The sequence below is a fragment of the Stomoxys calcitrans genome, chromosome 2 (assembly GCF_963082655.1).
Source record: "Stomoxys calcitrans chromosome 2, idStoCalc2.1, whole genome shotgun sequence".
In the NCBI taxonomy this organism is placed as follows: Eukaryota; Metazoa; Arthropoda; class Insecta; order Diptera; family Muscidae; genus Stomoxys; species Stomoxys calcitrans.
Genome location: NC_081553.1, coordinates 36,211,941 through 36,284,029, shown reverse-complemented (window position 1 = coordinate 36,284,029; position 72,089 = coordinate 36,211,941). Strand labels below are relative to the sequence as shown.

The following is a 72,089-nucleotide window of genomic DNA, read 5'->3' as shown; positions in this document are numbered from 1 at the left end:
GGTTTTTCTTTCTGCAGTAAGAGCAGCGTATTTGTGGTTTTTCTGAGGAACTAAACGTTTTGTTACCTTCAGTTTTATTTTCATTTATTGACAGTTCAATATCTCGAGCTTTGTATAGAAGTTCTTGGAAAGTCTTGACGCTTTCGCGAGGAATTTTCTCTCGGATTTGAATACTAATTTGTGAAAAAATCATGTTTATAATAGTGCTCTCTGGAAGTCTTTCTTTTAACTGAGCGAAAAGGCTTCTCTTTCTACACACGAAACTATCAGTCGACTCATAAGGTCTTTGTTTATCCTGAAATATTTCAGAGTAGATCCTCCAATCTGGTTTTGGCGGTGAAAAAGCATCGCGTAATAATGCTATGGCATCTGAAAAGGTTCCGGCTTCAAACTTGACGCCTTGCCACCAAGAGGATGCGTAACCTTCGAGTAGCAATGGAAGGCTAAGAAGAGCCATGGAATCTGACATATTTTCTGCCTCTTTGTACACCAAGATCGTAGCAATAAAATCTTCGACTTTTGCTGTGCTTCGACCACCATTGAAACGTGCGCTGCAAGAGCTAAAAGTAGATCGACTTTCTTGACGGACAGAATTTCCTAATAGATGGGAAAATTGGCTTTCTGAAAGGCTCACAGTAACGGGGACGGAATTTGAATTGGATCTAGATTGATTTGGAACAGGGTTACTTTGCATAGGAGCAGGATTTTGTTTTCTAGTAGATGGTGCATTAGAAGGGGTTTGAGGAGTATTTGGAACGGTCGAAGAAGTGCTTGTGCCTCCAGCAAGTGCTTGCTCTGGAATCGGGCCTACAGCATTTATTGAGTTCATTGTAGTTCTTGGCATACCTCAAGCGATGAAATTCGTTTTATTATTTTATCGTAATTAGAGCCACACGTTCTCTAGCAACTATTTGCTACCATAGGCAAACGTAGTACTAACAACAATTATAGGCAGATCACAGAGGTCCAATTTAACAACAACAACACCTATTGATCACTGATGGAGCAATTTCAAAACAACAACAACACATATGATTTACCGTTGCTTATGAGTCCAATATATGATGACCAATAAATCCACGTGAAGCAAAATTGAAGCCTCGATGGTTTAAATTTTCGATTTGATTTGAAAAGTTATTTTTCCAAAATTTTCCGTTGGGCGCCAATTGTAAGGGACGAGTCCTCTTGGACAAGATAATGGTCCAACTAGAGGGCTTTACCTTAGTTTTTAATAAATTAAATTAAATTTTATTTTATTTTAATTTTATTCCTGGACTAGAATAAGGCAGTACTGCACTGTATTCGTCCTAGGATTTCGCTAGCTGCGGTAGTCTTAAAGTCTTCCCGAGTCTAAGCGAATATTTTGGTTTTATATTGTATGTTATTATATATTTTTGTTAGGCCTTTCGAGTAAAACAAGCGTGTTTTAAGTTTAAACAACTTTATTGTCCAACAGTCTGACAAGAATGATGATTTTTATCGACATGTACATAGCTTTTAAGACTTTCACAGAATCACTCTAACCATCTAGAGTGGAAACAAAATCTATGTTCGAAAGAATTACAAAAACAATTATTCTTAACTATCGAAATCTTGAGCAAAAGAGCGTTCATTAGATTACAATTATCTTGAGTCTTGACAAAAGAGAGTAATTATATGTTATGCAAAACAAGATAGAGTGAGACAGCAATAGTTACCGATTATCTAGAGCGTAACATTATCACATTGTAACATTGTAATTTTATAAGAGATTAACATAACACAAAAGAGTAGGTATCCTAATTGTTTATTTTTAACATTGAGATATTATGCAGTTAAGTTGTTGGTGACCTTAACATGTTTGTAAATGCTGGGCTGTTACACTCAAAGTTTTTACGAGTGAGATTTTTGGAAACGTCATTCTGTAAAGGTCATTAAAATCCAGTTTTTTCGCTAAATGGTCATAAAATACTAAGAAAATGATTTTTTTTTTGTAAAATCATAGTAGATTAGAAAATTAAAAGAATTTTTGTTTTTTTATTTTTTTTTTTCAAAAATGTTTAATTTTTTAGAGAAAACAATTTACCAAACCTTTTTATTTTTTAGGAAAATTTAAAAAAAAAGAGACAACAGAATCGGGGTCAGGCGTTAACGGGTTAAGCAAGATCCGGTGCCGTTCGACCTCTAACTGAGACTCTCCACTCGATACTGCTTATTATTTGCCACAGAAGTTGCAGCTACTTCCTCCGGAGCATTCCATCATCCGAAAACTGTGTACCTGCCTGGTGCCTCGCAACTAAACTTTGATTTTATTTAATACATATAACTTGATACAAGGTTCAAAGCTCAAAGTTCCAAGCAATAACTATTCCAGAGCACATCGAGATTTATTCTATCGCCGCTCGTGTGTGTATGACTACAGTCTATTAATGACCCACGCCGGTTAAGGATTTGAACCTGGGTTAGGAATGAAAATGTTCTAAGTAAAAAGGACGAGAGTTCCTTGGAAATGACACTGGGCAAGTCCGAAGAGATTCACCGTAGACCCTGAGAAAACTAACATCTACCTGTTCACTGCAAATGAAAATTTGCCTATGAACATTCCATTAAGGAACAGGGGCAAACATCTTACATATTAATGAGTGCTGTCCGACTTAAGTTAAAGATGGTACGTTGGTTTTAGAAAAGTGAGGTCTGGTCATATCGGTAGTAAGGTGGACCGCGAAAGAGAGGAAGTGCAAAGTAAACCCATTGTCTTCGCTCACCCACCCATCGCACCAAATACCAGCGATGACATTTAAGGTCGTCTGTAAAACACAAATACCAAGAATGCTGGAAGGAATAAGGGGATCCCAAAAATGACAATTGGAAGTTGTTACATGGGTCGAAGCTGGGGGATAAAAATGCCGCCTGACAGAATGGTCCTTCAGACGTATATGCGAGCAATTAAGGAATGCCTGCACTATAATAGTGCTAGAACGAGACCTCAGATTGTGAGCATGAATGTGAATATTCAAATGACTATTGCTACGATAACGAGGGCGATAACGCTTACATATGGCACGATCCCCATAATTTGTATACCGAGCCATATTGGGGTGAGAGACAATAAAAAAAAGGACTAACTGGCATTAAGAGCTAGAAGTTTGTCAAAAGGAGACGTACCTGCGGAATATAGGTGCAGGAAACGCTGGAAACGACTTGCGCAGAGCTTATGGAAAGCACAAGGAGACAATCGAGCATTTTTTATATCAACGCTCAGCCTTCGCAAGGAAAATTTCGCACTATTCAGGGTCGGAAGTCATACCAGACTTAATAATCTCATGAAAATAGACTGAGAGAGGTATATGGATTCCTGACACAGGCTTTTCGAAGTTTCTTTTTAGAAAACTTAGGTTTTCTAAGTTTCTTTTTAGAAAACTTAGGTTTTCTAAGTTTCTTTTTAGAAAACTTAGGCTTTTCTAAGTTTCTTTTAGAAACTGGCTTATGGCCTTTTTTAATCTATTCTAACATAACTTCAATTTTTTTATAATCCCCCTTATTTCGATGGCGCAGTCGAATGTCGAACTTTTTACAAAATTGTATTATAGTTATCGAAGACGAACATTCGTTTACATGTTTGGTATCACAAAAGACGATTTTGACTGTCAAATTTGACAAAAACAATCGATAAATAAGTAAATTGCATTCTAAACTGCATCGCGTCTGTTTGTCAAAAAGTATGGAACCTTCTTTTATATTATTTTTTATACCCACCACCGAGGGATGGGGGTATATTCATTTTGTCATTCCGTTTGCAACACATCGAAATATCCATTTCCGACCCTATAAAGTATATATATTCTTGATCAGCGTAAAAATCTAAGACGATCTAGCCATGTCCGTCCGTCTGTCTGTTGAAATCACGCTACAGTCTTTAAAAATAGAGATATTGAGCTGAAATTTTGCACAGATTCTTTTTTGTCCATAAGCAGGTTAAGTTCGAAGATGGGCTATATCGGACTATATCTTGATATAGCCCCCATATAGACCGATCCGCCAATTTAGGGTCTTAGGCCCATAAAAGCCACATTTATTATCCGCTTTTGTTGAAATTTGGGACAGTGAGTTGTGTTAGGCCCTTCGACATCCTTTGTCAATTTGGCTCAGATCGGTCCAGATTTGGATATAGCTGCCATATAGACCGATCCATCGATTTTGGGTCTAAGGCCCATAAAAGCCACATTTATGGTCCGATTTCGCTGAAATTTGGGACAGTGAGTTGTGTTAGGCCCTTTGACATATTTCTTCAATTTGGTCCAGATCGGTTCAGATTTGGATATATCTGCCATATAGACCTATCCTCCGGTTTAGGGTCTTAGGCCCACAAAAGCCACATTTATTATCCAATTTTGCTGAAATTTGGGACAGTGAATTGTGTAAGCCCCATCGACATCCTTCGTTAATTTGGCTCAGATCAGTCCAGATTTGGATATAGCTGCCATATAGATCGATCCTCCGATTTATGGTGTAAGGCCCATAATAGCCACATTCATTATCCGATTTTGCTGAAATTTGGGACAGTGAGTTGTGTTAGGCCCTTTGACATATTTCTTCAATTTGGTCCAGATCGGTTCAAATTTGGATATAGCTGCCATATAGACCGATTTCTTGATTTATGGTTTTGGGCCCATAAAATGCTCATTTATTGCCCGATGTCGCCGAAATTTGGAATAGTGAGTTAAGTTAAGCCCCTTGACATACTTCTGCAATATCGCACAGATCGGTCCAGATTTGGATACAGCTACCATATAGACCGGTATCTAGGTTTTAGGTTTTTTGGCCATAAAAGACGCATTTATTGTCCGATGTCGCTGAAATTTGAGACAGTGAGTTTGGTTAGGCTCTTCGACGTCCTTCTTCTGGACCAGATCGGTCCAGATTTGAATATAGCTGCCATATAGACCGATCACTGGATTTAAGGTTTAGGGCCCATAAAAGAGGCATTTATTGTCCGATTTCGCCAAAATTTGGGACAGTGCTTAGTGTTAGGCTCTTCGACATGTTTACGCAACTTGGCCCAAATCGGTCCAGATTTGGATATAGCTGCCATGTAGACCGATATCTCGATTTAAAGTCTTGGCCCATAAAACGCGCATTTATAATCCGATTTCACTCCAATTTGATACAGTGACTTATGTTCGGCTTTTCGACATCCGTGTCGTATATAGTTCAGATCGGTATGAGGTATATGAGTATAAGGTATGAAATTTTTACCGAATTTTGATGAAAGGTGGTTTACATATATACTCAAGGTGGTGGGTATCCAAAGTTCGGCCCGGCCGAACTTAACGTCTTTTTACTTGTTTTTATTTAACATAATATTTTTTAATTATCAAGCTTTCGAAGGCGAATAAATTACAGAATACCCTGAAATGTGAAATTCGCCTTCAACTACGACTGCTGTCGATTTTCGCCTTCGACAACGGGAATAAGGTTGATTATTTAATTTTGTTGTTGGAACTGTGTCTACCTAAGACCAACTGTTTTTTGTTTCTAATTAAAAAAACTCAAAAAATTAGGGCAAAATTTGGTGTTGCAAAATGTATTGGGCAAGGCTATGGAGATCTCGATTTAGGAACCATCCCCCATGTTTCATTTGCAGTCCTCTTAGCCACTAAAAGATTACATGCTCCATCTGAACACTAATTAGAGTACTCCCAATTCAATACCATGGCAGCCGGTTGTACGTACCGGACTGACCCTATGAATCCCTACATCGGCAAGGGCTGCCGCTTCAGTGTTCTGCACACTGCTACAACTACAACAATAAATCTAATTAGTGAGAGGTCAAGCATTCGATAACATGAGGCAACTTCAAAGTACAAGATAGAAAGGCGAGCAAACTTATTCGAGTTCGCACTCAGTAAACAGAATCCATTATGGCCCAAGTGGTAAATAAGTAAGCAAATGTTAGAAGTTGTATACTAAGGATAACAAAATCGTTTCTTACCCATTTCCAAATATGCTTAGCTTTTTTGTAGCCATTAGAATGTCTTCATTTGTTATTTCTTGATGTACAGCATTTTGTCCTCTGGCAGCAATTAATCGTCTTCTCAACTCATTCAATTCCATTAATCCACCTGCAAGGCACAAATGCCATAAAACACACACAAATATGTAAAGCGATTGGGTTTCATAAACATCTTCATAATTTATATTATTTAGAAAGATATATTTTCAGTTATGAGATATCAAGAATTCTGGGAGCGATGAGATCATTCCAATTTTTCTATTGACTTTGGTGAGCCAAAATTAAAGTATCTGATTAAATAAATAAATGGTCCATAAGTTGTTATTGTAGCCACATACTTGCATGTGGGGATGTGAGTATTCTGGTGTGAAACGAGGTTATTTAAAGTGGCGAAAGCATTCTTGGGTCAGTAAAGATTCTAGATCGAATTCTTGACGTATGGATATCGATAGTCAAAAATACATTTCTTTGGCGATTTAAATGCAGATGATTCGAATTTGATTTTAAAATTTGTTTATACTATCTCATTCAAAAGAGATGCACTAAACTCTAATGTTGCATGAACTAGCTTTTAAAAAACAATTCATTAAATATGTTTACCTTACCTGTTTTATGATTCGCCGCCAAACATACCTCCACCACCTGTACTCCCAATTCGTAATAAAAATCTCCCATTCCCAAGACACTCCAAAAACCTTTACCACTAGCCAGGGGATCTACGCCAATGGCTGCACACATTTCTTGAAATTGTTTACGAAATTGGGCATTTTTCTTAATATCCTGTTTATGGCTTATGGAAAATTCTTCAAGTTTTTGCCGAAACACTTCCATTTGTTTGGTCATCTGCTCCAATTGACTTTCCTGCAGATCTGTGCCCTTGTCCTTCAGTTTTTCAGCAGCCAATTGCTGTTGTTGAATAGCTCCTAAGCCTACTCTACGTCTCATTTTTGCTAACTATTAACTATTTATAAGTAATATTTTTTAATATTTAAACAGCCTGAGAATAAAAATGTTTATGATTCTCACATTTAAAACAAAAACAGCTGATATTAGTCATTTGCTCAGTTGCATAGTGATGCCAGATTAATCATACATTTTTGTGATGCCGTATCGTGACACATAGAACAAAAAAAGTTGGCCGATGGCGGCCGTTTCTAAGGTTGTCAAAATCGAAAACCGGTTAAACTGTTTCGATTGTCTCCACCGTAATCGGGTTTTAGAAACAAGTTACAAAGGGCGAAACGAAAAAGTTCGCTTTTGATTTGTTCAACCCCCTTTCCCCTGACATTACTACTATACGTACTTGAACTTATCAAAGCAATACCTCAGATTTAATAAACATCAGTGTAAACACTGATTGTCCAACATTCTTACAGCTTACAAGCTGTTTTGAATGACACTAGCTGTATTCAAAACTCAAAAATTGGTGCAAATTTGGAAAAATGTTTACTGGTTCGCGGACCTTATTTGCTAGCAGAAGAGAGCGCGAGAGAGGGCAAATTTTGACAGTTAGAATTTAGAGAACCTGCAAATTTCTACTGGGACTTTTTTTTGCCAGCAGAAATTTGCAACTTTGAGCATATGTTTTGAAAAGGTCAGCTGTTTTATGAAAAGCAGCCGTTACATGAAAATACAAAAGCTAACGCCAAAATAGATCAAAAAGGCAGAGATATGTAAAAATATAAATATTGTTTATTGGTAATTATTAAATTTGTTTCATTTTTTTACTTTTGATGAAAATTCTTGGAAGAAGCTAGTGTTCAGGCACAGAAAACTCGACAAATGAAGTTGTACCTCAAGTCGGCTGTTCTACGTTAGATGTTAAGTGCAAAATTTGCGGAATTATTTGAAAAATCTTGACAAACTAAAACATTGTATCCTTTCAGACACCAAGTAAAGAGCAATTATCGGTTTCTTTGATGGAATAATCCTCACCGGAGAGCTACGATGAAACCAACACCGTTCCTTTGAATGCTGTCATGGGATTGAGTGGGTCTAGTGACGCAAGGGATTAAAAAAATTAGTGCAAATTAGTCTGCTTATTGTGAACGGATACAGATATCTTCAATGATAACAAAGTGTCCGTAGCCGCCACATGACCAGATAGAAAGCCCCCTTAGCCTCACATCAGTGGTCGTAGCAATTTATCTAGCCACAATATCCAAAAGTATTAGATGGTTAGTCCAAGGTATCTTTGTCGGCACAACAAGTGTACTTTTGTAGACGGTGATGGCATGTAAAGCAGTTGTAGTCCTATGCGTCCTTCGAAATGCATGCTGATGCTCGGCGAATGGAAATTGTCCAACGAGAGGAGCGGGAGGAGTAGTCTCTCATGCCTCTTGGCTACTGATAAAAGAGGGGAGATCCGTGTGTACGTATCCAGTACGTACAACCGGCTGCCATGGGATTGAACGGTAATTTGTGATGGCTGTCCAGCGGCACGGAGATCACGGATATACGAATGGCTCCCCTTCTAGCCTTTTCACTTTCGGGTCAATAAATTGACGCTTATTTAAGGAAAATACCTCAAAAGTATTGCCAGCATTTTTTATTAAAAAAAAAATTGTTTTCTTAGCAAGCAAATAAAAACCAATCAAAACAAAATCAGCTGTTTTTCTGCAAATTTTCACTGGAAGTCATTCGTGTACTTTTGCATGCAAATTTTTTTAAAGAGAGTAAAATGGTTCTTACTGTCCTGCAAATTTTTAATGGAAAAGTATGCGAACAGACCTTTTATGATTGATATTTGTGCAGTGAAAAAAACGGGTTTTCAAAAAACCACCGGTTTTTGACAACCCTACGCGTTTTTCACTCATGTAATGTCCTAATTCCGATCGCATATCTTCGGCAAACCTAAGGTTCTCATTGCAAACGCGCACAGTAGTTACGGATATCCTGTGCTTTATAAAAAAAAATTGGTTTATATATAGCTCACATATATGGAGACCACCGTACCGCAGAGGTTAGCATGTTCGCATATGATGCTGGATTCGAAACCAGGCGTTGATTTCGAATCATAAATAAATGTTGTCTAGCCGCGCTTGATATGCCGCTTGATCTAGAGGGTCTCTCTTTTAGCGCTGTACCTCACTCTCTAGATCATGTCGATCTACCTTAAAGCTTCTAGGCGGTGGATATCCAACCACAATATGGTGATTTGGATGGTCTCTGCAATAACAGCCCAAAATTGCTTGGACAGCATGTAGTTATGTCTTCGCACGGGTAGGAACTTTGTCTCCTGATGAAGGTGGACCATGTAAGGAGACAGCCCGTCGCAGTTCGAAGAGCGGCATTCTGGCAAATCTGAATATTATTCCACTGTGTGTCACATAGCTGTGGAGACCACACTGGCGCTGCATAACTTTCCACATACCATCCAATCGCTTTGTACGTGGTCAACAAGGTTTCTTTGTCAGCACTCCAAGTGCTGCCGGCAAGAGGCTTGAGGAGCTTATTTCTACTTTTGACTTTATCGTAAATTGTTGTGGCTTGAGAGCAGAATTTGTGAGTTATGTAAACTGTGACATCAAGTATTTTGGGACACTTGATGGTTGGAATTTTCAGTCTATTTCTCAGGATTCTATCCATCTTTCTTAAAAATCTTTTTCTTTTTTTTCTAAAAGTTGCTCAACAGTAAAAAACCATATGCTTTTTTAGTAAACATGAAAAGACAGTATCAATATTTATTTATTTATTTGCTGAATTTTGTAATGTTAGGCCTAATTTGCCGTTTTAATAAAATTATTACAATAGAACTACTCACAAAAGCAAAGCTTTTTCATGTAAAAAAAAATACATTATATGTGAAAGAATGAATAAATCTTAACTAATGAACAAAAAAATTGTAGTACTTATATCGAGTGCCTTGGAAACAAATTATCGAAAGGACGAAAAAATGTTGATGGATATTTCTAAAAATTAAATGCTCTAATGCTAAGGTAGTTATACATGTCTGGATTTAATTTTAAGAAAATTGGGAATGTGTATAAGGGCATTAACTAAATTATTTAACAAATAGCAAAAATGCATATAAATAGTCTCAAGACTATGGACTGTCCATTCGGGTTCGGTACCAGCAACTTTATAAAGCAAAAAATGTTTTTTTCTTGTTTTTTAAAATTAATGTCTTATTTGGCTTTTACGTCACTTACAAAAGTTAATTTGCTACTTATAAATCACGTCATAGCGATAATTTGAAATTTTGGGCATATCGATATGTCTACCATCCTATAAAGATTTCAGAAAATTCCTATATATCAAATTATAAGCAAATAAATATTTTTTTTAGTTTCGCATAGTTTTTACAAATTAAAATTTAACTATGTATATTTGTGCACATTTTATTAAAAAAAATAAATAAAAATTCTGGTGTGTTCTTTGATAAAAGCGATTCCATTACAAACGAAGATATTTGCCAATTAAGAGTATTTAGCTACCACCGAGGCAGTTTAATGGATCCATAGAATGATAAAATGTGGTTAATGTTATTTCACTAGTTTTAAAATTTTGAAAAATATGTATGTATATATAAACCTTTGCAAAGGTGGTACATATTAAAAATACACATTTGGGTGCTTATTTTTTTGGTTTTAGAAAATAAAATAGGATAAATTCGTGTTAACAAAATTTTCAGTTAAAATGAGAACATTTACTGTGTAGTTTAGAATGATAAAGAAGTGAGTCAAATAAAAAATATATCAAATAATTTTGTGAAAAATACTCTCACAGACATATGTATATATGGACTTACATCATTATCATTCTCACAGACACATTAATTCTCTTTTTTCTGTAATGATAAAATTATTTATGTATGACGTATTACTCTTATGTTTAACTAAAATAATGCCTTGTAAAATCAATATATCATTAGGACGCTTCTGGGAAGTTCATATTGCAAAGATTTCTGTAAAAACTAGGTTTTCTTATAAAAAAGTGTTTGTTTCAAAATCAATCTCACCTGTGTCTGAAAGTAAAAAATAATATCTACAGACAGCATACTGAACTGGAGGTTTACTCTAGCTATCATGGAAAGATTAAGGGGAGCAAAACCAAAACACTTAAACAAATCTACTTGGTTCAGTCATAGAAACAAAGATTATTTTTCCACCTAATAAGAAAGTAAGAAGTAGAAAAGACCTTTAAAAAAGAACCTTCCCACCAATTTGTTCTTTGTGATCGAAGCACTCATAATTATTGCCAACAATATTGAGGGAAAAGTTAAATGAACAAGCCGAATATTCCATAACGAAGTCATACAAAATAAAAGTAAAAGAAATTTTAATTCTGTAGAGTATGTAATACTTAAAAATAATAACTAAATAAAGCCTCTCGCAAAAAAATAAATAACTTTGAGAAAAAATATTTACACAGAAAATAAATAATACACCTACAATACAAATTGTTCCTAAATCTGTATTTAATATAATGAAAAAAACAACAATACAACAATTGAATGCATCAAATATCATAATGTTATGATGGATATTAAAGCTTTAAGAGATTTTCATTTTTCTAATTTCTTGAAAGAGTTCCATGGTTGTAAAAGTTCGAGAAATAAATTTCATTCGTTCAAAGCGTCATATAAAATAACTGATATGTCGATTCTACAGGACATTTCATAGTAATGGTGTGTATTAACGCCACTAAATCAATAAATTTTATTAACATTTCTAGTGTGTTGTGTTGTAAGGTAAAATGGATGATAGTGAGATTAAGTATTGCTAGTGTGTGTAGAATTATTATTGTTGCTAGTAAGACCGCTGCAACAACTAATTTGAGAGGATTTTGCACCCAAAGATGATAGACCTACTGAGTCACTTAGATTTTTATTTAACAAAGTCGAGCTGTCTTTGCTACGTGCCTGATCAATCAACTCTGCTGCAATTTCATAAAATAGTCGTTCAACATTTTCAGCCTCCTTGGCGGACGTTTCTAAAAAGTACATATCATGTTGTTTGGCAAATTCTTCTCCTATTTGTGTTGGTATTTCTCTATCATCTCGATCCGTTTTGTTGCCCACCAAAATCTTCAGAACTTTCGAGTTGGCATATTCCTGTATCTCACGCAACCAGTCGGGAAGACAATCGAACGTGGGCTGGCAACTGATGTCATATACTAGTATTAAAGCATGGGCAGATCTATAATAGCTTTGTGTTATGGATCGAAAGCGCTCCTGTCCAGCAGTATCCCAAATTTGCAGCTTTATTTTATCACCTTCGACTTCTACCGTCTTTATCATAAAATCAACACCAATTGTAGCACCTTGGCCGGGGGGAAAAAGACCCTGTGTAAAACGCCTCACAAGACAGGTCTTTCCAACTCCAGCATTTCCCACAAGAACTATCTTGAAAAGAAATTTATATTCTTCCATATTTATTTTTGGTATACCTTCTGTGAAAACTCTTTTCGATGTTAATCCACAGATGCTAGCTGCTCGCTTTTATATTAGCTGCTGACTAATGTTTGTTGGTTGTCTTACTCGCATCAATGACGAAAACGCCTTGAAAAATGTTTACATCCCATGTATCAATCAATCCAATATTCTTTTCCACATTTTATCACATCACATGTACAGCTAATTACGTGCGCTACACTTAACAACAATTACGGGGAGATTTGTGTAACTGCTTCAAAGGAATATTTAAAAAATTTGCTGAGAAATCGCGAATTTTGTTAAATTTAATAAACATACAATACTAATATCAGCTGTTATTAGTCATTTGTTCATATAGGCGGTGATGCCATACTGTCATGAAAGATAGTCTAGATAATTAATTGCTACGTAACATAACGTAAAGCGAGGTTATTGACAATATATTTAAAAATCCATATGAATAAAACCTAAAAATGTTCATATTTAAAGTGATCCACATTTTAACAATGAATATAACCTCTGGCTTTGGTGCAGGCATACCCTATAGTAGGGATGAAGATGGTCCTCTACAAACAGAAACAGAGAGTTTGGGGAAATTTCTTTGTAACTGCTGGTATCCAATTGTAGCCTGAGTGATGACGATGCCTTTGAACCAATGCGTATAAATAACCTTTCTCCTTCCTATATGGCGAATGGCACGCTGAGATGATTTACTCAGCAGTTGTTTATAATTTAATTTGCCGTTACCATATTATGTATGTTCGTTACTAGCTGTGTTCGGAAACTCAAAAATTTGTGCAAAATTGCAACGTTGAACAGATGTTTTGAAAAGGTCAGCTGTTTTATGAAAAGAAGCCGTTACATGAAAATATAAATGCTAACGGCAAAATGGATCAAAAAGGCAGAGGTAAGTAAAAAATATAAATATTGTTTATTGGTAATTGTTAAATTTGTTTCATTTTTATTTACTTTCGATGAAAATTATTGCCAGCAGCTAGTGTTCAGGTACAGAAAACTCGACAAATGAAGTTGTAATTCTATCTCAAATCGGTTGATCTACATTAGAAGGTAAGTGCAAAATTTGCGGAATTATTTGGAAAATCTTGACAAATTAAAAAATTTGTATCCTTTCAGACGTCAAGAGCAATTATCGAATCAACGCCGTTCCTTTGAATTTGTTAAGGAGGGAAGATGCTGCCATGGGATTGAGTGGGTCTAGCTGGGCAGTTAAACAAGTGACGCAAGTGATTAGAAAAATTAGTGCAAATTAGTCTGCTTATTGTGAACGGATACAGATATCTTCAATGATAGCAAAGTGTCCGTAGCAGCCACATGACCAAATAGAAAACTCCCTTAGCCTCACATCAGTGGTCGTAGCAATTTACCTAGCTACAATAACCAAAAGCATTAGATGGTTTGTCTTTGTCAGCACAACAAGTGTACTTTTGTATACGGTGATGGCATGTAAAGCTGTAGCGTGATCCATCCATCTTCCAAACATCAGGTACTATAATAGTGTTCAGATAGGCTGAGGACAGTTGTAAGTTAATCGACTCCAGTCAGATCCAGATTCTTCAGCATCAGTGTAGAGATTCTGTGTGGAACCAGCGCTTTGCGCGACTTGGCGCCACGGATGACATTCATACCTTCGTGCACGGTTATTGTTGTTGCACTAAAAGACTCCATCAGGCTAATGCGGTACGTACACCCGGCTGCCATGGGATTGCACAGTACTTTATGATGACTGTCCAGCGGCACGGAGATCACGGATATACGAATGGCTCCCCATCTAGCCTTTTCACTCTCTGGTTAATAAATTGACGTTTATTTAAGGAAAATGCCTCACAAATATCGCCAGCATTTTTTATTTAAAAAAAATGTTTTCCAAGCAAGCAAATAAAAAACCAACTAAAACAAAAATCAGCTGTTTTTCTGCAAATTTTCACTGGAAGTCGTTCGCGCACTTTAGCTTGCAAATTTTTTAAAGGGAGTCCTGCAAATTTTTACTGGAAAAGTACGCGAACAGACCTAATCTTTCTCCTTTCCTATTTTCCCTAAACTGTAAATGGCACGCTAAGATGATTTAATTAACAGATAATTATAATTTCATTTACCGTTACCATATTATGTATGTTTGTTGTTGTTGTACCAGTGTGTTTTACACTGAGGCGACAGCCCTTGCCGATGAAGGGCATAGATAAATTATATATAGATAAAGAATTTCAACTTCGCACATATACTGGTTGGTGGCGCTTGTGAAAATAGATAAATGAGAATTATCTAAGAGCATGCTGCAAGCAGAATTATGGAACGATCAAAGAGTATGAAAATAACAGAAAAATGTTTGTGCTCTCAAAATATTACAGCAAATGTCAAGCTTAAAGGAATTTTTTTTATTTTTCTTCAAAGCAAGCAGATCTTCGGATAAAATTAAAAAATCAATTTAACAGCAAAAAAAAAATAGATAAAAGAAAGATACACATATTGGAAGCTACGACTGCCGAGACCCCATATACGTGCATTATACGGGAATGGGGAAACAAGGTGGTCTCATTTGTACAACAACCACAAATCATATGGTGCAATCCGCCACACTGAGGAGGCACCCCTTACCGATGAAGAACTCCATCGGGTCAATCCGGTAGGTACAACCGGCTGCCATGGGATTGCCTACATCTACATCTGTTCCAACACAACATGCGTTCACTTTTCGGTATAGATCCAATGTAGAACCGCTTCCCAATGTAACCTCTTTAGGGGTTTTTTTAATCCTATTTCGCATGGCGAAACAATTAAAGGTGGTCTCATTTGCACAAATCATATGGTGCAATCTGCCATTTTGTCATCAAGCCGATCGACGTTTTGCCAACACACACAAAGAAATTTGTGTGAGTGTGTGTATACATGAGCAGAGAATATGCGATATAGAAGATAACAACAAAGAGAATGCAAACAAAGATCTGACATCTTAATACCGTCAAATCTGGTCGACTGTTAACAGCTGTTCGCGTGAGACCATCTTTTTAAATCCGCCTTGCCTATGTCGGTTAAAATTAAAGGACTTTCTTACAATTCCACTGCACGCAAAAAATTTGGGTACGTTAAAAAAATTTTATTTCAGCATAAAAGATGTTATTTTAATAATAATAATAATATGCATTTAATTAATTTATGTAACATTTTAACCTTATTTTTACTAGTATTTGGGTAAATAAATGAAACTTATCTTTTGTTGGTTTAAGAGTCACCATAGCATAATTTCTTTCATTGCATTGTCTTCTTCTTTTGGATCTTCTTACCCAAAAGCCTTCTAAGTTCTTTGGACATGTAGAATGGTTTCGCAGTGGAACCATCATTTTCACTGGAATCCTCCAAGAAACAAAAGAATAAAGTATCAACGGCCATCGAATAGGTGCTAAAAATAACATCTGCCAACACATAACCCAAAATGGCTACCAAGGATACCGGAACCAAAGGAAAGGTGATGGGTATGACGCCAGGATATGTAATCAACAACAGATATGTGATAAAGGATGTACAGCCAGTGAGTAGAAGCTTAGAGAGGAAAAAGAGAAAATTCGAAACATTGTCAATTGCAAATACCCGCAGAATATTTTGTGTTATCAGGGCGAAGGCTTTGCGGGAACTGGCGCAAAAACTTGTGCTGTGGACGGCACACATGATATAGGCGTTTCGATTGAGAAAACGCAGAAAGTTCTCTAATAGCCAAAAGAAGCATTTCATGCAGCAGAGAATGGCTTTAACCACAGCGTTGTCATACAGTTTTAGCTTCTTCTCCATGAGTTCGAGGATCCAACGTATCATGCGGCATATGGATAAAATGAGCGAACCAAAAGCAATGGTACCCAAGTGATATATAGTGGTTCGACCCATGGCCTTTAGCAGAGGTGTTGAGGTGAGATCCTTCTTGTCGAATGTCCAATACCACATGGCAAAAGTGGAGGCCAACACCATTTCGCCATAGGCCGCTATGAAAAACGTTACCCAAAAGAAGACAAACACATTGAAGTATATGTACCATTGGGTAGTCGCATTATGTTTTATCTCCACAAAACGACAAACCGTCTCCAAGCATGGCTTACGGGTGCCACTGATGAAACAATTCGATTCGAAAATTACAGGATCACAAATGCCGCCCAATGTGTAGTTCAAAGCTTCCCCGGTGCAGGTGCAGGTTTCACGCGAGCCAATGGAGGCCTCGAATTGATTGTACTTGCGGTATGTCAAAGATCCCACCGAGCCCAAGTACAGGAAGACTACTCCAGCCATTAGGGTAACGATAATGTATAGGAATCCGGGGAAGAGGGGAAAGAAAATCGATGATTTAATGGAGGTTATAGCTTTACTGGCCTCTTTTACAATGGCTATGGCAATGCTAATGCGTTTCCTTATCACAATAACTATTAGCACAATAATGGTGAGTATGGCTCCCGTTACCACCGAAAGGTACAGCCAGAATTGATCATTTTTCAATATATTCTCCAGTTGGGCCTTCAAATGCCAGTGGTGCAGCGGAGTTTGGGGTGAATTACGAAAGAACATATATTGTTGCATGCTGTGCAGTAACATCATAACCAGCCCTACAATTACACCACAAATTGAAATCCATATAAGGGGCTTGGCCACCCATCTCAATAGCGTTATAAATATCAAAACAATAACGATGTGAAGTATAAATGCTATAGCAACGACTTTCCACGAAGCCTTCAGATCTTTTTTTATATATTCGGCCACATTCTCACTGTTCTCGTTGGTGAATTTCGATAATATGGCTGCGATTATTCTAGTCAGTCCGGTATTGGCATCCTCGGCTTTGTTCTTCAGCAGCATGATTTTTTTGTTGTTTTCAGCGCAAAAGGCTTTAGTGGAATTTTTAAACAAAAAAAAGTTTTTTTTAATATCCTCCAAACCCACTAGGGCCATTGATTGCAGTTCATGTCCATTAGGGTTAGCAGTTATTTTTGCAGCTAGTTCCCTACGCTTTCTTTCTCTTATTGCGTCCGGTACCAAGCTGCAAAGTTCCTCACGGGGAAATGGTACACAACGATTGAATATAGGTTGACTTTCAAAATACGACCCACTGCAGCGGCCGTCGTCAATTGCTCGAGACACGTCTTCGATTCGTCTGAAGGCATTTACATCCACTCCATCCTCACAGATTATTTGCTGCTTGATTCCCTCTAAATCTTGGGCTTTCTCATTACCCTGCCAGTAGAAAGTTTGTTCGGGACATTTTTCCACACATATCTGTTTGGTCTGGCATCCCGTCAATGGGGTCATGGCATCGGCACATTTAAGCAGATCGAAGAAAAATAAATAGGGTTTATTTTTCACTCCAGAATCATAACCACATTTACGATTGTTCGAGTCTGTGGGTATAAGCACCTTGTTCAGATCCCCATTGGTCAAAGCATAATGGGCTATATAGAACCAGGCTACTACAGCACATGCGAACAACAGCAGACAATGAACGTCGGTGCAACTATGACTCTTGTGTATCCTTTCGGGCTGGGGCTCCACTCGCTGGGGCTTCTCCACCATAGACATTCTCTGCAAAGGCTGAGCCTCCGGCATCATTATTGCATTTGAATCGTCGAACAGAGCAGAATTTCTCATGGACATTCTTTGAATTTTTCTCTGTCTTTCTGCAATATCCCTTATATCGACATACTTAAAAGAGTCAGAATCCTCGTATATAGCGGAATTTCTCGAGGACGTTGGCTGTCCTCTACTTTGTCGACTCATCGTTTCGTTTAGCCCGTTATTTATTCGTTATCCGTTATTGTTCGTTATCCGTTTTTATTATCCGTTACTCGCGATATGAGTTCGCTGGCGACCGTTTTGAAACTGAATCCAAGTGGCTATTCACTCATAATTGAAACATAATGCCAGTTCAACATCATTTCTGATTGATTCACAGTTCTGTTGGGTAAAATTGAGTTATAAACAGAACCGTTTATCTCTTTGCGGTTTAGGTGTATTTATAAACATGAAGGCAGACTCTGATCAACAAAGCGAATGAAAATAAGAATTTTTCATAGTTTATTAGAATTATAAAATTAGGATCCAAATTGAGAAGTGAATTAATATACATATCGATCCTTATAAAATATAAAGCTATATATTTCGATTTTCGAGAGAAGAGTCTCAGTGGGCCCACTGAGTGCCAAAGATACTCGAGATGACAGGGCGACTAATTTTTGGCGCCTTCAAATAACCAATGGCCAACATCAGCGTCTGTGCCCACGTTAGAGCCGACTGGAGGCGAATGTCGGATCTTGGAGCAAGCAGTTCGCCGAAACGAATGACACATTTTTGAGATAAAGCAAAGAATAATACTGGCAAACAGATGCTACTTTGGACTAAGTAAACAGTTTAGAAACAAGGCCACCTCTCGACAGACGAAGATTACGCTATACAAGACACTGATACTACCCGTGCTGTTATATGGTTCTGAAGCATGAGAAAGATTCTTCGTAAAATATATGGACCAGTTTGCATTAATGGAGAATATGTATGAATACGTATGAACCACGAGCTGTATGACGACGATAGCGTAGTTACATGCATCAAGATATAAAGGCTGCGTTGGCTAGGTCATGTTGTCCGAATGGATGAAGAAGCTCCAGCAAAGAAGTCTTTTGAAGGCAAACACGGTGGTACACGCAAACTGGGAAGACCAAAAGCCCAATGGAAAGATCAAGAGGTGGTAGACACCCCGAAACTTGGTGTCAGAGATTTTAGAATGAGCGCATTAGATCGAGGGGCTTGGAACGCTATTCTACGTTCAGCTAGTGGAACGAATGTTCTGTCAGAGCCAATTAAAGTAAGAAAGTAAGTATATATCGATATCAGATTCGACCCTCTTGAGGACCTGTAGAACATGATTCCTAAACGATAGTTATTTAAAGCTTACATTTTTGTTTGGTTAACTTCTAGAGCAACAGGATGCACTAATTTTATGCGATATTTTGGACATTACGTTCACCAACCTTCAATGTATATATATTAAGTTAGATCGATTTTTGCGGTTGCCTAAATCGCAATCTATTTTTTTTTTTTTTTTTTTTTTTTGATTTGAAGCTCATCGTTCAGACTTAAATTTAATTCTGGATTCCGATTTTTTACGACAAACTCGGAATATCGGTTTGTATTGCAAAATGCAAATTTTGCCCATGAACATTACACTAAGAAACAGGGCCAAACTTCTCACATATCAATGAATGCAGTCCGATTCAAGTTTTAAGTTCAATGATAAGAGGCCTCCTTCTTATAGCCGAGTCCGAACGGCGTGCCGCAGTGCGACACCTCTTTCGAGAGAAGTTTTACATGGCATAGTACCTCACAAATGTTGCCAGCATTAGGAGGGGAAAACCACCGTTGAAAAATTTTTTCTGATGGTTTCGCCAGGATTCGAACCCAGGCGTACAACGTCATAGGCGGACATGCTAACCTCTGCGCTACGGTGGCCTCCATCGGTTTGTATTGGACCAAGAGAAAAGTTAGCTTGTCTTTGGTATTCTGTGCAACCTAGTAGAATTTGTCGTGGATAACGATTTTGCATACTTTATTGTGCCGATACTATTGCTAAATAACGTAAGGCACTGCCCGATGGCTTTAAAAAGCCTCTTCCTATGATCTTATGGTGTGACCATTAGTATAATACGCAGCAAATTTCGTTCTTAACCGGAGGACTACATGCTGATAAGACGTATGTATGTATCAGTTGGTTTGACAATCTGACTGGAAAATCGCATACTCGCAGCATATGATGAAAAAACAAAAAAAAACCGTATACTTATATCAACTACAGAGGAATAAGTCTCCTTCCAATCTCATTTATATTAGTATGGAATACTTTCACACATTTTTGTCATATGAATCAATAAAAAAATATTTTCACAAAATGTGGTTGTTTGAATTGTTTACACTTCGTTACAGCTACCCTGTAAACTCAATGAGATAATAGTCATATTAGTCTAAATTTAAAAATTGTCGATGATACTTTTGAAAATTCCAGTTTTTATACTTAAACAGTTTTTTGTTATTATTCATGGTTAAAGGATTTTAATTTCTTATCTTATTTCTATGATACACATATGGCGGGGTAGCCATTCTAGTTATAATCATTCATTTATTAGTATAATTTATAAGGGAAAACATAGCTGTAAGATCTTTACAACCACATTGTTATTCATATGAGTTGTCTCTTAATCTATAGATTAGGGTAAACAGCACGCAACTGCGGTTGCTAGCCCCTTCACTCGGAGACTTCTGGTTGAAAGTACGGGAGGGATAAATTCGGCACATAAACACGCAAAGAGAGAGAGAGAGAGAGAGTGATAAATAAAAAGCCGGCACAGAGACCGAAGTAATCTCACCGAATAAAGAGCCGCCCCGTAAGCTACCCCAGACCCTTACAGAAGTCCTGAATAACTCGGAGTTCCAAAGGCTGCATAGAGCTTACTGAAGAGAAGAGGTGTTCACCCATAATTCTACGCTTTCTCCCTGGCACACCAGATGCTCTAGCGTCTCCAACACTTACTTCCCTCCACAGACACTGCAGAAATCCTCCCCGTTCCGAGCCCTTCGTGATATCAACGACCTGAAATCGTAGTGGCCGCTAAGGACTCCCACCAACAATCCAAGGTTATGCTTCCCCAGCTCAAGGACAATCGACGTCCTCTTTCCTGAGAACCTCGGCTACAGGGCGGTTGCCACCCTTCATTCCGCAGATCCAGCCCATGCCAAGTCTGCGCAATTGTCGCAGACTTCTACCATCACAAGCAGCCAGCACAAAGACGTCCGAAACGCTCCTTGCATCTCCAGACATGCCTCGACATCACATAACCCCCAGCCAGGGTCTTAAGCGCTGGCTGACTGTCCACATAAATCGTAACAGTCTGATGGGGCCGCCGCTTCCGACTCAGGATCATATCCAAGCCCCCGAAGATCTCAAAAATCTCAGTCAGAAAGGCGCTGCACCCGTACAGAAGTTCAGATGACTTCCTAATTCCTAGGAATTCTACAAAACCCCCTGCCCGGGTACTCCCATCCATCTTCGACACATCAGCGTAAAGAGAGGGACACGAGAAGGGAGGAACGCCCTCAGTACAAAGCTCCCTCTTCGGAAAAAAAACCTCCAGCACGCCATTGAAGAAAGATCTGCCCGGCGTCGCCAATGCGTCGTATAAATGCAAAAATCTCAGATCAAGTGTCTCATTCATTGCTGTTCGCGGAGCACTCCTCCTCGCCCCCGATATCATCATTCCGCGTAGACGAATTCTCTAATGAGCCAGGTGCCACATGCCAGGTGTCACGGCCGTGGCCAAAAATGGCAAAAGTCATCATATTCGGAATGCAAATTTTTGGATGCAATTTGTTAGAGAACCATTCCGAAACAATTAAAGGTGGTCTCATTTGTACAACAACCACAAATCATATGGTGCAATCCGCCAATGGTGCCAACACACATAAAGAAATTTGTGTGCGTGTGTGTACAGAGAAAATGCGAGAAAGAAGATAACAACAAGGAGAATGCAAACAAAAATCTGACATCTTAATACCGTCAAACCTGGCTTGGGTTGAGACCACCTTTTCAAATCCACCTTGCTAGAGAACATTCCAATAACTGCAAATGTAAATTTTGCTTTCAATATGTCAAGTACTTTTGTGTACATAGCAATTCAAATCCAATAATTTGTGGTTATGCATTTTTCCTTGTTTAATGGCGAAAATTAAAAACTGCATCTGTTCTCATAATTTTAATATTTCGAGTAACGCTCGGTATGAAAGTGAGTCGGTTGGTTATTTTGGGATCAAGGCAGGAGAGTAAGAGCCATTTTACTCTCTTTTGCAGGCGTGAAAATTGCAGAACAAAAGCTGATTGTTTTGATTGGTCTTTAATTTGCTAGCTAGAAAAACAATTGTTTTAAAATAAAAAATGCTGGAGATACTTGTGAGGTATTTTCGTTAGATAAATGTCAACTTATTTACCTGAGAGCGACAAGGCTAGAAGGGGAGCCATTCGTCGTATTCGTGCCGCTGGACAGCCATTGCAACTTACCGTGCACGACGCTTTGAAAGTCATACATGGCGCCAAGTCGTATAAGGCGCTGGTCCCAGACGGAATCTCTATACTGATGCTGAAGAATCTAGATCTGCCTCGAGTCGAGTACCTTGGATAATGATCAGTGTGATCCCGCTACTGAAACCTGGAAAGGACAAGAGCAAGGGGGAGTTGAACAGACCGAACTCCCTTCTCTCATCAGTAGCCAAGATGCATGAGGGACTACTCCTCCCGTTGGACAATTTCCATTCGCCGAGCATCAGCATGCTTTTCGGAGGCTGCATAGGACTACAACTGCTTTACATGCCATCACCATACATAAAAGTAGAAACAACGTTCTCAGGTCACTTGTCAGCAGCACTTGGTGTGCTGACAAAGAAACCTTGGACTAACCACGTACAAAGCAATTATCCGGTCTGTGGTAAGTTATGCTGTGGCAATGTAGTATATTCAGCTATGTGACAGGCAGTGGACGGTCTGGTGAACTGAATTTAATAATACACCTAACGCTTCTGGATATTGTGGATAGACAAAATGCTGCGACCACTGATGTTAGGCAAAGGGAGCTTTCTGTTTGGTCATGTGGCGACTACGGACACTGTGTGGAAGATACCTGTATCCTTTCACAATTGGCAGTCTAATTTGCACTAATTTTTTCCAATCCCACTGTGCTTAATTTTTTTAACAGCCCAGCCAGACCCACTCAATCTCATGGCAGCATCTTCCTTCCTTAAGAATTGACACTCTCCTTAACGTTCCATCTCAAGTTTAATTTATGGTCGAGATCAACGCCCAGGTATTTAGCCTCCCGAGAGAGCGACAGCTCCACTATCTCAAGAAACAGTCCCCTGAACTCGCCCAACGTACTCCTTATTGACACACAGCTCTCGGATAAAATTTTGCACAAATACATATCAGTGTTAGTGAAGGTTATGTCGGTTGGGATCGTAAATGGGCGATATCGGTCCACGTTTTGAGCATCTAGAGCAGGGTTACCGTTGTACCACTTTAGCATCAAATTTGACACTTTTTTTATTTTGATACTAAATGCCATACTTTTAACATTTTTGCGCCACTTTTCCATCTATTTGTGCCACTTCTTTAAAAAAAAAAACAACAATATATGCAAGGCGGATTTAATAAGGCGGTCTCACGCGAACATCTGTTAACAGCCGGGCAGATTTGACGGTTAAAGATGACAGATTTTTGTTTGGATTCTCTGTTTTGTCATCTCCTTTCTCGCATATTCTCTGCTCATGTACACAGATGTAGACACACACGCGCACAAATTTCTTTGTGTGTGTTGGCAAAACGTCGATCATCTTGATGACAAAATGGCGGATTGCACCATATGCTTTGTGGTTGACATCTTTATACCGTCAAACCTGGCCATTGTTAACAGCTGTTCGCGTGAAGCCACCTTTTTAAATCCGCCTTGGTTCTAAACAAACTTGGAAAAAGGGAAATCTCTCTCTCAGGGAAAAAACAGTAGCTATTCTGAATCGATATAAAAGGGAGAATGAGGCGATAAAACTAGGGAAAAATTCCCCCTTACAAATAAAAGGGAGTTAGGATAAAAAATTGTAAATTTAGTTTTTATAAAAAATGGTACCTCTTATTACTTATGAACAATTTAAAATATATGGAAATTATTTTTCACTTTTTCATCAAAATCAAGTAAAAATTTTGTTAGGTTCTCGCGGTTTAAATATATATGGTGGGTACACCATAGGCAATTTTCTTCAGTTTTTCAATTTTATTGGCACTTGTTTCCGAGTCGGATACTAAAAGAAGGTCCCTTATCGTTGAGCTTAAAGAATCGGACGGCACTGATTGAAGTGCAAGAAGTCTTCTGCTTGTTTCTTAATGGAATGTTTATGGGCAATTATTCAAAATACTTGGCTCCACATTTGGCAGCATTTACCCCACAGAAGTCAGAATAAATCCATAAGTCGCTTTTCGGCAGCATTATGTCCAGCAGCCGTCCCAACCACCAAGAAAAGCGGCCGCCGCCCAGAAATGTCGATTAGATCTTCAAGCGCCGCTTTATCTAAAAGTAGGCCTTTAGATAAAGCGGCGCATCAGATAGATCACCACAGCATTTATGACAACGAAGGAGAAGCAAACATGAATATTACTATTCAGCCTCCTTAACTCCTTTTGGCAAGGGAAAACGCCAACATGCAGGATGTGTGTCCCGCATACAGCCAGGGACAACACGACACAATTAATTTATTTATTTGTCCACCAGAACACTCTGGAAGCGTCTAATTTAGCCAACGATTGTTTGGATGAAGACGGAAAGTTGTTACCACAACACAGATATATGGTGACAAGCTGTAGGCCATAATTGTGCACTATTAAAATACAAAAATTAAAACAAACATTACAAAAGCAACACTAAACATGTTTGTAAACTTTTTTAGCAACCGTTATAACTTATTTTTGCTTATTTTTCCATATTATGTTATTTTTTCCAAATGTTAAGCCAAAATAAAACATATTTTTTCTCTCCCCATTCAATCAGAATAGAAGGATTTTATTCGAGGGAGAAATTTATTCCCAGGGAGTTTTCAGAATTGGGCTGTATAAGTCTCAAAACGCTTTGCCATGGAATTATAGAATAATCTGTCATCCAATAAAGCGAAGAAAAAGCCATTTTTGTGTTACCTTACTTTGCTCTACTACTCGATCATAGCATGCTGTCCCAGTTAGTTAACAACTTTTATTAACCCCTTCTTTGGTTTGTTGTTTTTAATTCAATTCCACATGGAATTCAACTATTTCCTCTTATTTGCAAAGTTTCTCTTGTTAAAGCAACAAATTCCACCTAGTGTAATATATCAACCTTCAACATGAATTGGAGACATAATATAATTATTAATTAAATTAAAAAAAAATACTCACCTTATCACAGCTAACAACAAACACTTGAAATATTCATACATTTATAGTCATTATCATAATGAGCCGCTATTGAAGATGCACGATATGCAGATGCATATAAAATCGGAGTGAAAAGTATCAGCAGATGTCAGTAGCAACAGTAGAACATTGCACACAACAATCAACATTCTAGAAAAAATGAAAAAAATATTTTTGGCAACTAGTAAGTTAATGCCACTGTTCGTAATCCACGTAAACCACCACGCTTACAGGATTATATCGGGTGATTCAAAATAACACCTCTTGTTGGAAAATTTGTATAAAGGATTTACCAACAAGAAGTGTTAATTGAATTAGTGGCCATTTGGCTAATGTTCTTTTTCATACCGTACTCTTTATTATCAAATAAACATCCGATCATTTATCAAAAAAATGGCATTTCAAAATAACACCTCTTTTTGAAACAACATTACATAAATACAGAGTTTTCCAACAAGAGGTGTTATTTTGAATCAAACGGTAGGGCCCTGTAAGCGTGGTCGTGTTAGGCTTTTGGCTGGTGTTATTTTTCATTAACGGCTTCCACTCATTTCAAGCCTCAAATTTTTTTTCAATTTTCGTATTTCTTTGAATACCGAAATGACACCTCTTATCGGAAACACCTATATTTAAAGGAATAACTTTAGCTTTTGTTTTTTTCTTCAGTTGCCCTATTATCTCTGGCGGCATATATCCAGACAGCAACTATTGTCGATGATGGCAAGCCTGAATGTGATAGCCTTGAAAAAATGAACACCACATTCTTCCGCAATTTATTCGATTCCACAGCCTATTGGATATGTGTCGAGTTGTATGAACCAGCGGTCATGCAAAGATGTCCCGATCAAACGGCTTTCTTGGATAGCGTCAAGTCGTGTGTACAGTGGGACGATTGGGAATGGGAAGATATTGTCTAGATGTCACATCTATACAAAATTGAAAGGATATCTTAATGGCATTTTTTAAGAGTACATTGAAAATATTCTACTCCCGATAACTTGGCAAAATAAAGAAATGCCTAATAAAAAAAAATAAACATAATAGGAACTATCACTAGAAAATTATGTTGCCATTGAAATAGTCTGATAGGAATTCCAGATGCATCGAGCGTTTTCAGAAAATTTAAATTTCTTCCTGACATTCATTCCAAAAATAGGGGGAAAATTGCAAATTTTCTGAAAAAGAAAATTGACCTGTTCTCAAATAGCATTTTTTATACTATCCCACGACTCCGTTTCCAAAGTAGCTAAAAAATAATTAGAACCGCCATCCAGAAGCAATGATTTTTAGGTTCTAATTGAAAATACAAAAACTATTGGGTTGCCCAAAAAGTAATTGCGGATTTTTTAAAAGAAAGTAAATGTATTTTTATTAAAACTTAGAATGAACTTTAATCAAATATACTTTTTTACACTTTTTTTCTAAAGCAAGCTAAAAGTAACAGCTGATAACTGGCAGAAGAAAGAATGCAATTACAGAGTCACAAGCTGTGAAAAAATTTGTCAACGCCGACTATATGAAAAATCCGCAATTACTTTTTGGGCAACCCAATAAAATGCTTTCCATGAATTGAGCAAAAAAATATATCTTAGAAACTTTTTCAGAAACTCTTTCGAATCATTTTTGATTCAGGTGCAGAAAAGCCTAAAAATTCGTTTTTTATTTAAGACCTTAAATCGGCGGATCGGTTTATAAGACAACTAAATGCAAATACGGTCCAATCTGGACCGTAATTGGGAAAGATGACAAGGGATTTAATATAACATATTGCTTCAAATTCCAGCGAAATCGGATAAAATAGGCCCCTTTGATGGGCGCAAGATCTAAAATTGGGAAATGGGTCTATAAAGCAGCTATAAATGTAAATGATCCAATCTGGACCGTAATTTAGAAAGATGACAAGGGATCCAATATGACTTATTCGGTTATGACATTGGATTCGTTCCGTAGGCTAATGTGAAATGAGGTGACCCGTATGATAGATTCTGTGAAACCATTTCACTAAAAATTTTGTGGTGAATGCAATGTGCATTACTCCTTATACTGAAAATACATTTTAAAATAAAAACACATCTGTTGAATAACCACTTTTGGGTTGTTTTTTTTATTTGTATCATTAGTTTTTGGGTTAAAAAATCACGTCAGTGTGCGCTAAATTGAGATTTAGAAGAAAACATCGACAATTTGGTCTAAAAAAAAAAATTTTTTTCACTTGTCAAAATGTTCGAAATTTCCAAAAATTTTAAAACAAATTAAAAGTCCAAGGTTTTCTTTTTCTTTCTATATTTTGTGGTCCGTGCCGGGATTGAAAAGAACCCCGGACCCTGGTTCTGTTCGGTTTGCCAGAACCGCCTTCATCATCGGTCGGTGTCGGTGAGGTGTAACCGGTGCATGGAGTGGGTTCATTTCCGATCTTGCTCTGGCCTCACTTCACTACTGGCTATGTCGCAAGGTGCTGTGCGAACATAGCCAGCAGTGGGTCACAAACGTTGTCGTCGTCGGACTATGTGACCCCCGACCTCTCCCGTACGGCAGTTTACGCAACGGCAGCATCCCAGCCCAGATATTGCCAGGCCAGTGCCGGGAAGTGTATCGTTTTTGCAGTTAAACTGCAACGGACTTCGTGGCAAGATCGATGAGATTGTGGACTTTATGAGTCGGAAGAGCATATTGGTCGCAGCGATCCAGGAGACAAAGCTGACCAACACCTGCAGCTTGCACAGTTGTCACGGTTATAATGTGCTACGTAAGGATCACTTAAGGAATGGAGGTGGGGGATTGGCCTTCGTAATACACCATTCCGTGCAATATAGACCTATCTCGCCTGCGCATGGCGCTAGTGACCCCTACATGGAATGCATGAGGATAGCAGTCAGGGTTGGTACTGCCGAGGTATGTACAACGTGTACATACCGCCGGTTGGTAGCTGTGTCCCGATTAATGGCCAGGCTTAAACCCCCAACATAAGTAGGTTGGTATCTGCCCATAATCGTCTGGTTCTAGGGGACTTTAATGCGCATCACACATCATGGCATTCCCCCCTAGGAAACGACCAGCGTGGCATAGCTTTGGCAGAGCAGATTGAAAGCTCCACGTTTTGCACGGTGAATGAGGATGCCCCCACTAGGATAACTTTTCCTGAGTGACGTATCCTGGCAAGCCGTCATTTTTTTGGGGTCAGACCAACTCCCCATAATTCTCACCATCGACCGACCACCTGACTTCATAACCTCTGAGCGCTGGACGTTTATCAATTATAAGAAGGCCGATTGGACTGACTTCAGAGAGTATACTAATCGCCGCTTCAGTGAACTGCCACCCCCCTCTGATGTGCTTGTGGCCAACAGGAAATTCCGAGACATCATTAACGCAGCAGCCGCTCGCTTTATACCTACCTGATCGAATACCCCAAGTGCGGCCCAATTTCCCGTCGCAAGCAGTGGTACTCGCAGACAAGCGTGTGCTATGGACCCCGCTAACCCCAGAAGCAATGTAACTTAGGCACCGCTGTAGGCAATTGTGGTCTACTGTTAAGTCACTCTCGAACCCCGGTAGACGGGATGACAGGTTGGCAAAATAACCGTGACTGATCCGAAGATGCCTTGGTCTGCCGCTATTGTGGTATCACAATGGACCTAAAATTGCCTAAGTGAGTCTGTAAGCGGCGGCCGCCCAAACCCCCTAAACAACCCCCTAACACCCCCCAAACCGGACATGTTTGCGGACTATGGAAAATTGGGGCTCATATGAAAGATATTTGGTAGTAGAACACGAATGTGATTTCAACATTCGGGACCAACTGTCTAAGCGACGTCCCACCCCCATAACAACACCCAAATAGTACGCATTTGCTCACCATAGTTTTTAGGGCCCACACCCCAAACTAGACATATTTGCAGACTTTTCCAATAATGGGTTTAAATGAAAGGTATTGAGGCCAATGGCAATATGGGATTCAAATAAATGATATTTGAAAGTAGAACACGATGCTGATTTACTTGCAGGGCTAAGTGTTCGGCGAAACACACTGCTCCCTAAATCGGACATATTTACCGACCATGTCAATGTGGGGTTCAAATGAAAGGTATTAGGGAGTAGAGCACAAAATTGATAGCCACTTATATGACTAATTTTCTGGGGATCTACCCCTTTTCCAAAACACCCACAAACAGCAATTATTTACTAATGGTTTGCCCAAAAAGTAATTGCGGATTTTTAAAAGAAAGTAAATGCATTTTTAATATAACTTAGAATGAACTTTAATCAAATATACTTTTTTTACACTTTTTTTCTAAAGCAAGCTAAAAGTAACAGCTGATAACTGACAGAAGAAAGAATGCAATTACAGAGTCACAAGCTGTGAAAAAATTTGTCAACGCCGACTATATGAAAAATACGCAATTACTTTTAAGGCTCAAACAAAGGTATTTGGGTGTAGAATACGGATATGATATCCAAATGTGGGATCATGTATTTGGGGCACCCGCCCCATCTCCAAAACGCACCTCCAAAAGTACAAATATACCGAGCATGGCCATAAGTGGCTCAAATGAAGGGTATTGGAGATTTGAAAACAAATTTGATAACCAAATTTTCCACCAAGTGTTTGGGGACTCCTCATCGCATAAATTTCCCTTAATCCAATGGCAATATGAGGTTTAAATAAATGGTATTTGAGGGTAGAACTCGATGCTTATATATTTCTCAGAGCTAAGTGCCTGGGGGATCACCTCAACCCCGAAAACACTCCTAAATCCGACATTAATCGTATTTTAAGAGTGGAGTACATCTAACATCCAAACTAAAACGCCTCGAGCGAATTTATAGAGCAATAAAGATCGTATGGGACTAAATAAAGGTATTTATATTGTTCTACTGTTATTCAAGCAATATGAATTTTGTTTCATATAAAGTAAGAGGGAGGGAGGGGTGGGAGTAAGAGAGGAGGCCACCGTAGCGCAGAGGTTAGCATGTCCACCTATGACGCTAAACGCCTGGGTTCGAATCCTGGCGAGACCATCAGAAAAAATTTTCAGCGGTGGTTTTCCCCTCCTAATCCTGGCAACATTTGTGAGGTGCTATGCCATGTAAAACTTCTCTCGAAAGAGGTGTTGCACTGCGGCACGCTTTTCGGACTCGGCTATAAAAAGGAGGCCCCTTATCACTGAGTTTAAACTTGAATCGGACTGTACTCAATGATATGTGGAATGTTCATGGGCAAAATTTGCAAATTTGCATAAAGTAAGAAAAGGTGCCGCGGAGCGGGCCCGGTTCATCTAGTATATTATATAATAGGTTAACTATTCTAGTATTGTTTCTTGTTGCTATTAGTAAATTACTAGATGAGTGTAAACTCAGACGTAATAAAACTGAAATTAAAAGAAATATATATTTCAATGCATATCGGGTTCAAATCCCGGAGTGAACACAAAAAAAAAGCGAATTTGGTTTTTTTTTTTAATTTTTCTAGAAAATTGATTTTGTTTTTTTGCAGAAAAGAATTTCAATTAAAATATTAATAGAATTGATAGCTAAATGACTGAATCAGTTTTTTTAATTGAATCTGAAATTTTTTTCAACTAAAAAATTATTTTTACCTTTCCAAAAACAAAATAATAATAAAATAGTTTAAACATTTTTATAATCGAAACAAAATTTTGAAATAAATATTAAGAATTCCTTTATCTAAGACAATGCCTTTAAAATTATTTTTCCCTAAAGGTATTGTCAAAATAATTTTCCAATATTTTTCAATTGGATCACAATTTCACAAAAAAAATGTTCAGGTGTTAAGAGTTTAGTCTTTATTTTTGCCATATACGTATGTAATAACTACAATCTTGTAGAACCAGGATGTTTAAGAGTCTGTGTTTGATTTTTGTATGTATATAAATCATATTCATGTATTACATAACTTAGGAGGGGAGGAGGGAGAAGGAGGTTTCGGAATAACTTTGCAGAAATGTCAAAATGTTTATTTTTTGATTTTGTTATTCTTTTTAGTTTTAAGTTTCTCTTATTTCTTTCTTCAATACATATCATTATAAGAATAGCACATATGCTTTAAATGTATATATATGTAGGTATGTATGTATATTTGGTAGGTCAGGGATAATGATTAGATAGACAACTAAATATTATATATATAAAAAAAAGTACATATAAAAAAATATGTTTGTTTTTTTCTGTCTGCCAGTGGGGAAATAGTGTAAATACGCCACACTGAACAGTAGAGGTAACAACAACATCAGCATTGTTATGGCAATGTTGCCACTCTCTGTAACAACAATAGATAGTGTTGTTCTTGTAAGATTAACAAGATTTCTTGGTTGTTTTACTGTTGCAACTTGCAACTGTGACACATTTAAACATTTCCCCCCTCCTGCACACAACAAATGTCTGTCTGTCTGTCTACTTTATAATGTTTGTTTTAATAATCCTTTTCTTGCCTTTTTCCGTTTGTTGTGTGATAGTGTGTGTGTGTAAAATTAAAAAGTACATCATAAGAATCAAGAAAATGTTTATAAGATTTAAAAATTATCAAGTAAGTTATAAAAAAATTTTGAGGCGCAGGGGCAGAGGTTAAGAAGGAAAGTCGTATAATTGACGCTTAAGGGCGCCAATGTGAATTCTAGTAGTTGTTGGTTTTTTTGTTTTATTTGTTTTTGTTCTCTATAATCTAATCATCCATACTCTCATTTGTTCTGTCCGGAGAGGCATTGCCATTTTTCGGTGATACCGATCGTGATCTGGAACGTGAACGTGATCGGGATCTGGATTGTTTGTCACGGGAAACAGAGCGATCGCTGAAATGATAAGAAGAGGAAAAAGAAAAAGCAAACAAATGCATAATAATTAGCAAAAAGGGGAACAATAAAGGATTTAAAAATTTCAATAATAAAATGAAAAAAACTCAAAACAAATTTCTATGTACACAGCAATTTCCATTTAAAAATAAGGCATAAATCAAACAAAAAGATAGAAAAGTGCATAGAAAAAGAAAAATATTTAACAAATATAATCTCCTTTGGCTCCACCACAGTTTAGTTTGTCTAAATAAAAAAAAAGGTAATTCAAAAACCAAATCTTTGGAAAACTCAAACATGTGTAATATATATTTGCAACCATATTCCAGTTCTACGACTAATACTAAGCTGAGGTAAGTAGGCTAACTTAAAAATAAAAATTAAAACAATTTCTCTCAATTTGACAACTTCAGCAAAGATTTTATATACCATTTCCTACCAAAATTTAAGAAAAATCCTATTAAACCTGGCCAAAACCTACCAAATGTTTTACAAGCCAGAAATGTGGCATGTTTTTATACCCACCAAATTAATAGACTGTCGTTATTCATGTACATGTCCGTCCGACTTTTTGTCGAATCACTCTACAGCCCTATATTTTGGTATAGCAACCTTTATACCCATCTCCCAATAAAAAAATCTTGAGTTCAGAAAGTTTTGCCCTGATTTCACTGAATAAGCGCACCGAGTTTGGGTATAAAGCGATTTCCCGATTTAAGTCTTCGAGCCCAAAAATTCACTTTACCAGCCATATTCCCTGTTGTAGTGAGTTGCAAGGACCCCTCCATATCTGAATATAGACTAAATCTGACCATATATGCCACATAGCCCTGATTTCCGATTGAAGACATCGAACGCACAAAAGCCGCATTTCCTACCAAGAACATATGAAGTTTGAAAGAAATCCCTTAACATTCGTAATAGTTACAGTCAATATCAGAACGTCGTTTTTTCTGAAATTTGAAGCAGTGAGACCCCTTGTAATAGTATTTTTGGCCCCTCAACATCTATGGTTTTGTTCTGCACTCTTAACGATTACACAGAAACGAATTTTAAGTTATCATCGACGATTTTTTCAGTAATTAACTTGGAATTTTTATGATGGGAAAAACCTAACAAAAATTGAGGTCAGCTTACCAACCTACCAGGATTCACTAAATAAGGTTAAGCCAAGCGATCAGCCGACATACATTTTTTTTTTAATTTTTGGCAGCATTTGGCTTTGAGGATGTCAAGTTGTTCTCTTTTAACATTCATCCTTTGTTTACGTTTTCTCCCATTTAATGACATTTTTAATCGGCAGATTTGACAACCTTAATGTTGTTCATGGAGCCTATCCACTTTGTTTTCGCAAGTGACCTTACCGTCTATTAGTGAATCCTGCCAACCTACCACGAAAATAAAAACCTACCAAAAACGGTAACACTGATCAGAACTTGTAATGCTCGGACTCTTTATAAGAAACTACAGTATACCCTCTGGTCGATGTAGTAGAGAAACACAAGGACCGTTTTTTCGACATACAGGAAGTGCAATGAAATTGTAAAGTCGTCGAACTAGATTATTACTATCATAATAGTGATACCGAAATTTAAACACCTTCTTTTGCTTCAGGGACTTTTTCTACTTTTGAAGTTTTCACAAATCCCAGAAGTATGTGCGGATTTCCTGTAGTTGTCGGAATCGTTTCGTCATCGACTCCCACATCCGGCAGGCGATGTAGTTCCGCATTCAATGTAGTGAAAAATGTGGCTGTAGATTAAAAGATATCTTTACATGTTTTGCAGCGAAATAAACGGCAATACTGAGCATGTAAACTTTTAGCCTTTTGCAAATGTCATCAAGATGAGGGTAGCCACATATGAAAATATCTCGATCCCATGCGGAGGTAGTGTGGGGTTTATGGGATAAGTATATGTTATAGTGCCGGACATATATCACCCTACCTAGGTTTACTATGTTTCTACTGCTGTTTTGTGTACCGGAACGATCCAGGGCTCCCACAGGCTGTTCAGGAATCGCTACCCCCTTCCACAGGCAAGTATCAGGATACATTTTTTGTTTCGGAGTTGAAATTTAAACTGCTGACCAAGGAGAGCCATACATGCCAATCTCTCTCTTGTCCCCGTTCGCAGACACTTGAGGTCCTGCTCCTACCTGGCATGAGCTCGTCTTTGATCCCAGCCCCATCATCAACACGGGTTTCGTAAAATGGATAGCACTCACCACACATATCAGCCGCGATCTGTATGCGAAACGGCCTCATGAACCTACTGTCCTCGTGGCTCTCCATTTGTAAAAAGTATTTGACGGTCGATCACACCATTCTGTTCAATGACATCATTGAGTATGATCTCCCGAACTCGACAAATAGGTGAATTGTAAACTATATGTGCGGCCGACAATCATATGTGGAGTTAAGCAATACAAATGCGAAATGCCGTAGAGTTAAACAGGAAGTCCGTCCCAAAAGGGGTGTCCTCTTCCCAGTCCTGTTTAAGCTCTACTTGTCCAAACTGCCTTCACCACCTCTGAAGTGGGAGATAATATGTTGATGACTGCTATGATGTCCTGGCGAGGGGCAATATCTACGGACTGTGCGAACAAATAAATATTTACCAGGGGACTTGGCAGAATTGTTTAGCCGTAATCATAACGATTATCGTTAAAAGTGGCTACAAAATACCAAAATCGTTAAATTTTTTGTTACCGATTTTTAACTAAACGGGTTTCGTTGGAGGCCACCCTGGCGCAGAGCATGTCCGCCTATGATCTCGAATGCCTGGGTTCAAATCTTGGCGTGAACATCAACAAAATTTTCAGCCTTGGTTATCCCCTTATTAATGCTGGCTACATTTGTAAGGTATCCTGCCATGTTAAAACTTCTCTGCCAAACGGTGTCGCTATGCGGCACGCCGTTCGGACTCAGCATAAAAAGGAGGTCCTTTAACATTGAGCTTAAACTTTAATCGGACTGCACTCATTGATATGAGAGATGTATCCCTTGTTCCTTAATAGAATGTTCATGGGAAATTTAGGGTTTTGTTAAAACAACATAGAGAATTGCATTATAGATCTAGCTCCAGGAATTTGGCTGCTTCAATTAGAGCGGTCCATGCTGATTCTGCAGTCAGATTAGTAGGTTATTTCGGTTAGGCATGAAAATAGGTAATTGGTGTCATCGAGTCCTGTGTAACACAGGCAGATGTTAGATTGTATGGAATTGATATGCTTACAGTTTGCTACACTAGCCGGGTCTTATTTGGGCCAGCGTTGCTCTGGTTTTATAGTTCTTTCTTATCATCTGCTATTGGTATGACAAAAGACTAACCCAAAAACCCGCCAAATCGGTTATTGATGTGGTGTGGGACCAAAAATCTGGAGGACGAATGAACGTAAGTAGAGCACTGATCTGGTCAATACCATGGCAGCCGGTTGTACGTACCGGATTGACACGATGAAGTCCTTCATCGGCAAGGCCTGCCGCCTCAGTGTACAACACACTGCTACAACAACAACAACTGATCTGGTAAACAAATTTGGCCACAAGTATCTTGGGGGTCAAGGGTATGAAGGACCCAGGTCTGGTAGCCGCCCGAACCCCAATAATGTCCCCAAGAATTTGGAAAAGAATTAAGGGAAGCAGATCGATAGGCTCCCATCTATTTGTCGACAAGGCCGCAATCGACAGTCCAAAGCATGGGTACTTGTGACTAAGTGCCAGCGACATTCGAAAGAAAAATCCTACGTTAAATATATGCACCAATCAGCATTAACGGAGAAAGGGGGTATCGTAGGAACCAAGATATATACAATGGCAGAGATATGTTGTCTAATACCTTTTCAAAAATAGCAATTATGTAAAATTACAATAACGAAGTTAGGATGGTTAACAATTTTAGCGACAATAAATATTTGCCAGAAAAACTTTTTCTTATGAAAGTTTGGTTTTGAAAAGCATGTTTTTTGGGTGGAGTATGTAGACTTTTCTGTGTCACTGTATGTGCTATACGTCAACACGAGAAACCATCGAAATCAGTTGATTTTAAAAAGGAAAAACAGCTGATTTCGCAGATTTGGTGAACGACTCAGTGGTTTTCGCAGTTATTTTTTTACAATTCAGAAGAAGTTTTTACAATAGTACAACGCTTAGGTTGGCTAGGACATGTTGTGAGAGAAAATTTTGCAAAAAAAATCGACACTCTTCGGTTGTTTACACAAAGAAAGAAAATTCAAATGCAATTAAAAAAAAGTTTTTTCAGCAGAAATTTACAGCATCGAACAGCTGTTTAATTCATGTAAAAAAAAGGTTAACATTTTTTGCTTTCTGTCCTCCATTTTTTTTTACTGGAAAAGTACGCGAACAAATCTATTGTTATTCGATTCATTTGCCAATTTAACGAAATCAGCTGTTTACTCTAAATAAAAAAGGCTGCTTTCAAAGTACAAATGAACGAGAAAGAATGGTTTTGGCAAAAAAAAAAAAAAAAAACAAAATTTAAATATTAAATCGACCATTCTGCAAAATAAAAGGATAAGATGGTTTGACCAAAAATTTCTTTTAACCTTCTGTGGTGGAGAGGAAATACAAATTTCGTTTCTTCTCTTACTTGTAGTGGTTCGTTATTTTAACTTCTGTATTTTGCGAATTTGATTTTTGACATTCAAAGAAGAAAATGTGTTTTGTTGCGCACACATAGAATGTTTGGAAAATTTTTAAATATTCAAAAAACAAAAAGAGGATATCCAAAAACAAGCATTTTATAAAATTTTGAAAGAAGAATAAAAGGGAAGAAAGAGAAAAAAACAACAAGAATGGCAACAACAATAACAAAAGTAGAAAAGATAAAGAAAAATGTATGATATATTGTAAACAAGAACGTACTCAACAACAAACATGTTTGAGAAACATTGAGATGTTGTAGGGGAGAATGGATGACGCGATCACACAGCATCGCGCACATAAGACATAATGACGACACATCCACATAAAAATTTGTACATTTGGTAAAATTAGAATTGTGCAACATATATCAATCAATCGGTAGTAGTAGAGGTCGTTTATATTTTTTTTTTACCAATCAAATCAAGTGTGTTTGTGTGTGTAGCAAAACAGAAAATAAAACGAAAAAAACAGAAAATATTTATTTAATAAATAACATGGTCTATATGGAGTAGACGAACGAACAGCAACTACTTACCGTGAACGTGAGTCTCGGCGAGATTTGGAACGGGAGCGTGAACGCGACTCGCGTTTTGAGATGGAACGAGAACGAGAGCGGGAATCATCACGCTTTGGAGAACGTGAACGAGAACGGGAACGAGGAGACTTAGACTTTGATTTTGATAGTTCACGAGATTTGCTGGAATTTGGAAAAGAAAAAGATTATCAAATAAAAATGTGTGTGCTTTTAAGCCACAAGCAAAATAAAGTTCCTTATAAATGGCGAATTTGAATTTTTGATTGACTGTCGAAAAATTCAATTTCCTACACAATACCAATGAAATATAAATTCGAATTTTCAACAGTCGACAACGAAAACTCAAATTCCACCTACTGATCCACCGACATCTAAACGATTACACTATGGAATAGTTTCAGGGCCATTATCTGGGGGGCTGGAAAATTCTATTTGGGCATGAAAGTACGAGTTCATAAAAGTAAAACCCAAAAACGGTTTTGAGTTTTCATGCTTAACTTTTTTTTAGGGGTCTTTTAATATTGGCCCTGTGTGTCCAACAGTAGTAATCGCGATACAGCCTTTCAAAAATTTAAATACTGAGCTGAAATTTGGCACGGACGCGTATTTCTTCCATAGGCAAATGAAATTCTTGACCTGACAAAATCAGACCCTGTATAGATAAACCTGTCATACAGATCAATATGACAATTTATAGAGATGGGTTTCTAACGGGTAAACGGTACGGTTATGAGTACCGGATTGACCCGATGAAATCTTTCGTCGGCAAGGGCTGCTGCCTCAGTGTACAACACACTGCTACAACAACAATCAAAAGCCGAATGGAAAGATCAAGTGGTGGGAGACACCACGAAACTTGATGTCAGAAATTTTAGAATGAGCGCAAAAGATCGTGGCATTTGGAACGCTATTCTACGTTCGGCAAGTGGAGCAAATGTCTGTCATAGCCAATTAACGTAAGTAAGTAATTATTTATAATTTTGCAGATATCTTGGGTATAAAAATATTTACAAACAATTTTTGTTTATTTCGTATTCTTTGTATATAAACCAGGATTTTAGTTATATATGCCCGCTATATAGACCGATCTACAGTTTTGAGGCAATGAATTGGCCATTTTTCATCCGATTTCGATGAAATTTGGCACATTGAGTTCTGGTAGACCCCTACCCATTTCTGTGAAGTATGGTTAAGATTGGGCTATATTTGGATATATCTGCCCTAGAGACCGACCGCTTGATCTCCCAATATAGGGTATTAAAGCCATAAAAGATCCATTTATTTCCCGAATTCGATAAAGTTTGACACAGTGTATTCTGGTAGGCCCCTACCCATTCCTTTCAAATGTGGTCCAGATCGGACGGTATTTGGATATAGCTGTCATATAGACAGATCCCCCGATATATAAATGCTGCCTATAAAAGCAGCATTTTTCATTCAATTTCGATTGGCACAATGAGTTCTGGTAGCCCTCTAAACCTTATATCCAAATATGGTCCGATCTGGACCACATTTGACAGGAATAGGAAGAGGTATACCAGAATACAATGTGCCAAATTTTTTCGAATTCGAGTATTAAGTGAATCATTTATGGCCTTAATACCCCATATCCGGAGATCGGGCGGTCGGGCTATAGGGCAGCTATATCCAAATATAGTCCCATCTGAACCACACTTCACAGAAATGGGTAGGGCTCTACCAGAACTCAATGTGCCAAATTTCATCGAAATCGGACCAATTTATTGCCTCAAGACTAAGTCTGAAGATCGACCTATATAGCGGCTATATATAGCTAAAATCATGGTATTTACCCAATTTACCGGGTAAATACCTTTTGGGTATTTACCCATCATTCACCTCTACCAATTTAGGGTCTTTAGGCCTTAACGGGCGCAATTTTTACCAGATTCTAGGTATTGAGTCCAATAAGTGAGTCCAACGTCGCTTATGCAATAATATTAGATTAGTCTATTTTCCGTAATTTATTTGACGGTCAGTGTAAATTAACAAATGCAATTTTTTTCTAGTTTTAAGAATGATAGGTCGTGCAAATATTGGGTTCATATGTAAAAAAAAAATAATATGATTCACTGATTCAATTTTCAGCAAATCCGGGTAATATGGCTCGAATGGGATAACAACCTAAATCGGGTCTATGTTGCAGCTATATGCATATATAGCCCTAATATGACCATATTTGGCAAAATTGTCCAATGGGTCAATACAACTCACTGTTCCAAATTTTAACAAAATAAGGAAAACAAGTAAAATGGCGTTGAGTTCGGATATATATGTAAACCACTTTTCGTCAAAATCCGGTGAAAAATGCAGACCTTATGCCCCAGAGCGGCTATATCTATTTGAACCAATAATACTTATAAGTACACGTCATTGTTTAATTGTGTATAACAAAAAATAGATATTTTTAGTAGCTATATTTAAAAATAAAACAATGTGAACCATATACGACACGGATATCGAAAAGCCTAACATAAGTCACTGTGTCAAATTTCAGTGAAATCGGATTATAAATTCGCCTTTTATGGGGCCAAGACTTTAAATCGAGATATCGGTCTATATGGCAGTTATATCAAATTCTGGACCGAATTACGCCAAGTTTCAGAAAAATGTCGAAGAGCCTAACACAACTCACTGTCCCAAATTTCGGCTACATCGGATAATAAATGCGCCTTTTATGGCCCAAAAACCTTAGATCGTGAGATCGGTCTATATGGCAGCTATATCGAAATCTGGACCGAAGTATGTCGAGGGGCTTAACTTAACTCAATGTCCCAAATTTTGGCGATATCGGACAATAAATGCGACTAGACCATAAATCGGCGGATCGGTCTATATGGAGGCTATATCTAGCTATAGTCCGATGTATGGACAAAAAAGAATCTGTGCAAAGTTTAAGTCAATATCTTTTTTTTTTTTGTTTAAACTGTAGCGTGATTTCAACAGACGGGCGGACATGGCTAGATCGTCTTAGATTTTTACGCTGATCAAGAATATATATACTTTATAGCGTCGGAAATGGATATTTCGTCCATTATGGCCTTAAGACTCTAAACCGGCCGATTGGTCTATATTGTAACCATATCTTAATAAGGTCCGACTTTGCCCGTTTAAGAAAAGAATTTCTGTATGGAAGATAAACGCGTCTGAAAGGCTGCAGCGTGATATTAACTGACGGACACACATGACCAGTATTAAAAGTGTCTGCTCTACAGACCTAGACTTTCAACCCCATTAGGAATTTTCAAACCCCCCCACCCTGTTGTACAGTGTTATCATCCGTACTGTCATAGCGTTATTTCGCCCAAAACATTTTCGTCCAAAACGTCAAATATCATATCGTCCAAACGTTGACACAAAGCCCAAAAATGATTATTTAAATGTTAGAAAGCCCAAATAAATGTCGCAAAACCCAAACCGGATTTAGATTTTGTGACATTTTAACATTTAAATATGCCATAGTATACGAACCCAACTGCATCAGTAAGCTCAACTGCAGAAAATTTTATAATCCAAAAAATTAACATTCATATACACCATCTACACCGAAAAAAAACAATAAAATCGGTTTCAATTACAAAATTAATTCATCCAGTAACTTTTTAATTGAAACTGTTTTAAACACGAAAATTATAATACCAATCAGTTTTCGAAAAAGGTGATTGAAAATATGTTCAATTTAAAAATATATACATATTCGAAACAAATCAAACAGCGTTAATCATTTAATAAAAAAAGCCATTTATTTGCCCTACATTCGACTGTATGAAAAATTTGTATTTCGCTGTTTGATGTCACAAACAAAATTTTAAGATCAAACAAGGAAACACAAATTTTACATGCAATCGAATGTAGGGCAATTAAAGTGCCTTTTTGATCTAATGGTTAACGCTATTTGATTTGTTTTTGGACAAACAAAATTTGACATATTTAGGGCAAAAATGATAAAACAAGTTGCGTCAAATATTTGATTAATCTGAACGTAGCCTAAGTCAATATGTATATTTATTTTCTCTTCAATATATTCGAAGTTTTGAGAAGTAACTATTTTTTGGGTTTAATGTAAATTATTCATTTTGGTCAAAATGTCATAGGGTGTTAAGACACGAACATTTTTGTCAGAAAGTTAGTCACACCGCCGAAAAGTGTGCAAAAACAACTAACATTGGAAGAAATTGGGCGATATGTCATTTGGCGTTTTGGGCGAAAATGTTTTGGACGAAATAACGCTGCGACTAAAATACTTACTTGGAACGTGAACGGGAACGCGATTTGACGGGTGACTTGGATTTGGAGCGTGCACCACGTGATTTAGATCGGCTTCGCGACTTTGATCGAGAACGCGAGGAGCGACGAGAGCGGGAGCGCGAACGTCTGCGAGAACGTGATCGAGAGCGTGAACTGGAGGAGCCCGATTGGCCTCGACCACCACGCCCGCGACCGCTACGACGATCCTCAACCAGACGTATGCGGCGACCGTTCAAATCAGTATCGTCCAATTTCTCGATCGCAGTCTTCATGTCAGATAACGAAGCGAACTCAACCACGCTGTAAAGAAAGAAAATCAAAGAAATCGAATTAAGAGATATTCCAACATATATGAAATAAGCAAATGTAGCCAAACTTACCCTTCATTACGTCTTTGTTTGTGTGCATCGGCATAGGTGACTTCACCAGCTTGACGCATATAGTCTTTCAGGTCCTGCACAGCGAGTTGAAATAGTTGAAAAACGGCATAGAAAAAGAAAACAAAAAAGTTAAAATGACTTCGATTAGTATACCAAAAATCCAATACATTCGAGAGTAACACTTGTAAGAATTGAATAGAATTTGTCAGCCATTTGCACTGGAGAGAAGTATGTGTTGCAGACGCCCACTACACACACACACACACACACAACCAAACACGCAGAAGAAAGATATGGATAAACGCGTCCAGTACAGAAATAAGCACAATTCAACGCCAAAAGGTGAAGTAACTAGAATGGCCTTTCCTTGAAATTGTGTCCTGCTGTTGCCAAAATTTCTGGATAGTCTGTCCCTCATATACATCCAATAAATGCAATGCGGCGTTGTAGATATTCGGCAAATGGTACACTGACAAATTCATTCAATTTTTTGTGTTTGGAACTCTTTCGTTTCTAGTGAATTTGATAATGCAAAAAAAATACACACGATATATTGTTGATGGAAACGAAAAAATCATCTCTTTTGAGATGTTAAAAACAGTTCTTACTTAGTAAATTTCTGTTTTTACTTGTAACGTATTGTTCGGACCAAACCAACCAGATAGATAGATGGATGTATACGTCGTTGTCGTCTTCGTCGCCCAACTGACCAAGTTTACACACACACACACACACAGGCACGTGCTGAGCAATGTTTGCTCTTAGAGTGAGCGTTCAATTGGCGGATTGCGAATAAATAGTTGTTTGTTAGATGCATTTTCTCTAAATGCTGTAAATCTGGTCAAGTTGTACAGAGACGTTCATACGATTCACCTCATAGTAACGCACATAATCATAGTGTAGTGTTGGTGTTGGGATTTTTTTTTCGCGGAGGGGGGGCACATACATCATCATAACACCATCATCATTGTCATCGCCGTCCTTAAATGGGAAGTTGGGTCGTCCTTGCACGTTTTATATTTCCAAAACATGCTAAAAGGCAGGCGAAAACTGCGTCGTAGATTCAATTGTCATAAAGCCAGAAATGAGAGTTGCACTAGACAGTCATCCAGTCAGGTTTAGACAGTTTAGACCAGTTTAGAATAAACCAACAAATCGATTGGTTGACCGACCAATCTACTGCAAAGGAGTGGTGGTTACAGGGTGGTGTTTATCACTAAATGGGACGGGCCGGACACGGAAGAGAACCTTAAGCCAATGTCGTCTGCCAAAGGGATTTTTGTTTTGCCAGAGAACTCTTTTTCGAAATGAACCTATGGATGTATGCGTATTAGGCCAAAACCATTTCGCTACACAAACGCACGGCGGCAACTACTGAAAAAAAGAAAATTTGTCAACATGCCTACTTTTTGAAGGCCAAACAAGACATCGTGGGTTTATTTTATAACTGTTTAGTGGAGAGCGCGCGCATCTGGAAGCCTTTAAGCTCTGCAGGCATGAATTTAACTCGAACGTGGCAAATTGGAAGCTGTCATCTATACATCAACCATCATCCCTTATATGAATCAGGTATATCTTCAAGTTATTGGAATGACCCTCACAGAAACTTTGGAATGTACATTAGATAGATTAGCAGCCTTGAGTACGGTGTTCGTTCGTTCGTTCATTCGTTCATCACACACACATCATTAGGAGTTATGAAAATGCTTTGAAGGAACCAACCGAACAAGCAAATGGCAACTGTAGCCTGGATGCAATTCATTGGAATATGTAAGTCAAAGGAGTTTTCGCTAAGCAGTTCCTCTAAGCTCTTCCTGACTTCTGGGTGGATCTCGTCAAGGTTTTGGATTCAATGGATACCATCGTCAAACTTTAAGGCTTCGTTTTTTTCTGTTCTTTCTAATCCAAGTCGAGTTTTAAACATCTCATTAATTTCACATTCACATTTTGGACCTCATCTCATCAATCATCAGCACGCACGTCATCATGCCACCGATTTTTGTATGTTTAGATTAGGAAGGAACATTCATTGGACCGATCGATAGACAGATAGATAGCCATTAGACTCTAAAATTAAATGTTTATATTGCAAAAAATGTTATATTTTTAAAAAATTCTTTTATTTAGTTATTTTGACAAAAAATACCTAAAATGATGGCCTTCACACCATTCAAATATTCTTCATTCATACATTCTTTCAATCTTTCTCTCTCCCTCTCTCACTTTCATTCTCTCAATTTCAATCACACAAATGTATAAATTCCTTACAATTTCATTACAGTTTTTTCTGCTAACGGCGATTCATGAAGCAGCAGTAGGCAAAAGAAGAAGACCTCAATAGAAAACTATTGTGGGGTTTCTGCCTTCTGCCCCCTCCCTAAGCACATGAGTTCGAAAGCACTGCGATGAAATTCAAGAGTTTATACATGAGTGCATAGATGACGGACAGCTACATATGTGAAGTGTGATCATTATGATGCAACGATCTTGGATTGATCGTAAAACTTTAGCCTTCTTCATCCGGATTGTATGGCGTGACCCTCACTATAATGCTGGCTCCCTAGGATTTTAGAAATCGTTAAACGACGAGAACGCTGAAGCAGCTAAACGTCTGTCCTTCCCTTGTGGTATTATGATGAGATAGTTATAAATGGCATCTCTCTCTCTCTCTCTCTCTCTTAGTAATCGTTGCAGAAATGATTTATATCAAGCTTTATCCAAAAATGACATCTTGCGTATGCTTCAAACAATGAAATCGGTTTGTCATGTCCGATTGACAGAGACACAAGCCTTCCTGGCTGCGTTTGGATGTATAGCATAACAAGAAGTAGTTTAATGCTTTTATGTTTTCCGACGGCCAGCCCTCCAGAGATACGCTTAGAAGAAGACACACAAACATCCTTAGATGGAACAGAAGAGAATAAAGATTCTCTAGGGACCCTCATCAATTAGTTTATGACATTCTGTGTAGGTATCTTCTTTTCTCTTGCTCTCTCTCTCTCTCTCTCTCACATCGAGTGTGCACATTCGCCCGCGTCTTTTCCCATAGCTTTCGTGTGTTCGTTCACCTAAGCATTGTTTTTTTGATTTAGTTCAAAACCCATTCATTCTCTCTCTCTCTCTGGTGGTTACACTTAGGACGCGAACAGTGGTATTTGTGGTTTGATGATGTACCCATCATGATTTGTGGCGCATTTCTTTTCGTTTTCATTTGTTATATTTTATGGTCGTATATAATTCACGAAATAGAAATAATAATGGAGGGGGTAAAATGATAACAACAATAAGTCAGTTTCTTTTCGATTCGTTGCTATGTAGTAGTAGTAGTACTAGTAGTATAATATGTATGTAATAACATATTTTTTTTTTTAATTATATGTATTATATATTATATAGGATATACAAAGAAATGTTAGCGAATTTCTAGTAGAGAGTAATGGTAGTAGTAGTAGTGGTAGCAAGGGGTGGTTCTTTTGATTGAATGTTATACATATGTATACAAATATGTAAAATATAAGGTGTAAATAAAGAGGCAAACCTTCTGTATTGAAAGTGGGACCGGGAAGGTTGGTGGGTATGAAAGTAAAACAGAGTGGATAATAATTTGAAGCATGCATTTAATGACATGACATCAAAAAAAAACATTAGAAGTAAATAATAAAATAATAGATGTCCGCATAAGCGCTTATAACACAATTCACGCATAACCAAAGGTTTGCATAAATATGCCATATTGTCACTTTATTATCTGTTCTTCATCAACAAAAATAGATAATATGGATGTCTGGTAGTGATATTAGGGTCTCAAATTAAGGTATTAAAAGGGCACACTAAACTACAAAAACCAATGCTGATGGTTAAAAAAAACATTCGAATACATACCTGCCAGCTGACACGGCTAGACAAATTCTCGACAATTAGTCGATATTCCGTGCGCAATGGGGGTCCATAGCGAGAGTTGGATCTGTTGTTGTTTTTATTTCTGAAATAATGGGGAAAAAATAAATTATTTGAAATATTAAATGAAGAACTAAGATATATATATTGGGTTGCCCAAAAAGTAATTGCGGATTTTTCATATAGTCGGCGTTGACAAATTTTTTTCACAGCTTGTGACTCTGTAATTGCATTCTTTCTTCTGTCAGTTATCAGCTGTTACTTTTAGCTAGCTTTAGAAAAAAAAGCGTAAAAAAAGTATATTTGATTAAAGTTCATTCTAAGCTTTATTAAAAATGCATTTACTTTCTTTTAAAAAATCCGCAATTACTTTTTGGGCAACCCAATATTTTTCAACTTTTTAAGAACTGGCAACACAGAACAACGATTCTGAAAATCAAGCCAATCAAAACCTATATACAATATTAGGGTGAAGCGATTAGTATGTAAGGAAAAAATCTTCGCGTTTCTGATTGTTGGGCTTTTACTGAACAAAAAAGTCCGCTAGACCATACATTTACGGTGCATATCGAGCCTCCACATTTTTACTTTCACTTTTTTCAGACTATTGTCAGGTTTCTTTTCCTATAGCAGCAAACCATTTACATTTTTGATCCAATACTAAAGAAAAAATTATAGCCAAGACAATAGTTGAGAACTCTCTAGTAAATCGCAAAAGCATTGGAACGCTCCTTCAGGTAGTTTTGGCCTTGTGAAAGTGCAAATCTTTCCTGAAAATATTGATATATTACCATTTTTAGTTGTTCATAGTAATTCATTAATATTTTCACGAAAAATTTTCACTTTCACAAAAACTGCCTGAAGGAGCGTTCCAGTTATTATCACGAGCGATTTCCACTCCTGTGGATGGACAAATACTGTCTCTTATTGCAGTCTCTATGTTAGGGATTGCGGGTGCATACATTAACATTTTTCTCCTACCGCTTAGTTGTATGCGACGTATATAATTTTTCATCTCTTGTTTTCACCTTCAGCTTTTGTAAATGAGATTTTTTTAATTTTTGCAAAAAAAAACAATCAGTATTCAGGTATTCACAAAACTTAAGTCACCTTTATAGTAGGTTTATGTGACAGTTCTATAAAGGAAATCTTTCAATTAAGCCTAATTTAACACTACATTGAGTTTTGTCAATATAGACATTAAAATTTTTGTTTTCTAGCGGCGGTACCATAAAAACAAGTAAAAACGCGAATTGCTTTGCTTTGGCGAGATTTAGACTGTTACCACCATAGGTACAAATCTGGAGCGCAAAAAATTCTACACATTAAAATTTCAAATGCATTTACCACAACGAACATTCCATTAAGGAACCGGCTCAAAAAGTCTCACATATGAATGAGTGCTATCCGATTTAAGTTTTGAGCCAAATGATGTAAAACTCCTTTTTATAGCCGAGTCCGAGCGGCATGCCGACTTCTAGCTTCTATGGGTACACACAAATGTCGCAGGCATTTGCTGGGGATAGGTTAGGTTAGGTTGAAAAGGATGCGGATATTAGTCCGACCCATGCCAATATGAACATATACCTATGGTGGCATGGGACGGATAACCAAAGCAAAACAAATGCACGATGTTCTCGCCAGGTTTCGAACCAAGGGCTTCAGCGTCATAGACTGAAATTTTAACGCCTGCTCCATAGTGGCTTCCATACCTACCAAATTCAACCTATGCACAGTGGCCGATATGCCCAACTAGCGGTGCTTTGTCTCTAGAGAGCGCAATTCTTATCCGATTTGCCTGAAATTTAGCCTGAAGACTTCTTTTGACTTGCTAAAAAGGATCCAGTTGGGTATATAACCTAATATAGCTCCCATTTGTGTTCTTTCGCCTCTAAAAAGTGCAGATGTAATCCGATTTGGCTGAAATTCTGTACATGATGTTTTGCTATGACTTCCAACAACCTTTCTAAGTATGGTGCAAATCGGTCCATAAAACGATACAGGAAAAATGCACAATACAGGGCACAATCCCGTTTTTTTCCATTGTTTGCACAATGCTCTTGTTCGTCGTACGAAAAATTTTTCGTTCCGAGCACAGGATAAAAATGGTATAACATCTATTAAAATCCAAGATAAAATTTCATTCGATACGAAAAGCCAGTTATACGGCTTATGCAATTGGAAATTTCCAACAAGGCTTTGGGGAGTCTTGGATTCTGACAAGAGAATATAAATTGCTTTCTTCCTTTCTCAAATCCTTGCCTTACTTTTCTATTCACCCAATTTCCAGAAATCGGGAATTTGGATGGGCAAAGAAAAATTGAGAAGGTTGATCCTGAACTCTAGTCAAATCCTTGCGGCGGAAAGACTTGTGCAGCAGGCTTGTTAAAATGCTTGCAAAGAACTTAGGAAGCATTCCAGAGACATACGCATTCCAGATTTACACGGCTTGTCAAATACAATTGTATTTGCTTTAGAACGAACAGCATCGTCTTCTATTCTATTAACACTGACTACAATTATTTTTTAGAAAGTAGTTTTGAATGGCGTCTGTGTTAGAAAAACATTCACACAATATTTGAAAATTCTTTTTCTTTTACCTTTAATTACCTTTCTTTGACTAGGGACATTTCAAGGGCTGACAAAACGCTATATTTTAGGACTTCTGTAAGATTTTAGAAGTTGATTGTGAGTTTGAGTTTCAGCCCTCTCGTAAGGTCAGTTTTCACTAGTTTTTAAGAGGGGGACAACTTCCATTTGCACCTCTGGGCTATTTTCATCATCAAAGTAAGGATTTGGTAAAAGCCCAAGGCTCAGGCGACAAGTGGTTCTCTTGACCAAGCGAGCGGCTGCTGTGTTCATAATCTCTCAAAGTTACCTTTCAGCAACTCGTACATGAAGGCCATCGTAGGGCAGAGGTGAGAATGTCCGACTATGACGCTGAACGCCTGGGCTCGAATCCTGGCGAGAACATCAGAAACAATTTTCGGTGATGGTTATCCCCTCCTAATGCTGGCAACATTTGTGAGGAAGTATGCAATTTGAAAAATTGCATAGTTCCTCAATTGCATGGCAGCCATGTAAAAACTTCTCCCCAAATAAAATATTTAAGAACCTTGACGCTACACATCAGTTTACTGCAAGGTTATGCACATACAAGTACGGGTCACCAGTGCCAAGTACAACCATGATGCATGAAAGCCTACATTTTGCCTACATATTTTGCTGAAGTTTTTGGCTAATCGTTTCTGTAGCCCATTCTAAATGGCGTCTCCTAGAACTGAATATCGCACATGTGGCATTAGCAACATTAAAAGGAGAATGTGAGGAATATCCTAAAATTTGTAGAGGACTTAGTGTTTCTGGCATAAAGCGACAGCATTTTTACGAAGTTATGGGTCACATTGGACATAAACAATGTTGCCGCACTTCTACACAGGCATGTTATGATATTTGCTTGCTTCATTTGGGGGGAAAGAACAAAGAAAGAAATACATATATTTTTCTCTTAGTGGTATTGTCTCCCTAATCACTGCGTTCATAAAACAAAGTACAAACAAAATCCACCGTACTCATGAACTTTGATTCTAAAATACAAAGCAAAATACACTATTCTAATAAAATTTATGAATTTCTTTGAGGTTATCCAAACCAGTTTAACGTTGTTTTTTTTTTTTTACCACAAACCATATTCTGTCGCTTTCAACCCCATTATTGAAAGGGAAAAAAAAACTTAAATTCGAAGCCACCCCTAAAACTATGACACCACGCCATCAAAAATAAAAAGCCTCCCAAGGGTTTGGATTATACAAATTAAATGTACTCACTTGTCATTATAACGACCACCTCCGCGACGACCACTGTCATACCGGTCATATCGATCTCGATGCCCTCCACCCCCTCCTCCACGGGCTGTTCCTCTGGCTGGTTCAACTACAACCCTGCAAACAAAAAAAGCACCATGCATTTTCTTGAAGCCATCATGATTTTGTAAAGAATATTAATCACTTACCTTTCTCCTAATAATTCCTTCCCATTTAATTCATAAACTGCATCATCTGCATCACGATAGTCTTCAAACTCCTGAAAAAAAATATGTTAACTTTTTTTTAAGTCGCCATAAAAGACATTAACTTACCACAAACCCATAGCCATTTTTGATTAGAATATCGCGTGTTCTTCCATATCCCTTGAAGAAACGCTCCAAGTCTCGTTCTCTTACACCATAGGGAAGACCTCCGACATATACTCGTGATCCCACCATTATAATTAGTCAATCTACAAATAAGTTCTTAGACTGGGATGCTGGCTACAATTCTTCCTAAAATTTAAGGAAATACCACACAATAGATTTATATAATATATTCACACAACTACAACAGCGAAGAAAAAAAACTGTAAGTCATTCTGCTTTATCGGCAAGCAAATACCGAGAAAAAAAAAGTGTAATACAGTTCTGCGCAAAACACATTTTCCCCCAACAAAATTGCAATATGGCGTCACCGGGTACAGAATTTGACAAACAATTTTTCTAGTTATGAGGTGTTATTTTCTATGCTTTTCAAGGCGGTTTTCTCACCTTTTTGCTAAATAAATTTAGCTTAACGATATACACGTGTCTTTCGGCCGGTTCTACTCAAAAACTCCTCAAAATATTTCTTTTTATTCCAGCACTAGAAAAATAATGATAAGATTTCACGACGCCACGAACGGAAGTAACTACTTGTCGATTTGAGTAGCCGTTCATTCAGTATTCGGAGAAAAGAATAATGCGCGCCAATTCGTTCTGCTGTTTCACCAAAACAAAAGCCGTTCCACATTAAGGCTAGTACTATGTTCGTTTGTTACCGTTGAAAAACATTTTTCTGCGATTAATTTCTTGAAATTTTACGAAAATGACAATTTTATTAAAATTTTACCATAAGAAGAGAGGGAATGTCCTACTGAATAAAATCAAAACGTTTTTTGCTTTAAAATCTATTATCTAGAAAAGGTAATCGGCGAAAAATATAGCGGAAAGGGAATATAATACCAGGCATGACATAATTACCAGGTAGAGTACCGTAAGAAGTTGAGTACAATTTTTTCTCGCGAAATGCACTATCTGTCAACGAGTTTTGGTTGTGTGTGTGCATTCTAGTTACAAACCATAACACACAAGCAACCAGGATTCACTAATAGAAGGTTAGGTCACATGCAAAAACACAAAGTGGATAGGCCCCATAAACATCATTAAGGATGTCAAATCTGACGATTGAAAATGTCATCATATAGGAGAAAACGTAAACAAAGAATGAATGTAAAAAGAGAACAAGTTGACATCCTCAATGCCAAGTACTGCCAAATATTAAAAAAAAAGTATATCGGCTGATCGCTTGGCTTAACCTTATTCAGTGAATCCTGACAAGCAACGAAAAATTGTGTGAACTAGTAACATACCCAAGATCAGAGTTGCACATATTACTGATTTTGACAGATAGTGAACTCAATAATTTGTTGTTGAGCAACTGTCACTACCTGTAAATGAATATATCTTGATACCAGCCAAGATATATTGATCGCTCAGAGGCTAATCCGAAAGCAGAACAGAATACCAACCCTTACATGTATTTTTCTGCTGATTATATGGTCATCCAGTTCCATTTGCTTCTTTCTTAAGGCTCGTACTATGTTCGCTTTTAGCGACGTTTTTCATATTACTTTTTTAGATAAAACCATGACATAACAGGTAGCGTACCGTAAACAGCTGAGTAAAATTTTTTTCTCGCGAAGTACACTATCTGTCAACGAGTTTTGGTTGTGTTTGCTCCTCTCTTAAGGCTGGTACTATGTTCGCTTATAGCGACGTTTTTTCATGATTACTTTTTTTGAGGTAAAACCATTACATAATTACCAGGTAGTGTACCGTAAACAGCTGAGTAAAATTTTTTTTCTCGAAGTACACTATCTGTCAACGAGTTTTAGTTGTGTGTATGTATTATAGTTAAGAACCATTATATACACAAACAACGAAAAATGCCGCGAATTAGTAACATGCTCAAAAACAGAGTTGCACTAAACACTGATGTTGACAGAAAGTGCACTCAATATTTTGTTGTTGGGCAACTGCCAGTACCTGTAAATAAATATATCTTGGATCGATAAGAACAGTTATGCGGTTTCGTAGGGCATTCTGTTCAGAAAAATAGGTGAAAAAGTAGTACTCTGTTTATAGTGAGGAAAATGGCAAAAAGAAATTTTAGTGGCAACGCTTGACATCATTGTCGGCATCATTTTTGTTTAATTGGTTTCAATGGTTCGTTTTTTCTTTTTGTTATTTTATTTAATTGCGAAAAAAAAAACAATAATAATACAAATAAAAACGTCTTTTGGTATGAAAATAAAAACAAAACATAACTGTAAAATTCTGCTCGCGGAACTATTAAAGGCTTCCGCGACTATTCCGAAAGCTGAATAGAACACTAAGCCATAATAAGGAAAATTGTAAAAAAATAGTGTCAGCGCTTAAAACCATGGGTGGTTTTATATAAAACCACAAGGCTGGTGCTTCGATCGTTTTTTCACAGTTGAAACACACATTTTTTTCGTGATTACTTTTTGAAACAGTGTAAAACCTCAATGATAACATAATACTTTTAGTAAAATCGTTCATAAATTATGAGAGAATGTCGTAATGAATGAAATCAGCAAACTGTTTTGCCTCAAAATCTATTAACTAAAATAGTGATCACGAAAAAATTTCGCGAAAAGCAAACATAGTACCAACCTTAAAACGGCCATTAAATTGGCTAATTTGTCTCAACTATCCTGGAAAATGTGTTTGACGGACAAATCGAATGATCTTGCCAATCAATGTGAAGAGCCGAAAAGAAAAGGTATGCGGTTACTCGTTAATTCCAAGAACTGTAATCGTACGAAACCGGCCGCGTTTTTACAATAGGTTGTGGGAAGCCGCCCGGTCCAGTTCAGTATCTAGAGTTCCTCGTGATTTTCTTCGAATTTAAATTGCAGCCGCCTATTTGCAGTGCCAGAATTTGGAACACATTTAATTGGTTCTAAATAGTCATTTATTCAGTGCAAAGAAAATAAAATTAAGACGAGATGTCTTCTAATAACGAGAACGGAAACTACAGCAACGATGACGAGGTAAGTTTCTATTATATATTTTTCCCCCTTAGCTTTACACGTATTATTTTTTTCTTCATGCTAATACTAGTAGTTTCTCTAATGATATTCTGTAATAGTAATTGCTGGAGACTCTTATGAAACTATAATCGTTTTAAAATGCTTTTAAAACTAAATGCAAATTAAAACATTTTTGCAGAAAATATGTATGTATACTTGCATTTTTTTTCTTTTCCGAAATTCAAAATGGCTGCCTCCATTGCCTTCAATTATGAGCTGTACTTTCTCGGGAATTAGGTTGTTTACCCATATGGCAAATATGTACATACAAACATGCATACACATATTTTTTTTTCCATATGGCGGGACCGGCTGTATTGAATGAAAAGCTTAAAGAAAGTTGTTAACCTCTTTTTGCGTTAATTTAATTTTGTCGAAGTCATTGCACCTAAATGGCGAATGCGTAGTTGCCCGATTTAAAGAAATGTTTATGATATAAACTCTTACGCATAGAAACGAAACACATTTGTGCATATGTATGTTCTAATTATTTTCTCTTTTCTGTATATTTTTTAGCCAATTTCTGAGCCTGAGCAATTGCGTAAATTGTTCATTGGCGGTTTGGATTACCGCACTACCGATGATGGTTTAAAGGCTCATTTCGAAAAATGGGGCAACATTGTCGATGTCGTCGTTATGAAAGATCCCAAAACCAAACGTTCTCGTGGCTTTGGATTTATCACATATTCGCAATCGTATATGATTGATAATGCTCAAAATGCCCGGCCACACAAGATTGATGGACGCACTGTTGAACCCAAGCGTGCAGTGCCACGACAAGACATCGATAATCCAAATGCTGGTGCCACTGTTAAGAAATTGTTTGTTGGTGGTTTGCGCGATGACCATGACGAAGAGTGCCTTCGGGAGTATTTCAAAAGCTATGGCAATATTTTGGGTATTAACATAGTCTCGGACAAGGAGACTGGCAAAAAGCGTGGCTTCGCTTTTGTTGAGTTTGATGATTATGATCCCGTGGACAAGATTATTTTACAAAAATCCCATACCATCAAAAATAAAACTTTGGATGTAAAGAAAGCCATTGCCAAACAAGATATGGATCGCCAAGGCGGCGGTGGCGGTGGAAACCAAGGTGGTGGTGGCGGCGGCGGTGGACGCAATCAAGGTGGTCCTCGTGGTGGTGGTGGCCGCAATGATCGTGGCAATCAAGGCGGTGGATGGGGTGGTAATCGTCAAAACGGCGGAAATTGGGGTGGCAACAACAGTTTCGGAAACAGCGGCAACTTTGGTGGTGGCAGTCAAGGTGGTGGTCCTGGTGGCTGGAATAACCAACCAGCTCCCTGGAACAATCAGGGTGATGACTGGAACAGTGGTGGTGGTTTCGGTGGCGGTCCTCAAGCAAATGGCGGCAACAATAGCTGGGGTGGAAACAGTGGTGGTGGCAACTTTGGCAATGATTACCAACAGAGTTATGGCGGTGGTCCACAACGTGGCAATAACTTTGGCAACAGCAGACCGGCGCCTTATGGATTCAATAAGGGTAAGTATCATTGATGGGGACAAACTTTTTTTAATACGTCTACTTGGTTGTTCATCAGTCTAGATGGTAAACATACGAACTAAAAATGTGTAAAATACCACAAAACAATTTTTTAAGATCTCCCAAATATTAAATAAAAAGAAAACGAATATAATGAAAATAAAATTAAAATGAAAATAAAATAAAAATAAAAATAAAATGAACATGAAATTAAAAATAAAATGAAAAAAATAAAATGAAAATAAAAATAAAATGAAAATAAAAATAAAATGAAAATAAAATGAAAATAAAAATAAAATAAAAACAAAATGAAAATAAGAATAATAATAAAAATAAAGAAATAGAAATGGAAAAATAAAAAAAAGAAATGGAAAAAATAGAAATGGAAAAATAAAAAAATAGAAATGGAAAAATAAAAAATAGAAATGGAAAAATAAAAAAATAGAAATGGGAAAATAAAAAATAGAAGTGGAAAAATAAAAAAATAGAAATGGAAAAATAAAAAATTAGAAATGGAAAAATAAAAAAATAGAAATGGAAAAATAAAAAAATAGAAATGAAAAAGTAAAAAAATAAATATAAAAAAATAGAAGATTAGAAATAAAAAATTAAAATAAAATAATAAAAAAAGAAACAAAAATAAAAATAAAAATTGGAAAATTAAAAATAAAAACAAAAACAATAAATTAAAAAATAAAATATATATAAATAAAAATAAAAAGATTAGCTTTAAAAAAAGTAATATAATAAAATAAATATTAAGTAAAAGTATGATAAAAAAATAAAAATAATCAGATAATAAATTAGAAAAAGTTAAAAACAAGAAATAAAAAATTAAAAAACAAAATAAAAAATAAAACTAAAAATAAAAAATAATTAAAATTAAAAAACAAACAAAAAAATAAAACTAAAAAAAATAAAATCAAAAAACAAAACAAAAAATAAAACTAAAAAAAAAATTTAACAAGAAAAATATGAATAGAAAAAATTTAAAAACAAAATATTAACAATAAAAAATAACATAAAAAAGAAGAAATTATATAAAAGCAATTAAATAAATTTAAACAAAAAAAAAAATATTGAGTTGCCCAAAATGTAATTGCGGATTTTTTAAAAGAAAGTAAATGCATTTTTAATATAACTTAGAATGAACTTTAATCAAATATACTTTTTTTTCTAAAGCAAGCTAAAAGTAACAGCTGATAACTGACAGAAGAAAGAATGCAATTACAGAGTCACAAGCTGTGAAAAAATTTGTCAACGCCGACTATATGAAAAATTCGCAATTACTTTTTGGCTAACCCAATAATATAAGTTTGTTAGTTCGAAAAGATGGTGTGGTCCGCCCCATGTTACTATGAACATACACCTAAGCCGGTAATCGGCTTGTGCGCTCTAAATACTTAAAAAGTAATTTCGAAATAAAGTCTAAGGTAGAAATTTCGTGCTACTTACAAAAATCTTTAATTGTTTTCCATGCCACAACCCTGAGTTGGTTCATGTCAGGTATTGTCCCCACCTAAGTGCCGGTATCTGTTAGAAAGCCAGGCAATAACATAGGAAATACTCCAACGTCTTACCATCTTCCCCGCATGCCCTACCCATGCTATCACTTGCCGCACTGATTTTACACAAATGAGCTCGTAGTCATATGTGTCCCGTCTTCTCATCTCGTCTTCTCTTTAAATAAAAATAAAATAAATAAAATAAAAAAGAAATTAAAAAATAAAATAAAAAAATTGAATAAAAAATAAAATATGAAATAGAAAATAATATAAAAAATTTAATAAAAAAATAAAATAAAAAATAAAATAAAATAAAAAATAAAATAAAATAAAAAATAAAATAAAATAAAAAATAAAATAAAATAAAAAATAAAATAAAAAAAAATAAAAAATGAATAAAAAATAAAATAAAAATAAAATAAAAAAAAAATAAAAGAATAGAATAAAAAAAATAAAAAATAAATTAAAATACAAAATAAGAAGAGAATAAAAATAAAATTAAAATAAATAAAAAATAAATAAAAAAATAAAATAAAATAAAAAAATAAAATAAATAAAAAAATAAAATAAAATAAAAAATTAAACAAAAGTAAAATAAAAATTGAAATAAAAAAATTAAAATAAATAAAATAAAATAAAATAAATAAAATAAAATGAAATAAAATAAAATAAAAAATAAAAAAATATAAAAAAAATAAAATAAAAAAATAAATAAAATAAAAATAAAATAAAAACAAAATGAAAATAAGAATAATAATAAAAATAAAGAAATAGAAATGGAAAAATAAAAAAAAGAAATGGAAAAAAATAGAAATGGAAAAATAAAAAAATAGAAATGAAAAAATAAAAAAATAGAAATGGGAAAATAAAAAATAGAAATGGAAAAATAAAAAAATAGAAATGTAAAAATAAAAAAATAGAAATGGAAAAATAAAAAAAATAGAAATGGAAAAATAAAAAAATAGAAATGAAAAAGTAAAAAAATAAATATAAAAAAATAGAAGATTAGGAATAAAAAATTAAAATAAAATAATAAAAAAAGAAACAAAAATAAAAATAAAAATTGAAAAATTAAAAATAAAAACAAAAACAATAAATTAAAAAATAAAAAATAAAATATATATAAATAAAAATAAAAAGATTAGCCTTAAAAAAAGTAATATAATAAAATAAATATTAAGTAAAAGTATGAATAAATGATAGAATAAAATAAAATAAAATAAGAAGAGAATAAAAATAAAATTAAAATAAAAAATAAAATAAATAAAAAAATAAAATAAAATAAAAAATTAAACAAATGTAAAATAAAAATTGAAATAAAAAAATTAAAATAAATAAAATAAAATAAAAAAAATAAAATAAATAAAATAAAAAAAGGATAAAAAAAAAAAATTAGCTAATTGTTCGATTGATAGGTCACAGAAAGTCGATTTCTGGTGAAGGTGTATGCTTACATGTACAGCTTAGGTTCAGACTTAGGGCTCTAGATTTCCTTGCGAGCATCATTTTTATTGCTCTGCACTTTAGATATAGATGACGGAACTGACTTGTACAGCCGCATACCCGTTGCAGTGGTGTTTATGAATCGTCAGATGTTTAATGTCTTCAATTTTTTCTTTTATTACAGGTGGCAACCAAGGAAGCGGCAGCAGCCAAACAGGTGGTAGTTTCGGTAATAACTACAACAGTGGAGGTGGACCCGGTAATATGGGCGGAAATAGAAGATATTAATTTAAGGTAAGTGTGTGGCGAAAATTAGGAATCTTTTACTTTTATATTACAATTCTTTTTTTTTTTTAATAAAGTGAGCATAAGAAAATTACAATTAAGTGGTTCGCTCTGCAAGAAAGATCAATGGATGTAAATCAGGGTACAATGCCTCAGAACTACTGGAATGTTTTTTATGGACCAGTGTAATTTTCCAACTCAGTCCATTTAATCCTTGCATCGAATAGCGTTAGTTGCATAATTATGGACATGGTTTCATAAGACACCCATATTTTTTTCTCAATATGGGATGGGGGGAAAAGATTTTTTCCATGGAATACCCTAAGTTTAGTAAACTTTGACACATTCTTTGACAATATAGAGATTGGTCTAGTTTTGACAAGATTTTTCTTTTATCACTTTCTCGTTCAATTTTGTTAAAAACTATATGAACAAGGTTATTGTTGTTGTAGTAGCAGTTTGTGGTACACTTGCCGATGAAGGAATTCATCGGGTCAATCCGGTACATACAACCGGCTGCCATATATTTATTTGTTTTATGAAAAACAAAAAAAAAAACATAAGTACTTAATACTTAATCAATCCTTTGTTGTAATTTTCTTTGCTCTCACATGACCTATTGAACCCCTATTCATTCCTTACAATTATTGTTTTTTTTTTTATCAGCGTTCTGTTGAACACCAAAGGTCTCCGAATCGCTGAAATTTTATAAATAACTTATTTTCTTATTCTTTTTAAAAGCTAATTTTGGTATTTAAATGTCTTTCCTTCGCAAATATAGGTAATATAGAGCAAAAACAAAATACTATCAAGCAGAAAGAGAGAGAGAGAGAGGGAGAGAAGATGAGAGACAGGCAGGATTAAAGGCAAGGAGATATGCAAGAAGATGATGAAGGAAGAATAATAACTCTAGGCTCAAACAAGCAAACAAACAAACAAACAAAACAAAACAAAACAAGCAGGCAGGAGGCAGGCAGGCATATCAGGCATATATCTATTTATAATCAGATCAAATAAGCCAACTCGCGTGTCAGTCAACTTACCTTCTTGTTCAGCCTGTGTTTATTAGACAGTATTGAGATTGATGTCCAAAAGCGTCGAGCGTCTTTATTATAACTTGTTCCTTCACTAACCATCCCACTGCTTTATTATAGGCTAGTAAGCTTTGTCTCGTCTCTTATGTATGAAAACAAAACAAAAAATTATTTATAACAGAAAATAATTTAGAAGAACCATAATCATGCAAAAAGAAAAAAAAAAAAAACAAAAACAACACTCCTTCGCATATATTAACACTTGTGGATGTTTAAGATCTAAATGATTTGTAATTTGTGCCCCCATACACCGCCACAAGAACTTTATATAGCTGTAGTATAGTAGTATGTATAATTTTTTTTATTATAAATTTAACCACAGAACCAGCATCCATTTTACAAAGATAAGGCTATATACCTACCAACAACAATGATTTCTATACAAATTGAAATCTATAGAACATTTGTAAGACATTTAATAAAGATAAGATAAAAGGAAGACCACAGAGATATCCTAACAAGCCAAAAAGCCCGTCTCCCAGCAATTCTTAATGCAGAAGAAACGGTGTGTGAGCAGAACATTCCATACTCTCGCACTACTACAAGGAAGTTTATAAAAACGTATCATCATACCATCTTAAGTTTAAACGTCGTTCGAAACTCGTTTGCCAATTTGGTTAATTTGTTAATTTTTTAACAATTTAATTTGACGAATTTATGTCAGAGAATTTATTTTTAAATATCCAAGGGAAAAGCAGATGCTTTCAAACTATAATCACCAAAATTGTTTTTTTTAGCATTATCAATATACTTCAAGGCCAAACCGAAGAGAGAAAAAAGAAAGAGAGAGAGAGAGATACTCCGAGAAAGGTCTGTTAGCTCCCTAGAAAAGTAACAAATGTATGTGAAACTCTTGCCTTTCAATTAACAACATAACATGTAGTCTGGTCTTCTAGTGTATTGAAATGTTAACTTTCTATACATATATGTCTACTAGAAGGATTTTTGATAGAACTTAAGCATGCAACAACTCTCTAGCATCTAAGGAAACTAGAATATAAAAAAAGAAACATCAACATTAAGAAAGAAATCTACAACAAATCCAAAATAACAGGAACTATTGTGTTGCAAACACATCAAATAAAGAGTGACATTAACTGTAGTAGTGTATGCGCTATATTGTATGAAAGATTTTTGATGTAAGTTGCAAATATTTGAAATAGTTTTAAGGCAATTACAGGCAGCAAGAGAGAGAGAAAAGCGTTGTGAAGTCCTTGCAGGAAGAAGGCAGGCAGGTAAATTCTGAAAGCAATTGGGCTGGTAACAACAGGTACAGTTTTACAAATGTAGGTAACTGTGTAGCACCTGCATCATGTGCATGATATCTTCGTTTTATACAATCTTTTAAGTAACATTCACTCTTATCACAAATCCAACTCTATTTGATTTTATATTTTTCGCCCTATAAAACAAAACTAAAAACATTACATGAAAATCATAGCAAAAAAAAAAATAAAAGAACACTTGGAGTACTTAGAAACAGCTTTCATTTGTTTCAACAGATATAGATCAGATAAAAAATAGGCTTGTAGTGAACGGCGTGTTGGTAGTTAGTGGTTGAGATTTCACATAAGTTTTGTGCTAATGATCTTAACTATAAGTACTACACAGCTTGCTAGACCACACAGACGGACGGACATGGTTCACGATGGTTCATATGAAATAATCTTAAACCAATTATCGAAATGCGTAAATGGTGTGACCAGTGTTGCTACTCAAGAAAATTATTTTCTACCACAATTTAGGAAGAATTCTACCAAACTCGACCAAAACTTACCAAATGTTCTACAAGCCAAAAATTCGGTATATGTTTTTATACCCGACACCGAAGAGCTGGCCATTTTGTTATTCCATTTGCACCACATAAAATTATACATTTTTGTATACGTTTTCGTCCATTGAAGAAGGAACATGTCTTTTAGTTCCTACCGCTGAACCATCCAGATCGCTTTAAAAAGACCAACTACTTGCGAATGTTCACATTCGCTAAATTAGACAGGTTCTCAAAGAAATGGGAAAACCAAATCAAGACCGATCTGGGCCAAATTGCAGAAAAATGTCGAAGAGCCTAACACAACTCACTGTACCAAATTTTGGAGAAATCGTACAATAATTGCGCCTTTTATGGGCCCAAGACCTTAAATCGAGAGATCGGTCTATATGGGAGCTATATCCAAATCTGAACCGATCTAGGCCGTATTGTAGAAGTATGTCGAGGGGTCTAACTTAACTCACGGTCCCAAATTTCGGAGAAATCGGACAATACGCAATTTATGGTCTATACGCAAATCGAAAGGTCTATATGGCCGCTTAATCCAAATCTATACCGATCTGTGACAAATTGCTGAATGATGTCAAGGGGCCTAACAAACTCACTGTCCCGAATTTCGGCGACATTCGACACTAAATGCGCCTTTTATGCGCCCAAGACCTTAAATCGACGGATCGGTCTATATGGGGGCTATAACAAGATATAGTCCGATATAGCCCATCTTCGAATTTCACCTGCCTATAGAAAAAAGTAAAAAGGCGTTAAGTTCGGCCGCGCCGAACTTTGTATACCCACCACCTCGGGTATATATGTAAACAACCTTTCATCAAAATCTGGTGATAATTGCATACCTTATGTCTTATGATTAAAAATGCCCCTTTTTTGGGGCCAAGACTTTAAATCGAGATATCGGTCTATATGGCAGCTATATGCAAATCTTCATCGATCTAGACCAAATTGCAAAAATATGTGGAGGGGCTTAACTTAACTCTATGTCCAAATTTCGGCAACATCGGACAATAAATGCGCCTTTTATGGGCCAAAACATTAAATCGAGAGATCGGTCTATATGGCAGCTATATCGAAATCTGGACCGATCTATGCCATATTGCAGAAGTATGTCAAGGGGCTTAACTTAACTCACTGTCCCAAATTACGACGACATCGGACAATAAATGCGTTTTTATGGCCCCAAAACCCAAAACCGCGAGATCGGTCTATATGGCAGCTATATCCAAATCTGGACCGATCTGTGCCATATTGCAGAAGTATGTCAAGGGAATTAACCTAACTCACTGTCCCAAATTTCGGCGACATCGGATAATAAATGTGGCTTTTGTGGTCCTAAGACCCTAAATCGGAGGATCGGTCTATATGGCAGCTATATCCAAATTTGGACCGATCTGAGCCAAATTGACGAAGGATGTCGAAGGGCTTAACACAACTCACTGTCCCAAAATTTCGGCGACATTCGATAATAAATGCCCCTTTTATGGGTCTAAGACCTTAAATCGACGGATCGGTCTATATATGGGGGCTATTTCAAGATATAATCCAATATAGCCCATCTTCGAACTTCACCTGCCTATGGACAAAAAAGAAAAAAACGTGCAAAAACAAAAAATGCAAAAAATAAAAAAAACGTGCAAAAACAAAAAAAAAAAAAAAAAAAATATGCAAAAAATAAAAAAAAAATAAACAAGTAAAAACGTGCTAAGTTCGGCCAGGCATTTATTCTACATACCAAACTTCTGTAAAAACAGCACAAATTAAAGCTGGAAACCGAACAAGAATGATCCAGAAACAGGTTTACATGGGAGCTATATCAGGTTTTAGACCAATTTTGGTATTTGGTATTTGGCATATTAACGAAAAATTATATTTGTGCACCCTATTTGGATTAGATGAAAATCGGGACATTGGTTTATATGGCAGCTATATTACGTTAACCGATTTAGACCATACTTGGCACAGTCTTAACTGAACACTACATGCAAAATTTCAGCCAAATCGAAAAAAAAATTATATAGGAGCTATATCTAAATCGGAAGTGATATGGATCATTTGCAAGCCCCAACGACCTACATCAATAAGTATCTGTGAAAAATTTCAAACGGCTAGCCTTATGCGTTCGACCGCTATTGTGATTTCGAAAGACGGAAGGACATGGCAAGATCGACTCAGAATGTCGAGACGATCAAGAATATAAATCGGAAAAAAATTGCGGCTTATAAGGGCTCAAGAAGTCAAATCGGGCTGTCGGTTGATAGGGGAGTTATATCAGGTTATAAACCGATTTGAACCATACTTGGCACATTTAATGGGAGTCATACCATAACACTTCATACTAAATTTCAGCCCAATCGGACAAGAATTGTGCCATCTAGAAGCTTAAGAAGTCAAGACCAAAGGTCGGTTTATATGGCAGCTATATCAAAACATGGGCCGAATGGCCCATTTGCAATCCCAACCCACCTATACTAAAATAAGTATTTGTGCAGATTTTAAGAGCCTAGCTTTACTCCTTCGAAAATTAGCGAGCTTTCGACAGACGGACGGACATGGCTAGATCGACTTAAAATGTCATGACGCATATTTCAAGGTGTTACAAACGGAATGACGAAATTGGTATACTCGCCATCCTATGGGGGGTTTCAGGTTATTCATAGAATAGAATAACCTGAAAATAAAAAAACTAATAAAAAATATAAAAAAAAACAAAAATAAAAAACGTGAATATAAAAAATACGAAAATATTGGGTTGCCCAAAAAGTAATTGCGGATTTTTTATATAGTCGGCGTTGACACATTTTTTCACAGCTTGTGACTCTGTAATTGCTTTCTTTCTCCTGTCAGTTATCAGCTCTTACTTTTAGCTTGCATTAGAAAAAAAGTGTGAAAAGTATATTTGATTAAAGTTCATTCTAAGTTTTATTAAAAATGCATTTACTTTCTTTTAAAAAATCCGCAATTACTTTTTGGGCAACCCAATAATGGGCATGAAAATAAAAGAACATAAAAATAAAAAACACAAAATAAACACAAGAATAAAAAACACAAAAATAAAATCAAAACATAAAATTAAAAAAAAAGAAAAATAAAAAAACAAAAATAAAAATAAAAAAAAAAAACAAAAATAAAAAAACAAAACTAAAAAACATAACAATAAAAAACAAAACAACAAAAAACAAGACAATAAAAAACCATAAAAATAAAAAATATTAAATAAAAATAAAAATCATGAAAATAATAAAAAAAAACTTTACAATCGGATATTATCCGACTGCAGAAACTTGAAAGTATTAGAGAGGATAGTAAATGACAACTATTGGGTTGCCCAAAAAGTAATTGCGGATTTTTTAAGAGAAAGTAAATGCATTTTTAGTAAAACTTAGAATGAACTTTAATCAAATATACTTTTTTTACACTTTTTCTAAAGCAAGCTAAAAGTAACAGCTGATAACTGACAGAAGAAAGAATGCAATTACAGAGTCACAAGCTGTGAAAAAATTTTTCAACGCCGACTATATGAAAAATCCGCAATTACTTTTTGGGCAACCCAATACATGACAAAATTCAACCTAATCGGATAAGATTTGCGGCCTCAAGTGGTGGCTAAGTGAAATTCGAAGATCGGGTGTGTAAGAAGACCCATTTACATTCCTATCTGACCTATGAAAATTGTTCTCCCCCGTTGTTGTTGTGAAATGAAACTGCAATTTGGATCGCTAAGCAAATTCCTATTTTCTACTCACAATTTGCCTCATCTTGAAGTTTGGTGTAAAAACTGTATGGTAAAATGTCTTATCATCAATATATTTAGTAGAGATATGCACGTGAGTGAGTTTTTACTAATACAATTAAAAATGTTAGCGACTTTTCGAAAGCAAAATAGAATACCGACCCTAAGTCGTGATATTCTTAGGAGTCGCGATATCTCGTGGGTCGTGATTTTCTCGTGTGTCGTGATTAGCACTATGTCGTGATTTACGCTCACGCCGAAGAATTTCAATTCAATCACGCTCACGCACGTGACAAGACGACTCACGTGCCCACCTCTACTATTTAGTCAAGTACATGGATGTTATGCTTGATTAAGGTTAATTTTTATAAAATTTAAATACTTCCTGTTTCGCAAAGACTACAAAGGCGAATATTGCAACATGTTCACCATAGAGACCTTAAAGTGATTTTAGTTTTTAGTGCACAGAAATTATTGCATTGAGTTCCCATATGTTATGAACATTGGCTAACATTGGCGAACTTAATGGCTTTTTGTAACATGCTACTATTGAACATCGCCAGTTGCCGTGAAACATATTTTGACACATTTGTTACGTCTTTTGTCTTTTAATCCATTTGCTACCAGTAAGGTTTCCTAGTGAAAGAATAGAGACGAACTACTTAATCGTTCTCAATGAAATAAATTAAATGTATAGATTTAAACGAGACAGGGGTCAACTTGTATTTGCGATAAGGGTGAATGTGAATTCCATCTCAAGGTTTTTAGTTTCCACTAAACAATAGCAAAAATGGGTCAACAACACGATGAAGGTTAGCTGACATATGTAGATGTATGGAACGAATTTGAAAGCTGAGAAAAAAAGGACAAAGAAGCCTCAGGCAGAGAACAGTTGAAGGAAAGATTAAAAACTCGTTTTGGAGGCAGATTTTACTAATAAACCTAAAACTTTCGTTTGTTTTGTTGCAAGACCAACAAATGACTCCTGCGACAATAAACTGAAAAGAACGGAATTTCGTAACAACCCAGACTTCCATGTCCCAGTAACGATGACAAGTCCAGTGGATATTTTGAGGTTGCCACCAATTTGTTTTTTGTTGGTAAGTTATAAAAGAGTAAAATTTTGTTTATATATTTTTTGTAAAATTTTTTTTTTAAATAAAGATAAAAAAGTCATATATAAATTATTTGTTGTTTCTTTAATTTAACAAACAGAGAACATGCCTCATCTACAGGTGAAGGTCAGTATGTCAATAATCGAAGTAAGCGGACCCCTTTAGGTTGTCAGATGATACTGATAATTTGTCCACGAACGTTTCATTAAGGAACAGCGGCAACTATTCTCGGTTCACAAATGTGCGTGACCTTTTAATAGCCGGATATGAACAGCTGTACCGTACCTATATATACTAGTAGGTGTATTCGCACGGGTTTTAGAAGCGGTTAAGTTTGGGTGGCCACCGTGGCGCAGAGGTTAGCATGTACGCCTATGACGCCGAACGCAGGGGTTTAAATCCCGGCGTGAACATCAATAAAATTTTTAGCGGTTTTTCTAATGCTGGCTACATATCTAAGGTATCCTTCTATGTTAAAACTTCTCTACCAAGTGGTGTCGCTATGCGGCAAGCCGTTTGGACTCGGCAAAAAAAGGAGACTCCTTATCATTGAGCTTAAAACTTTAATAGGACTGCTCTTATTGATATGAGAGAAGTATCCCTTGTTCCTTAATGGCAGCTCAAGAAGTCAAATCTAAAGTTTGTTAAATATGGAGTCAATTTCTTTTTGTGTCTGTTCTATACTCGAAAAGTATGAGAAGCCATTACCCCGCATTGAAAAATGTGTGTCAATATTGTTAAGATTTGTGTACACTACGAAGACAAATCTGGTAATCTATTTATGGGACACTTTTTTTAATCTTTTTGTGTGTGGAAATGCCTAAGCGGGTAAATCTACTTGATTTGAGGTAATTTCCAAAATCCATTTACACTTTGATTCAAGAGATTTGTATTTGACAACAGGGATGTTTTTGAGCGTTTTTATTGTGATAGGAGTTTTTATACTCATCACCATAGGATGGGGTTATGCTAATCTAGCCATTCCGTTTGTAACACCTCGAAATATAGATCTAAGAACCAATACAGTATATATATTATTGATCACCTCGGCATTCGATAGCCGATCTAGCTATGTCCGTCTGTGGAAATCACGATAGCGGTCGAACGCATAAAGCTAGCCACTTGAAAATTAGCATAGATACTTACTATTGATGTAGATCGTTGCGGATTGCAAATGGGCCATATCGGTTCAGATTTGGCTATAGCTCCTATATAAACCGGTCTCTCGGATTGACTTCTTGAGCCCCTGGAAGTCACAATTTGGCTAGGATTTTGCACATAGTGTTCTGTTAATGACTTGCAACAACTGCAAAGTCCGGTCCAAACTGATTTATCTAAAATTTTGCACGTAGTGTTCTGTTATGACTTCCAACATTAGTACCAAGTGCGGTCCAAATCGGTCTATAACCTGATATAGCTCCCATATAATCCGATCTGCCTATTTGACTTCTTGAGTCCGTGGAAGCCCCAAATTTTTTCCGAGTTAACTAAAAGTTTGGATATAGTGTTCTGTTATGACTGTCAACAACTTGCAAAGTACGGTACACATCGGTCTATAACCTGATATCGTATAGCTCCCACAAATCGATCTTCCGATTTGACTATTTGAGCCCTAACAAACTGCAATTTTTGCCCGATTTGGCTGAAATTTTGCACGTAGTTTTCTGTTATGACTTTCAACAACAATCGGCAGATCCATATAAACCGATCTCTCGATTTGACTTCTTGAGCCCCTAGAAGTCCCAATTTTTGTCCGATTTGGCTAAGATTTTGCATGTGGTGTTCTGTTACGGCTTCCAAAAGCTGTCCTAAATACTCTCCAAATCGTTCTATAACCTTATATAGCTCCCATATAAACCGTCTCTCCTTAATTGGTTTCTAGAATCTTTAATTTTTGCTGGTTTGACAGAAGTTTGTATGTACATAGAATAAAATAATGTCCTTCATATAGATTTATTTTGTATAAATTTTTATCAGAATCCATGATGGTGGGTTCGCAAGATTCGGTCCGGTCGAACTTAGCACACTTTTACTTGTTTTTGCTTTAAAATCTATTTTCTATAAAAGTAATAGTCGAAAAATATCGCGAAAAGCTTATATAGTACCATGACGAAAAAATTAAAGGTGATTTCATTTGTACAACAACCACAAATCATATGGTGCAATTCGCCATCTTGTCATCAAGTTGGTCGACGTTTTGCCAACACACCCAAAGAAATTTGTGTGCGTGTGTATATACGTGTGCGAACATGAGCGGAGAATATGCGAGAAAGAAGATAACAAGAAAGAGAACGCAAACAAAAATCTGTCATCATAAACCTGGTCGGCTGTTAATAGCTGTTCACGTGAGACCACCTTTATAAATCCTCCATGATATAGTACCCGCTTCTAGAGCATGGTACAAGAACTTAAAGGTATTGTTATGCGAACAGCTATGTAAAATTTTTTTTAATTTGGCAAATTTCCTAATGTCAAACATTGATGTGCGTGCTTTCATGCGTATGTGTGTTGTTTACAAAATACATGAAAAACGAAATACTCATGATTCACTTGCGAAAATATAAAGTATATAGGCCCCATGAACATCATTAAGGATGTCAAATCTGCCGATTGAAAATGTCATCTAATGGGAGAAAAAGTAAACAAAGAATGAATGAAAATGAGAATAAGTTGACATACTCAATTTCAAGTACTGCCAAAAATTAAAAAAATTTTATGTCGGCTGATCGCTTGTCTTAACCTTATACAGTGAATCCTGCAAAATACTGAGCGTTGGTTGTATTTAGGTTTGGTTTTTGAAAAAATTTCGAGAAATTGGAAAAAGGGAAAATGCATTGTTGTTATACGGTCTTTGTGGTGTTGTTATACGGCTTGTGCGCTCTTAAAACTATAAAGAAACCTGGAAAAAGAAATTTTTAAGCTAAGAATTCCCTGCTACTTAAAAAATCCTTAATTCTTTTCAATACCACTCCCCTAAGTTGGTTCATGCCTGCCTCCACCCAAGTGTCGGTATCTGTTAGAAGGAAGTGCTCCAACGTCTCATCATCTTCCCCGCATGCCCTACACATGCTATCACTTGCCGCACCAATTTTACATAAGTTAGCTCGAAGTCCTATGTGTCCCGTTTTGATACCAATAGCTATACTGACCTCCTTCTTGCTTCCTTTCAGTAATAGCCTCGTCTTCTCACGATCTGGACCCCCTATAGGATTTTCGCCGTCCTACCGACCGTTGACAATGTTGCATGCGCATTTGTCGCCCACTCCCTTAACTCGGACTGTGTCGACCCGAAAGGTTTCGGGTTAACCAAGTTTATTGAAGGCAGTCCTCTGGTCTTCGCCGCCAAATCGTCTGCCCTTTCATTTCCCGTTATGGCCCGGCACGATGAGGATTTTGCCATCCTCAGAGAAGGCATTAATTTCCTTCTTACACTGCAAGCTGAAGGCCGAACAACTCACGAGCAACTAGCAATTCCTTTCTTCGTCGTCTGGCAGCTGAAGTACACCATATATAGCCACATATATAGTTAAAATAACAATGGAATATTGTTTAAAGCGTATATTTATTTATTTTGTCAGTAGTTATACATTTTTTAAGCAATCACCATTTGCTCGACTGAACGATTTTTTTTCTCTGAAATCGATAACTTTTTGTCAATTTCTTGAAAATAAACGAAAATTGGAAAGGCCATTTGCTGCGGGCCACAGACTCTCCCGACAATTTTATAACTTGTTTTGCCAATTTTGTCTTAAGCAGAGTATTCTGTTCAGCTTTTCAGGCGGAATGTTGTCGAAGCTCCATATAAAAAAAGTCGGCGAAACTTTGGAGGAAAATAGGCGAAAAAGTAGTACTCTGTTTATAATGAGGAAAGTTGCAAAAAGAAATTTTAATGGAAACGCTTGACATCATCATTTTTGTTTCATTGGTTTCAATGGTTCGTTTTTTCTATTTGTTATTTTATTTATTTGCGAAAAATAATAATAAAACCATAAGTGCTGACAAAAAGTCTTTTGGTATGAAAATAAGAACAAAACATAACTGTCAAATTCCGCTTGCGGAACAATTAAAGATTTCCGCGACTATTCCGAAAGCAGAATAGAATACCAACCCTTCAGCACAACATTTATTTTACCAAATTAATGGACCAAAAAAGTGAATATATTTTAAACTATTGTTTATTGTATAAAATAAATACTTCTTGTTCGATTTTTTAAAAATTTCTTAAAAAAAGGCGAAAAATAGTTGTTTACGTTAGATATATTGCTGCGGGCAAAATTAGACAACAGTACTTTTACAGACATTCGGAACTATGAGAGTGCTCAGATACAAGTTGTGGACATTGGCCAAATATTTACCCTGGGAACATCCTTCACATTTATCAGAAACAATATAGTGATTTCGTAGGAGCCCGTCGCTTTAAAGATTTGCAGCTGAAGATAACGTTCTGTTGACAAGTTTTTCTTCTAAAATGATATTTCGAACGCAGAGGTTAGCATGTCCGCCTATGACGCCCGGCACGGGGCAGCTGTGAGCACCACACAGGCCGGAACATTGAGGTCCGAAATGTGTGATATGCATTGCTGTCACGAGAAGCTTAGCTGCGAGTTACCGGGCGTGTCCACAGATTGCGGATAGTGGAATGCTCCATACTGAGTAGATACAATGGCAGTCGCAAGGTGACAAGGTGAGTTATTGGCGTCTTTAAATAACCAATGGCCACATTGTCCCGCGGCGATCGGTCCTTTGGGCCGGAACGAGTTTGCTCACCTACAGGAGCTTGACGAGGATCGCCACCTCCACATGAAAATGTGGCTACAACAACAACGCTGAAAGGCAGGGTTCGAATACGGGCGAGAACATAAAAAATAAGTGCGGTGGTTTTCCCCTCCTAATGGTAGGTACTGTACCATTTGGTATGGCAGCCATGTAAAAACTTCTCCCCAAAGAGGTGTCGCACTGCGGAATGCCGTTCGCACTCGGCTATAAAAAGGAGGTCTCTTATCTTTGAGCTTGAACTTGAATCGGATAGCACTCATTGATATGTGAAAAGTTTGGCCCTGTTCCTTAGTAGAATGTTCATGAGAAATTTGCAAAACAGATATGAACCAAATTTGAAGCAGTTAATAAACGGCGGGAATAACATTGAGTTACTTGGAAGGTTGTGGGGTGATTTACCAAATCAATAATCAAATGAATCGCCATGGGCCAAAACTGGTATGTGATTAACTGGGGATTTTTCTAATTTTGTAGCTGAATGAAAACCACAATTTCTACCGGGGTAAGATATGATCCAATCAACCATTTGCTTTATATGTGCCTATTCATCAATCATAAAAAAAAACTTTCTTGGTCTATTGTGCGTATTTAATTGCCGCTCAAGGGAGAATTTCTTTTAAGGTTATTGCTGAATCATGCCGAATCATTTATTGGTAATCTGCATCTGTTGTACGAATATGCAACAAGTCGGTTATTATGTGATTTAAACTTTCGTAGTTATATCAACCCGAAAAACATTAAGTAGACCATTTAAAGAAGATGGGTAACGTTTGCCCCTGCTCCTTAATGGAATGTTCATGGGCAAGTTTGCATTTCAGTAACATTGTTCCATTTCCATTGGTCTCCACTTGATCTTCTGCTCTTTTTTTATATTTTATGACTTGTGGTCAAGCATCTTTGTTTTGACATAAGATACTCTTGAAGTAAACAAGTGAATGAGATACAAATAAGCAACCTAGAGTTGCCAGCAGTAATTTATATTTCAATCTTCGTTTCCTTAGAAACCCACCAAGAGCGCGACCTCTAGATCGTAGATGGAAAAACAACCGCGTAGGAAAAACAAACAAACGCACACGGACAGTATAATCAACTCGTGTGCCTCCGTTCGTTCTACTCATTGTTGTTATTTTACAGTCGAACCTCGCTTATCCGAATACCGGAGGTCTATCGGATGTTTTAAAGTGCAGATCGGTGAAAAAAGTTTACAAAAACATATTCAGCTTTGAAATGATTTACGATCGGTAGAGCCAGTTAGTTGTCTATTAACAGCAGGATATTGCTATCATCTTTTAGATTAATTTTCATCCAATGATCTCTTGTTTCGGGAATAAAATGATTGTTAAATATATGTTATGTTTTTAGTTACCAAACTTTTATATTTGCTTTATTAATAATTAAAAGTTCGTTAACATTCTTTAAAACTCTCGGCTGAGCTCTTTTTCCAATAACTAACGCCTTGCACTTGTACGCATAATACAGCAGTTGGTCTCTCCTTGGCACCTTATGCCCATCTACGAGTGCTTCATCATGGCATACCAAACTGTTTTCAGGCAAACTTCCAGTTTCGTTTTGTTTCATTTTTCAAACGTAACCGATAAACAGGTGCCGCCATAGCTCAGAGGATATCATGTCCACCTATGACACTGAACGCCCTTGTTCGAATCCTGGCGAGAACATCAGCAAAATTGGGGCAGTGGTTATCCTCTCCTAGTGCAGGCGATATTTGTGAAAAAACTTCG

At 36.5% G+C, this 72,089-nt stretch overlaps 6 protein-coding genes across 9 annotated transcripts in view; 2 read left to right on the top strand and 4 right to left on the bottom strand.

The window, feature by feature from the left end:
* LOC106089197 (vacuolar-sorting protein SNF8) overlaps positions 1–7,024 on the bottom strand; it is a 12,661-nt gene extending 5,637 nt beyond the window's left edge. The window contains exons 1-2 of the mRNA XM_013254991.2: positions 6,598–7,024; positions 5,972–6,101 (exon numbers count right to left, since the gene is read on the bottom strand). Coding sequence (XP_013110445.1) covers positions 5,972–6,101; positions 6,598–6,937 — 470 coding nt within the window. The 5' untranslated portion in view covers positions 6,938–7,024. The remainder of the gene's footprint in view (positions 1–5,971; positions 6,102–6,597) is intronic.
* Positions 7,025–11,426: 4,402 nt separating this feature from the next.
* On the bottom strand, positions 11,427–12,692 carry LOC106089203 (ras-related protein Rab-30). The gene has a single exon (XM_013254997.2). The coding sequence runs from the start codon at positions 12,363–12,365 to the stop codon at positions 11,706–11,708; it is 660 nt and encodes a 219-aa protein (XP_013110451.1). The 5' UTR covers positions 12,366–12,692; the 3' UTR covers positions 11,427–11,705.
* Positions 12,693–15,459: 2,767 nt separating this feature from the next.
* Positions 15,460–18,246, bottom strand: LOC106089173 (choline transporter-like 2). The gene has a single exon (XM_013254956.2). It carries the CDS (start codon positions 18,132–18,134, stop codon positions 15,633–15,635), a length of 2,502 nt encoding a protein of 833 aa, XP_013110410.2. The 5' UTR covers positions 18,135–18,246; the 3' UTR covers positions 15,460–15,632.
* A 7,234-nt stretch (positions 18,247–25,480) lies between these two features.
* LOC106089184 (uncharacterized) lies at positions 25,481–26,444 on the top strand. The gene is made up of 2 exons (XM_013254972.1): positions 25,481–25,567; positions 26,050–26,444. Exons 1-2 carry the CDS (start codon positions 25,543–25,545, stop codon positions 26,298–26,300), a joined length of 276 nt encoding a protein of 91 aa, XP_013110426.1. The 5' UTR covers positions 25,481–25,542; the 3' UTR covers positions 26,301–26,444.
* A 4,720-nt stretch (positions 26,445–31,164) lies between these two features.
* Positions 31,165–50,668, bottom strand: LOC106089191 (serine-arginine protein 55). 4 transcript variants are annotated; one of them, XM_013254983.2, is made up of 10 exons: positions 50,513–50,666; positions 50,072–50,254; positions 49,946–50,016; positions 49,761–49,874; positions 45,919–46,018; positions 42,037–42,110; positions 41,657–41,956; positions 37,391–37,552; positions 36,800–36,824; positions 32,099–32,189 (listed from the first exon to the last, which is right to left on the bottom strand). In XM_013254983.2, exons 2-9 carry the CDS (start codon positions 50,195–50,197, stop codon positions 36,818–36,820), a joined length of 954 nt encoding a protein of 317 aa, XP_013110437.1. In that variant the 5' UTR covers positions 50,198–50,254; positions 50,513–50,666; the 3' UTR covers positions 32,099–32,189; positions 36,800–36,817. The 4 variants fall into 4 exon arrangements, with proteins under 4 accessions (XP_013110435.1, XP_013110436.1, XP_013110437.1 ...); XM_013254981.2 differs by lacking the exon at positions 36,800–36,824 and having other exon boundaries at positions 31,165–32,189; XM_013254982.2 differs by lacking the exon at positions 36,800–36,824 and having other exon boundaries at positions 31,165–32,156.
* A 2,192-nt stretch (positions 50,669–52,860) lies between these two features.
* LOC106089195 (heterogeneous nuclear ribonucleoprotein 87F) lies at positions 52,861–60,048 on the top strand. Its single transcript, XM_013254986.2, has 4 exons — positions 52,861–53,079; positions 53,635–54,619; positions 57,752–57,861; positions 58,634–60,048. The coding sequence occupies exons 1-3, from the start codon at positions 53,035–53,037 to the stop codon at positions 57,853–57,855; spliced, it is 1,134 nt and encodes a 377-aa protein (XP_013110440.1). The 5' UTR covers positions 52,861–53,034; the 3' UTR covers positions 57,856–57,861; positions 58,634–60,048.
* The last annotated feature ends 12,041 nt before the right edge of the window (positions 60,049–72,089 follow it).

Bases quoted from the DNA above. Each gene is read 5' to 3' on its own strand.
- LOC106089184 (XM_013254972.1), top strand. From the start codon at position 25,543: ATGAAAAAAATATTTTTGGCAACTA. The intron at 25,568-26,049 runs GTAAGTTAATGC...TTTTTTCTTCAG, and splicing joins AAAAATATTTTTGGCAACTA to TTGCCCTATTATCTCTGGCG.
- LOC106089203 (XM_013254997.2), bottom strand. From the start codon at position 12,365: ATGGAAGAATATAAATTTCTTTTCAAGATAGTTCTTGTGGGAAATGCT.
- LOC106089195 (XM_013254986.2), top strand. From the start codon at position 53,035: ATGTCTTCTAATAACGAGAACGGAAACTACAGCAACGATGACGAG. The intron at 53,080-53,634 runs GTAAGTTTCTAT...TATATTTTTTAG, and splicing joins ACTACAGCAACGATGACGAG to CCAATTTCTGAGCCTGAGCA. The intron at 54,620-57,751 runs GTAAGTATCATT...CTTTTATTACAG, and splicing joins GCCTTATGGATTCAATAAGG to GTGGCAACCAAGGAAGCGGC.
- LOC106089173 (XM_013254956.2), bottom strand. From the start codon at position 18,134: ATGAGTCGACAAAGTAGAGGACAGCCAACGTCCTCGAGAAATTCCGCT.
- LOC106089191 (XM_013254981.2), bottom strand. From the start codon at position 50,197: ATGGTGGGATCACGAGTATATGTCGGAGGTCTTCCCTATGGTGTAAGA. The intron at 50,017-50,071 runs GTAAGTTAATGT...ATTTTTTTTCAG, and splicing joins AAAATGGCTATGGGTTTGTG to GAGTTTGAAGACTATCGTGA. The intron at 32,190-37,390 runs GTAAGTAGTTGC...TTATCATTTCAG, and splicing joins CGCCGAGACTCACGTTCACG to CGATCGCTCTGTTTCCCGTG.